Below are 65,062 nucleotides of genomic sequence, written 5' to 3' on the forward strand. Positions count from 1 at the left end.
TCCACCGCGCAAACGTGTGAAGTTTCAAAGCGCGTTTAAACCAACCCTTTTCAAGTAAATTGATTGTACAATTAAATCTGTGTGTTACATACCTGGGAAATGTAGTTTTTCCCCATTCTCTGGAACCTGTAGAAATCTCCACAGCAGTAGCGGGTTAGGTGAGATCGCTAACGAGGTAGCAGGCCTTGGCCCATTTAACGGGAGCCAAATAAAGGCAGGTGGTAAAGTTTCCCATTCAAATAGGATCGGTTAAGCCGGTTATTTCAAAGGACACAATTTCTGTGCTCCTCATGACCCGGTGTAATCCTCTCTGTGTGAAAGAAGCGCTTTAAATTGGCCCTCTGGCTTCCATGATTGTGAGAAGGGTTGTCTGGTAAAAGCTCTGCTTTTCCTGCCCAGTCCCTCGTCACTGCCCCGGGTTTTTATGGGCTCTCCACGGGCCGACGGGGCGGCTGAGAGAATCTGTGATAAATTCACTTAATCTCCATTCGGATTACTCCACACAAGAGGTTTAGGTAAATTGAATCCAGGACCCGGCTTGTGACAGAGAATATCTATAAGGCTGTAAACAATATAAAAGTCGTTAATGAACCTCATATTCCTCTGAAAAAAAAGCACGCATTTGGTTGTTAAGGCGGACGGTTGTTTATCAAGGACAGGAGTATTATTTTTATTTGATTTTATTTTCTTTCAGGTCAGTTGCACGGTAGGCCTAAGTGACTTGTTGAACCATATATAACTGAATCCCTGGTATTTTTGCAGAAATCCTGATTAATATTTGAGTACTCCCAAAATACTTTCAAACTGAGAAAGGCCTTAACGCTAAGATAAAATGCCACTTCGGATTGACTGGTTTGTTCAAAAGGAACAGGGAGGGTGTTTTTACGGCATAGGGCCTACTCCTGGTTTATGGTTATGATGTAGCATGCATGTCTTGAAGACGCCCAACAAGCTCTCTGCTCATACCAACAGAAATGGTAATAAATACTGATCGTGGGTGTCTCGGTGGCGCAGCCTGTAGAGCACTGACCGCATGCTCATTGCGAGCCGCGACGTCGGCGGTTCAAATCCGACCGTCCGACAATTTGTCGCGTCTTCCCCTCTCTCTCGCTCCCATTCTTCCTGTCTCTCTATACTATACTGTCCAATAAAGCTGAAAAAGGCCTAAAAAATATCTTTGAAAAAAATAAAAAATACTGATCGTGTACATTGAAGAAACTAATATAAGCTGAGACAAAGACATTCCTGCTTGCTCTGGGCATGGTACATCCATCCAATCAGAGAGCTGCCCAAGTTGACCATGATTACATTTTTATATGTTTGTGAATGAAGAATTTTTAAATTCTGTTTACTTTGAACCTGGTAAAACTTGTGCTTTATGCCTTTTCAGGTTATGTGTTTACTTAGTACATAGTAAAACATTGTGCAGATGGATTGCTTGTGAAGGCTCTGATTTTTTTCTTGGTAAAACATAAATACATAAATAAATGGTAAGGCCGTTAAATATCATTCAACAGCCTTGCTGTGATTGTGTCGACAGTAGTCTGAATTTCTGTATATTCTTCTGAGGCCTTAAAATGCTGAAACAATTATTAATACATACTGATTGTCTAATTTCATGTCAGAGAAATAAAAATAGGGAATAAATAAGAAATTAAGGCAGAATATTGTGAGAAATTGTATGAAAATAATGGCACAAGCTCTTCCTAATGAGACATTTGCAACCTAATTAGAAAAAAAACATCAAGAGGAGGTGTTTTAAACAGTTAATAAAAGTGGGTAAGGCTCACATAAATGTTAATCAATCAGTTCTGAATGTAGTGCAATATTATTGATATTTACAACTAATGCAACTACAGCGAATGTGCATTACCAAACAAAACCCAGAGGGGCCCTGGCTAAATGCTTCCACTGCACCTGTCTCCATGCGTTTCAGAGGAACACTCGACTCCCATATACAATACATTTTGAGCCTTCAGCGGCCATTTTGTGCTAAAACCACAGGTCATGAGCACCTTATCCTGAGGGGGGGGGGTAATATTGTGCATCTGTTATCACTGCAGATTGTCCATTTCAAGGTTGGGATTGTTATTAGTTCCATAAATTCTGTAAATAAATAAAGTTTAAATGAAGCAGCGGGGAGCGTAATTTATTGACTTCCCCGTGTCCGGTGGCTGCTTTAACACGTTTAATTGCCTCTCTGTGTTTAGACACAACTTGTGTTTTGGTCCACTGTTGCACTGAAAGGACCCCGAGCATGGTACCTCGCGCTCATGCAGATTATCCGCGCAAACTTGTAAACACTCCTTTTGGCTTATTAATAATGTCATGAGAAAGGCTTTGATCCAAGCAATCCGAAACAAGTGAATGAATACACGCGCAATAAAAGTTCTCTCAATAGAACTGTTAAAATTTAATTCTCTGTCAACCCAGCAGAGAATTAAGCCTTTTCATGTACTTCATAGATTCACAAGAACAAACTTTGGAACCCAGCATCATTTTTTTTAATCTAGGGAACCCCTAGGCTACAGGAGGTAGCCTTTAAAGTGCAGCATCTGTCCAAAACCTTCAGAAACTTTGCAACATCACAAGTGTTGGGCTTCTCAGCTATAAACAATGAAAGACCAAATGGCATAGACTTTTTATTGAAGACACAAAAAAGGATTCCAAGCATCTTTTCTTCAGCACTGAACATTCTTGACTTGATATCCCACAAGAGTACATTTGTCAGTAAGAAAGACAGAGAATATCAAATTGCTGTGTCCAAAGCAATTGTCCTCTGTGTCCGTGTTCAATCCGTGCTGTAAATGTGTGAGCCCTTTCACATGCATAAAGTACGGTGGCCAAGAAGTGCAAAACACAACTGAATTTACACAAAGCAAATGAACAAATTATGAAACACAGTCACACATTTAAAAATAAATGAACAACTCTGAAAAAGCAACATCATTTTATAAAGCAAACTGAGAAATCTGAAAATATAACATTTTTCAAAGCAAATTGACAGAACCAGGAAGACAACGACATTTCACAACATCAAAAGAGAAATTGGAAAAGGTAGGTACCAACATTGTATTTGCGAACTGTGACAGAAGATAAGATGATAATGTTTTAGTAAAGCGTCATTCACTGTTGTCTACTGTCTGCTTTCGAGAAGAAAGCCTTGTATCAAGATTTCTGAGTGTATTTGTGCAATGACTGAAGAGAGACTGAGATAGTGAGAGGATATATTAATAAAGGACATAATTATTCCTCCTTCATAAGCTTTCAATGCTGTCAATCCCTTCTCTTTGCTTTTTGCCACAAAAAGGACAACACACCAGCACGTTGTGTTAATAATAATAATAATAATAATACATTTTATTTGAAGTGGCGCCTTTCTAGACACTCAAGGTCACCTTACATTGGGCAAAATACAAAATAAACATGGTAAAAACATGCAACATATCCAATTAAAAATAATTTACAATGAACATACAATGTTAGACAGTACAATGCAATATGCAAGTGCAATGAGCTTAACAGAGCCAACCACATTTTCTCAATCCCAGAGTGACATCATAGACATCCAATCAGAAAACACAACGGTTGTCTCTACCTTTTCCAATGTCCCTTTCATTGTTGTGTTTCTAGTTTTACTTCATGAAATGAGGCATTTTTCAAGTGGTCAATTTCTTTTGTGAAATTTGTTTTGAGATGAAATGCTGTTGAGTTGTGAATTTGTTTTGAGATTTGTTGCAGAAGGAGTAAATTAACTGAATTAGAAGCTCCACTAAACAAACAGCACACTGTAAACATAAAACTATGTTTATGAGAATAAGCATCCATTTTTTTTATCCAAGGGTATATTTTTCAACAGGAGCAGAGAACTCTTACTCCCTGAGGAATCCATGGACTAAGTGTTCCTCATGTCAAAGACAGGTCTGGAGACAAAGAGAGAACAAAACTCAGGACCCAATCTGGCCGTAAAGCATAAAACATAGAAAATGGACCATGTCTAATCATGGACCACACTAATAATTAGCCTTATTTAATTTTTTTTCATCAGGCCATCTTACAACAATGGGTTTCTTTGCTTTTATTTTACCCCTCTGCATCAGGCATGACTGTCCTTTGTGTATCTCTGTCAGATCGCCTAAGGTCCCAGGCGGTTGGGAGGTATAATCTTGTAAGTACAAAGTCATTTCTCGCCGACCCCCATAACCTCCCCAGAGTGTGTGGCCGGGTCAGCTTGGGCCTTCATGAATCAAACTCCATCTTGACGTCATTCCAACAGGTTGTTCAACAATCGGCCAATTGTCACTAGTGAATCTGTCCCCTCCGCCATGTTGTGACAAGTACCAGAAGGTCAAGTACAAATGGAGACTTCAAAATGGAGAAAGCTTTGATCTTCATGGCTGCAGATTTGCAATGGAGAGAGCCAGTTTGGGAACAGAGCCTCCTAGATATTTCATCACAGGTTTGAAACTGATGTCTTTACAAACAATTAATTGTGCCAAAAAGCAACTAATAAAGAAATAATTGCAAGATGTGGAAAGCAAGAGCAAATAAGGCAAGCTCCAGAAAAGCTATTCATTTATTTGTATTTATTATTTATTTATGCACACAATGTTCTGTATCCATTTAACAAGTAACATATTGTCATATTCTAACAAGCCACTACAATGAATATGGACCATGACTTGATCTTTTTCTTGAAAATGGAAATATACTTTCATTTGACTAACAATATTGCCTTACATTTTTATTGTTTGAGATTCAATACATGCCAGTGGACGAACCCTTTAAAAACAAAACAAAAAAGTACTATGCATAAGAAATGTTTTCAAATATGAAACCAATAACTACTGTCCATTTGTGCACCTGTGCACTTTTTAATAGGTTGGGGTGGTTGTCTCATAGCAATATTGGAAACTCTAATTTGAAAAGGCTGAACATTAAAGTGCACAGGGATGTGACTGCAATGGTAGGAGTGCAAAGTACTTTGGGATTTGTAGGCACTCAAATTGCTCTTCAGTTCCTGCCGAGCTCTGCTGGGAGGAGATAAGTCCACTCATGATGAAAAACAGAACAGTACTAACCGTCAAAATACTGAGGAAAACACTAGGAGACCAGGCCGAGATTCCAGAGGAGCGGGGAACTTTGAGATGAGAAACTGTCAACATCAATGTGTAGACTGATGAAATGTGCACTGTACTCATGTTAAAAGACTGCCCCTGCCTCTGTCTATGAATAGAGAAGATCCTTATCACTTATTTAATATACGCCGGCGAGTCTTGCCGCTAAATCAATACGCACAACAACTCCGAGTACGATTTTACTTCTGCCATATTATTTTTTCATCTTTTACTTGTGTTTTCTTTGTGTTGTATTATCATCTTATTTTTTTTAAAAGAGCTTTTTGGGTAATACTTATTGCCGAGCTGATGCAGAAAACTAAAGCCTAGTGCCGCCATTTTGACAAATATATGCGATTTTCTTTTTTTTTTTTTTTTGGGTGTTCTACAAGCTAGAAGCAGCGGTATGATGGGTAAATTCCACCCCGAGGAACCTGAAGGGCCAGAACGCCAGAGGCGAGTCGCATCCTCGGTGAAGCGTCACAGAGGGACGCCCGCGTGTGATCAAAGCCCTGCCCCGGCATCAGGCTCCAGCCTCGCGCTCTCGATAAAGACTGCGGCTGGAGGGAAGAGCCGCCATCGGCTGCCAGACGGCCGGAGCGCTACCGCTTTAGCGCTGCGCTCTTCCTCCCCGTTCTCCCACCGTCTTACATTATGAAAGCCCTGCCTCAAACAGACAGCTTGTTTAAAGTTAATGGCCCATTTGTAATAAGCCCATAATTGCCAGGCTAGTTTGTTTTCCGATGGGCACCTAATGAGAATTTGGGGGTCAGTGCGTTGTTATGCGCCCTTTGAGGGACGCGGCGGGCATCCCCACAGGAGCGGTATAGGCGGAAAGGAGGGTGGAGACGGGCGAGGTACAGCAGCCCCTCGGCTGATGGTAATGAGCTCCCCGTACAAGCCCCCAACATGGAAATTAGGAGAGGTCCACTAATGCACTGACCTACAGAGGATTACAGCCAGGGAGGATGTAGCGCTAGTGCGCTCAGAGCACAACGCCTCCCCTAGTCCTCCAGGAGAGGAAGACACGTGACGCCTGAGAAACCGTCCAGCCCAAATCGAAAGGTGAAGAGAGTAAGACTGCCTGGAAGAAGTCACGGAGATCCCGCGGCAGCCGGTTTGATTCAATCAATGCCCATGTAATCTCCCACTGCCAAACAACATGAATAATAATATTAATACTGATAATAATAAATACACATATACGCTCACTCACAGCATTTTATTAGGTCTTTTTTTAACTTATTGGACGTCTGCTGCTGTAGCCTATCCACTTAGAGGTTTAACATGTTGTGTGTTCAGAGATGCTCTTCTGCATACCACAGTAATGTTGGGTTATTTGCATTACTGTCACCTTCCTGTCAGCTATGACGAGTCTGGCCCTTCCCCTCTGACCTCTCTCATTAACAAGGCATTTTTGCCCACAGTGAATTTTTTTAGTTTTTCGCACCATTCTGAGTAAACTCTAGAGACTGTTGAGCGTGAAAATCCCTGGAGATCAGCAGTTTCTGAGACACTCAAATCACCCTTTCTGGCACCAATAATCATTCCACGGTCACTGAGATCACATTTTACACCATTCTGATGGTTGATGTGAACATTAACTGAAGTTCCTGACCCGCATCTGCATGATTTTATGCATTGTACTGCTGCCACATGATTGGCTAATTAGATAATGTATTAATAGGTAGGTATTCCTAATAAAATGCTCAGTGAGTGTATGTACCAGTTCACCCAGTGGCTTCTAGAACATCTACACTCTCTGAAATGAAACATTCCTGTTACGTCTTTGTAAGTATCAAATGTACCCTGAAAGTACTGTGATTTTCTCATTGGATACAAACGCGCACCGTTTCCAAGCAAACAATTTATTATATATTGCTTGCTAGGGGTACAATTTATATACCCACTGCATTGGGCACCACCCCAGCGACAAGCACTTGTACCTTTCAAGTGACTTTTCGTACCTTCATTTCTGAGAGCGTATTCCCAGATAGGGCGCAGATTCAACACGGAAACATAAGCAGATGTTATTGAGATTGGCCAGGAGCGGTTAGGCAGAGGCGCTGGTGGAGCGATCCCCTGGCTCGGAGGGGCCCGGAGCACAGTCGCGCGCGGCGCGGGGGTCGGAGGGGCCCGGCGGACGGGGCCGGCGTCTCACCGCGAGCGGGGCCCTCCGCGTTCGGGTGACCTTTACCCGCCGCCTTGCTTCCACTCGGTTCCCGTTTCCCAGACCACAGCCATTCCTCCGTCCTGGCTGGGCTGCCTCCTCTCCTCTGCCGAGACCTCCAGGCAGCTTGTTAGTGGGAACTAAATATTGATTTGGCAGCCTGTCGATGCTGGAAGAATGAAAAAATGTCCGCTGGAGACCGTCTCAAACATATTCCTATCGACGTTCCGCGAGCAGGGAGGAGAGCCGCCAGGCCGATGACAAGGCTGAGACCCATCCCGCTCCCCCAGGAGCGCACCGAGACTGCCGCTGTGACCTGCGTGATACTTTTTCTTCTCTTTCAAGTCTTCCCCCCCCCCCCCCCGTTCTTAATAAACTCCACTGTCTGCAGGGACAGTGCTGCTCTTGTAAGTGATCAAGGGCAGTTTATTGGCAGGTGAGATTTTTGTGGGAAAGAGCAGAGAGAGAGAGAAAGAGAGAGAGAGAGGCCTGGTTTGTGTTCAGTGAGTCATTTGTGTGTCTGTGTGTGCGTGTGTTTCATTGTCTTTTTTTCTTTTGTGTGTATGTGGGTGTACATATGTGTTTCTATGTGTCTACGTTTGCCTACCCTGCAATGTGTGTGTATAACTGTGTGCTACATTTAGATTCATAAAATAATTTCAAGTCAAGCCCACAAATTCTCTTTCAAAGAATATGAAATTAAGTGTCTAAGAAAAAATGAAATAATATTCATGTCTCTGTAATATTGTTTCACACAAACCAGAACTAATCTAATCAGGTTTGTATCTCCACAGGATCCCTATACTATACCAACAACCTCATTTTAAATGGGGTACAGTGGGTGACAACACACTCTAGCATTATCTTTAGCCAAAATAACTAGTCAAAAATAATTAGTCAAAATAACATTACCAAACATTACACCAAATCTGGGGCTTTTTTTAAAAACAAAAAACTTCATACTGAGCCAATTATGTTACAACTGACCTCTCCCTATCCAGACTCCTGAACTATTACAGCATTAATGCATTATTAAGAATACTAAATGGAGATTAAAGATAATACTTCGGACACTTACTGCATAGACTCACAGCACACCCCACTCTCAGTCCCCTGTTTGAAGGCTGAGAGGTGAATAATCTCACAGAGCACAGTGCTCATTGTTTCCAGCAGACGTTTTTTGGCCAGGGGGGCCATGCGTGGGGAAGGGGGGGGGGGGGGGGGGGGGTACATCCCTCCTTCTTCTTGTCACGGAGAGCCCCCTGTAGCCCTGTCACTGTCAGCTCCTTAATGGCCCCGCCGGAGGGGCCACACTTTATTTCTTCAGTGGTGTTGTCAATAGCAGACCTATCCGTCTCCGTGGCGACGGGGCCCCGGCTCTCAGTCAGCGCGGCTCCTGTCACGTTAACAAGGGGACCGGATCGCAGACACCCGGTTTACCGATCGCTCCTTCCTCTCCCTTTCCTCTCTCTCTCCCTCTCTCTCTCTGTCCGCGTTGAGTTATTGTTCCTTCCCGGGCTACGAGGTCCCATCAAGGCCCCTCCAGCGTCCGGGACCATCAACCCGCGCCTCTTCCTGGCAATCCCAGGTCGCTTCCTGTCCGCACGCGCGCAATAAAAGCAGTGATGAATTGCATTAATTCATATCTGGTTCATATCTCTTTTTTTTTCTTCGGTTTTTTAAATAGTGGCCTTTAATGAAATAAGCAGTGTGACTCTCTTATGAGGGTCACTGAAGTGTCTGCCTTTCTTCCAATTATCAGTAAATGAGGGGGTCCAGCAAGCAGGCGCATCACGCGGTGAATAATTGTGGCCTGAGATATAGTGTCTTTCTGTGCCATGGAAGAGAGGGGACTAGGGAAGGTAATTGCCCGGCAGTATTGATTTAATTGCCTGGTTATATTTGTGGAATCCTAATTATTGACTGGAGGTAAATTTAATGGAGCAGCCTTTATGAACACAGGGAAATGACTGCTTCTGCCGTTCCCCATAATGAACTGCATCATATCTCTTTAGATCATTTTTCAAACTATTCCACCCTGACAGCACAATAACATTTAAAAAGTCATTGACTCCTTATTTTTTATGACTGCTGCAGCCCGTGTTAGCTGAGCGCGAGGGGTGCGTGCGGCTACAGGTCGGTCTGTAATGTCTGCCTGTTATTAGACTCCTGGGAGAGATTTCTCCCACACTGCTTCAAATGGTTCCACCTAGTGTCTTTAAAAATAAGAACACCTCGATTGCTTACAGAGTTTGGGCCGTATTTCTTAGACCCAACTCCCCCCCCACCACCCCCCACCCCCCCATCAATGAAATACGTCTTTGTTTTGTTGCCGTAGCGATTTAGGTGGCTCATAATCCTCTCTTTTAATGCTAATAAGGAGGAGGGGGGGGGAAAGATGCATCCGGTCACGGCGGTTGATAAGGAAGGACCCGAAGACGCATTGGCAGCTGAAGTGAAGGGATCGAATTAGCCAACGTTAGCGGAGGATTCGGACCGGGAAAGTCTGAGCGCCGCGTTCAGGTTGCCATGCACTGTACATGTGCAGAATTAACACTGTCAACACTGAGCGTGTCAAGAATAAAATGTCAGCCTCCTGAAGCTCCAGTTCTATCAGTGCACCAGTAATACCATAGATATCTGCTCACATCCTCGGGTAGTTTCAGGGTAAGTTCAGCGTCCCCGTGGAGGGATGTGATCAGGGCAGCATTGTTGCAGGTTAAATTATGATCAGAGAGGTAGTGCTGAAAGGGCTTGGACAGGCATGATCTGAGGAGGAAGTACAGAACGTGCAGGAGCATAGCATGCCCATAAATCATAAAGATTATAGCCACTGTGTCTGAGGAACGATGCAATGCTCCAACGCGTGGGCATACCTGTAGTACAGACTTAAATATTAAATCTGAATATTTTCATAAATATTCAGCTTTGAGAAAAAAACAATTTTCTTACATTTTATAGCAAAACTGTATTAAAAAACTGCTATGAGTTCAGTTCTCTTTTGTCTTTTATTATGCCATTGTCATACTGGACGAGGCAAAATATTCTTTGTCTATGTTTCAACAGCAATTTAATGGCTTGTGTGTGTGTATGTGCTTATTATTTTCTATTTATTAATTTAGCATTAGATGACCTCCCTATATTAGAATATTGTGAGTCTTTATTCATACGTATATCCAGTCCCAATGCCATAAAAACATATATTTTTAAGGGAGCCCTGGTGGCAAATGTGCCCCTCATGTCAGACACTACCACCTGCACCCAGACATGAAGCCTAGCAGCTGAGGTGCCCGTTCTCACTGTGAGCCGGTGCATATTTTACGCCCAACAGGACAGCTGGCTAGTGCTCATTAGCTCACATATTTTCTCTTTTTCAAATGGCAGAGTGCTACAAGTGATTTCAACAAGTTTGGGTAAATATCATGAATCATATTTGTCATATTTGTTTTGTCTTAACCAAATACTATAATAAGTATTCTGATTATCACCTGTGAGAAATCTTCTATTATCTATCTTCCCTTCTCTTATCTTGTCCTATTGCAAGTGGCCACATCACTGTCAGCAGATGTTTTTATACGTAATTTCTCATTCAAAATAGAATAAACTTCATTTAAAAAAAGGTCTTACAATCTGAATGGAATTGATGGATGCAATACAACATCCTCCCTTCCCCACGAAGGAGAAAAGAAAGAACTGAAAGACGAAAGTTATTTATCCTGTATCTGTGTAAATGCTCCTTACTGTCCCTTAAATTTAGGGCTTGGCTCCACACATACATTTCAAATGAATAGCTTATTATATTACTGTATACTTGTGTGACTACTGTATATCATCTCTTAGCATGTATGGTGTATGATTCTGGTCTTAATATTTTTTAAGTTTTTCCAGCAATACTATTACTGTCACCTGCTCTCTTTGCTAAGAGGTGCCATGAACATAACTGGCCATAAGAAAATGTCATCCATGTATACGGTTATTATTAATGCATCTCCTCAGCTCAGACAAATACTAACAGAAAAGAGACAACTGCGTGAAGCATTTTTTTCAGTTTAATCGTAGGTGTATTTAGGTCAGATCTAACAGTGCAGGTTGCCCAGACCTTATGATAGAAACAACATTAAAAAACACACATTTTAATTACCGATTCTATGGCCCCAAGTGTCTAATTCCCTTTCATATAAGTCTCTATGGGCAAAAGGGGAGAAGAGAAAGCACACTGGTGCTGTATAATTACTGTGGAGAAGAATAGATTGGTGTTCACCTGAATGCAAGTGTGTGTGCGACACATTCATTATTTTATAATAAAATGCAGGTTTAAGTAGGTCTGAGGTGTTTTTTGTTTGTTGTTATCCTTGTTTGGTACCTTTGATTTCAAACGCAAGTGAAAAGATCAAAGATCAATGGAGTTTCGTCTGTGATCATAAAGTTGCGGCTCTTCCGCATCTGAAGACAGACCTAAATTGGAGTTTCGTTCTCGCAGCAGAAAAGAAAACACAAGAGGAAAGAAGCAATAAATATGAGCAGTGATTTAGCCACTGTATGCCTTTTAGTGATATTGACAGTTAACATTTACATTCCAGCACTGTAAGGTAATTCCTACAAATAGGAGTCCATCATTGTTTTCATTGTTACGGTACCCTAGATAATACTGCTTTCTTTTTTTCCTTTTTGAACTTAGCAATATGCAACCTTGACACTACTGATTAGATAGTTGTATATTAAAAGGAAAAAAACTATGACCTCCAATAAAAAATGGCCATATTTTGCTTCAAAAGAGATGTAGCAAATGTGTATGTGTATAGTCTGATTTACCAAAATCTTGTATTCTTTTGTTGCCATTTTCATGTCAAGTGTGGTGAGTCTGGAGACAATAGAGAAGCTGTCCATTTTTGATTGCATTTATTGCGTATTGTCCCCCTGAGTGCATTCTTTCAACTGCTTGTTTTCCCACTTGCATTACGGGCAAATGTTCAATCCAAAGACAGTGAATCAATTGACCATAGCTTGAAGTTTAGAAGACATCAGCATTTATTTCACCTGTGTTTATGTAGAGGGCCGCTGGCTGCAGTCAGGTCCTACAGCAGAAAAAGCTCACAGTAATGATGCCTGTTAGTCTAACAGAACCCTGTCCTTCTCTTGTGGAAAATCCGACCCGGGTCAGTCCGCAAAGACCCTGAGTAACCGAGCACACCACGTAACGTGCGTACGGCGCTGCAAATGAAATGGAGAACGACTCGCTCGAAAGAGCGCGGCATTGAAATGGACCGCGCCACGCTGTTTAAAAGGTGTCCATAGGCCAGGCAGAGGAAGGTTTAAGCAAGACATTAAAGATTCAAGCAACCTCTTAGCACCTAATTCCTATCGTGTATAAATGAAAACATGATCTGCGCCTTCATACAAATGATATTCGTTCTGTGCTCATTAGCTGTGTGATCCTCCATGGGCCTTTAGCTCTGTCCGTACCGCCGCGCGCTTTTCACATCTATATTTCTCATAAATTGGACCCCGGAACACCGTCGTTACCCTGCGCCGTAGAACAGAAAGATCAATACATTTAGTGGGAAACTTCACTCCATAGTGGCATTTATTCACAGTGGGCAAAGTCTTTTACTGGAGAACTGGAGTGCCTTTAGTACTGCCGGAGGGGGTATAACTTTAGTGTCATTAAACTGGACTGTTAAACACCTTTACGTTGTGTGTATCGCCTCCCTTCCTGCAAGCCATCAGTCAGAACGGACTGATGATCGGGAATAACAACAAGTACGCGCTGTACCGAGATCAGTGGGTTTTTCCTAAACCAAGGGGCTTGGTGGAATAGCAACAGATCTGGATCCAGCGTAGTTCTCAAGTGCACCCGCAGGATAAAGCCCAATGTAGCGTCCTCCAGGTGATAGCAGCAGAGCGAGAGTGTCCCTCTAAGCTCTTATTAAAGGGAGCTGCCCGCGTGTTTCACACTGCCGGAGATCCCAGCGCCAGACCCAGGTGAAACTTTGTGTAAGTCCTTCAGCTTCCCGTACCTGTGAAAGACAAAGCCTCTCTCTTTGAGAATAGCCGAAAGGCAGAGGCGTGGCGGCAGAAAGGAAGCACACAAAGACCCGCCATTTTCCTCCGCGTCTCTGATCTCCAGACAGTCACGCCGCAGAGCTTAGGGCGAGCCGGCCTCAAGCTGTTCGGCACGAGGGATGATTGAACACCGTCCCCAATATGGTGTCAATATTACCAGCCTTTTGGTTTCTTCTCTTTTTCTTTTTTTTTTAAAGATAAAAAATTAGGTGACTTAATTAGGTTTGAGGTCCCAGTCCAATCACGTTTAGTGTTCATCAGAACAAAATGAGGTTTTGATTCACCTACTGTACAATAGAATGAGCTGCCATCTGTTCCTACCAATCATACTGAAATACCGAGTTAGAACAACGCATTGAAATCTGTCTTTCCGGAATCTTCCATCATTCTATCGCTCTATCCTGTACCTATAAGATCATTTGTTGTGCGGTATGGGTTTTAATTGGTGCGTGATGTTTGGATGGCGGGCTGGAGTCCAGGGGACAGTGCAGGTTTTTATGTGTTCAGCGGGAGACCGGCTTTCCAGCAGACACCTTTGCCTGAGCCTGGGGGGCCCAAGAGAGGGGGCCGCTCCCCTAATGAAGGAGAGGCGCGGAGCAGACGGGCCCCCTGGCAGCCGGGAACAGGGGACCGCGGAGGGGGACGGAGCCTTCGTTCCCGAAGACGCGAGATGTAATTGCGTGGCCAGGGCTGGAATTATGATTGAAAGGGGAGCTGGTTCTCATCCAGATAAAAACAGACCAAGGAGGTATAAACCAATGCATGCTTTCCACATTTGCCTGAGTTTCATATCAATATATTTCTGGATTAATATGGATTTTTGAACATAAAAATAATTTTTAAAGGTCTTTTATACGGTGTGACACAGTCATAATGCATAAACAGACCGAATTATGCTGTATCAAGTGTAGGCCTTTTTCTTTTCTTATAAATATCCTTTGAAGTAATAAGACTAATCTGATAAATCGGCATTCAGGATTCTGAAAGAATGCAGATATTTGTTTGGGTGTAATGTGTGACCACCTCTGCCGGTTACCATAGCGCGTTTTCTATCTGCTCGAGGAAAAGAGAAACTGGCGAGTCAGCAGGTCGGTCAGTCCATTTCCAACCGCACCTAAACTGAAACAAGGAGCTTTCTTAATATCACATGTTCCTCCTGGTCCTCTTTAAAACGAGATGGAGTCATGAATAACAGCCACACACAGCGATGTAATGTCCTTCTTTGCCAAGTCAGTGGCATCAGCATAAATTTCTGGGTGACACTCCAAATGACTCCCTCAGCATCTCCATTCTCTTACCCCTTAAAGGCATGCAAAGTATTCTCATGCCGTACAGACTTCATGAATTATTCAGCTCGGACAAGTGGACAGAAAGCATAGAGTCTTAGCTTTCTTGCCCTCGTAAACAAAACATCCCCCCAGTTTTCTGTGTTTTGAGAGTCGCAAGAATTTAAAAATAAATAATGTAACAGGGCTGATTGGCTCAGGTAGGCCATTTTGTGTGGAACTTTCCGGCGTGCGTTCGAGGGCGCGGACTTGCCTCGGATACAGAACGGAGCGGGCGTTCTGAAACGTGGCCAGCTGTCGAAAGTCCAGAGCTGACTTTTTGATTTGCTTTGTGGTTTTTTTTGTTTTGTTTTTTTTTCTCCCCCTGCAGATCCCCTCTGCCAAGCTCCTGACGGGGTCTGTGCTGGTGAAGATGAAGGAAAGTGCTGACAGAGGAGCTGGCCTCACCGTGAAAGAAGTCAGCGAAAACGTCTGACCGGAGGCGTCTCGCTGCTCCACTAAAAAACTCCACGTCCTCCTCTGTTGGGCAGCAGGCCTCCAATCGCTCGGTAGGATTTTAATTTGGAGCTGGCGGACTATCAATATTTGTTACAAACCCCCCTTCTTTCTTCTTGAGACGCCTCACGTTCACGGCAAAGGAGGTCTCTGAACACGCTTTTGTTTTTGTTGTAACAGCAGCGTTGTCCTGAACTTGAGCCTTTAGCGGGTTGTTAAGTTACTGACACTTGTACAGAACCGTATGCTGATAATGCAGGGGAATTGCTTTTTACACGCTTCCTGTGATACGTTTCTGCGTTCAAAGTACCCGTCAAATCACAGTGGCGTACCCAAGAGGGTACATTCCTCTCTGCTGGGAGAGTTAAATACATAAAGAAAGCTTGATTTCAAAGTTACTGCTCACTTAAAACCACCCAGTGTCAATATGCATCACATTCAGATAGCTCCCCAAGTGAACACCTACAGGTAGCGAACAAAAAATAAAAATGGCTGGGTAACAAATTGGTGTTACCACACCTGTGTACCTCAACCATTAATGAAACACAACAGTCATGAAAACACTGGGCAGCCTTGGTTGCCCAGGACTATGACATGCCTGGCTGGGACAGGAGGCCTCTGTGAGATCTCGGTAACAATCATTACTTAAGCACGTTCAGCAGGAGCTCCGAGGGCCCAGTCACCTCTGCTTACAGTACCGATGCGTCACAAGAGCTCAGTCTGGGGGTCTCATCATCAGAGAGCGGAAGTCAATGCTCCAGGACTGAGGTGTTTCAGCGTAAATTATACCTTTTAAGGGCAAAAAAAAAAAATGTCGAGTTCACCACAAATTTTAAGATGATGAAGTCAGTTTCATCAAAAACCATGATGTACTAATACCCTGTTAAGAGACTTTACGTTGGTATTTTATGTTGATGTCATCTCAGAGAGATGATCTAGAGTATGTAACTGCAATTCATGTGCAAGGATATCCCAGAAGAATAGAACTACTAAACCAAAAAAAAAACATTAACTCATTCTTAAAAAGACTCCTTAAAAGAATGACATGATAAACACTCTTAGAAAGAGTGCCATTAAAGTTAAGCACAGACAGCTGCCTTCCCCAACAGCAAGGTCAAAGAACATTACCTTGCTAAAGACTGTGGTGGAGTCGGAACACCATACAGCTCATCTTTGCCAGGTTTTTTCCCTGTAATATCTTAAATGTCCATTCTAATATGGGTGTAACAAGTACACCTTTAACAGAGTAAACACTAACTAACTCTTCAAAGGGTTGATGTCACAGTTCTCCAGTGTTCTCATGAGGAGAGCACATCCTGACCTGTTCTCCAGTCAGATTCAGAAATGCTGGCCAGAGCTCGTACCACCACCCAGCCTGGGTCAAATCTACTGAGACAGCGACTGCACTCACACACCCAGGTGCCCTGTCCAAACAGCACAATGGCAAGCGAAAACTGTCAGACTTCAGGCGAAGATTCACGATGCCTTGACTCGGTCAGATAAGAAGGCATATGGCAGGCACCATGCTGAACAGCTCCACAGTTGCCTCCAACTGCCTGTTTTCTGCACCTGCATCTGAAAACAAAGAGGTTCATACTGGTCTACGAGTGCCCTCTGGAACCATACCGCAGTCCCATAGCCCTCTATCGCCATCTATCATAGAGGCACACATTGCACCAGTGCAGTGATGTTATCTGCCGCATGTTGCATAAGCAAGTCTACTATATTGGATTTATCTTAAGTGATATATGCAAAAATGTAATGCCAGGTTGTTTGGCTGAGCTTGCAAGTGTATTCTTGCTTCCCTGCAATCTATCATACAGCAGCTTATTGTGCATGGTGTAAAGACAGGCCTGGACAAGAAATAGTCAGGCAGCCAACTGTCCAATTACTTTTTCTCGCCTAAAATGGCAGGACTTTCTATAAAAAGGGCTGCAATTCATACACTGGCACCAACAATCATTCACATTTCTTCCCCATTCTGACATTTGGTCTGAAAAACAGCTGAAGCTCTTCACCTCTAGAATCGCTTGTATGCATTTAGTTGTGGCCACATGATTGGCTGATTAAATATTTCCTTTAAAAAGCTGGTGTACAGGTCTACCTAATAAAGTGGTCACTGAGTGTATATTTGTTGCTTCAATATAATTACATTTTATTTGCACATATGACATTAAATAAATCCAGCAGACTAATGTATCATACAGCAGAAAACATTTTACTGGTGTAATTAGCATCTCCGTGTCAGTTTACCCTCATGTCTAATTCTCGGAAAGGCTAAAATAACCACAGAAAGAGACATCATTAGTTTTGAACAGAGATAGGCTCCCTATCTTAACTACTTTGCTAATGAAAACTTTTGGAACATTACCTTCCACACAGTTGTCATGTGATTCCCTTGAGCTAACTGCAGTCATTGCCACTGTTTCAAGTTGAATGCACCGATAATCACTGTCAAGTGGGCAAGGCCGCGTCGAAGGTGTTCTACTTCACTTTAAAAATGCTACACTCGCCCGAGCTACGATTTCCTGTCCTGGAAAATAATAAGGGCTCAGGCGAGGGCCATTTTGAAATGAATGAATCACTGAATATGTATGAGAAACAGCCCTACGAGCAGGTAAGACTCAATTAAATCTTGATTAGACTGAATGCGAACAGCACCATACTTTGTCCAAAATTAAAATCAATCAAAATGTATCGATATGTATTACACATATTAGATTATGAATTACATTACATTGTATGTATAATAGATAAGTGATAGATAATAGATAGATAATTGATAGACAATTGATAGATTTTATTATACATCTGAGCATTGCTATTGCCATCATATGAAATAACCTGAAGTGATATGTATTGCACATGGCTGAGATCCAGGGGTGTGTATGTCTCCAGTACGGAAGGGCTGTCGCTCCTGAGAGCTGATGCCACCTGGGTGGGTGGGGTCACTCCCAAAACTGTGTCATCAGACCAGTCCGCCAGCTGAGCGGGCCCCCATAGGGCCTACTAATCATTCCAAAGGAGAGGGGAGGGGGACCAGGAGCCACACCTAGGGGACATTCCTGGTGACATTATTGCTTCAGCTTACACCCTCTACACCTCATAAATTAACTTTCATGTGCTTTTTAGTGTAATGTCATTGTGTGTAAAGACATTGAAAATAATAATAAAGAATGAAATCTTGTGTACTGAATCTGAAGAGGCAGCTGTCTTGATAATATGGTTATTAGTAATAAACCATGAACATGATTTTTCTTTACTGAAACATAATTGCGAATTAGTTTCTTGTGTACAGATTAGTCTTTATGAACTTATTAATTTGGTCAGTTAGTTCTAACTCCATGCTACATAATTTTTCTTGTTTTATAGCAGTAAAATATCTGACAGGATGATTTGAGGTTTCTTGCGTGTCCTGTGCTGTCCTTCTGTGCTAATCAGGCGTGCTTTTTTCTTTTCTTTGTTTCTTTCCTTTCTTTCTGTCCTCCTCACATTCTCTCTCTTTTTAATGTACAATTAACAACCTTATGTACAATTATCCATTCAGGAATTAACAAGAATAATTCAACTTTTTTTTTTATCTCATCAAATTTATGCTAATGATGTCGTTTTCCTTTATCTTTTTATAATAAAGGATTAGCCCAGGACGGTGTCTCCAGGATCTCTGGGACCAATTTATCCAGGATACAGGAGAAGCAAGCCCTGGTGGTTAATTACCATTAATTAACATAGTTTGCATCTTTTCTTCCTTGAATACCCAGGAGCGAGCTATTGTCAATATTTGTCCCATATAAATTTGCAGTTTCTAGTCACTGTCCTCAAGCATAATGCTCCTAATGACAAACATTAATAACTCAGAGACTGCTTCTCTGAGGGGGGGGGAGCGGGAGGGGAGCGAGCTTTCACAATTTGCATCGACTGCCTTCTTTTTAACACTTTTTTTGGGGGGCTGAGCGGTGGAGTGGAGGCGTTTGCCACCCAGGCCCATGTGATTGACACTGCCGGTGTTTATGTGACATATTCAAATGGGCCCGTTCCCACAGGCTTAATTAACCTGGCCTAAGGCTGTGCTTTAGTAACCATGTTAAAAGATACCGGGAAACACTTCAAATCCATAGCGAGGGCAAACATAATTCCACATGCTCTATAGGAATGGAGAATGAGACTAATCTACTTTTTTTTTTTTTTTACAACTATCTCATTAAAGGGGTCTCTGCTGAGAATTACTTTGATCAGTAGTTCCAAATGCAAAGTTTTTCGCTCTTCTTTTATTCCGTGAGACACGGTGAACACAGTGCCATTCTTTTCATCCACCTGTCCCAGTTTCTGTGGGTTCTGCCGATGGGGGGGCGGGCGGAGGAGGGGAGGGGAGGGGGGGGAGGTCAAGAGTTTACGGCGAGGACGATCAATGGTGGAGCGGCTCCAGGCGTGGCGGCGCCGGATGCGGGGTGGAAATCAGGGCCGAGTACAAAGGGAGAGCCGGGGATCAGCGCTGGCAGGGGCGGCTCCCCGCCATCCATCCGCAATTAGCAGCAGGGGTGTGGGCTTAGGGGCCAGCGCAGTCTGAGAGAGCGCAGCTCCTGCTCATCCCAGGCCACCGCCAGACCCCATACTGTCACCTCCGCCACGGGCCTGTCCCAACCCCCGCTGCCCAGCAGGGAAACAATGGCAGGGCTTCCTCACGGTAAAATGATGACCACTTTATATACGTGCAGGAAGAGAACTCACGGACACCGTTTTATTGTCTTTGTGCGATTAGAATGATCTTGAATGAATGTTGTAATGCTAATGGAACAATCACTGCTGGAAACTGAAAGCAATGGGGTTCATTAACACTGATTTTTAAATATATTTCAAAAAACCCACTCTTCAAATGATTAATTGTCCAAGGGATTAATCATGTGTTGTTGTTTCAGGGGCTGACCTTGTAAATTGTTGTTACCTTTAAGTGCTGTTGTTTGTCTGTGGTATTAAATGTGCATGACACCATAAGATCAATATGTAGTTCTTAACAGAAACCAAAACCAAAACCAGATGCCTGCAGTTGATAGATGCAAGTAGGTCATAATCAGCTGTTTATTTTCAAATGTGTAACCACAAATATAAAAGCACCTTCTCCTGAACACGTGAGTCAGAAGAAATCAGATCCCACACTGTAAAAGCTTTTCAGCCAGATGAAACGCATCTGATTTTCTAAACCCGCAAGCACAACTGGATACCATTACAATTTCAGCGAGTCTTCAGAAATTACTTCTGACCGTATCTGTCGTAGTGATGAAGATTTGAGGAAAAGTTTAAACTATGAGTCTCAATGCAATATAAATTTTGAGAGTTTTCACTTCCGTTCAATAATGAGTGAGTCTCTGCCCACTGGTTTAGTTAATACCCCTAAGAGTATGGTTTCCAACCTCTTCATTCATATTCAAAGGCCCGGAAAAGCCTACATCTCCAGGCCCTGTGTGTACGGGTTACAAGGGTAAAATTTAAAGCTTTGAAACTTACCTTGGATGAGTGCTTTTGCTGAACAATTAAACAACATAATGTCATGTATTATAAAAGCTACACCGATATGTTGCAACGGGTGATTGCCCCAGTGCATGGGGGACTGTTTTTTTCCCCCCACTATTTCGGAATCCCCTCGCGGAAGACGGTGTACTTGTCTTGTACTTTCTGGAATTATTCATAATTAATGCCCGCGCTGTGTCTGTGGCGGCCGTTTGAGCCGAAGAATAGACCTTTCTTAAGGAGGCATACCTTCCCGCTCTCATTACGCCGCCCCAAGTTATTGTTCGACGAGGGGCAAATTACCTCCTGAAAAGTAGCACACCTCAGGTAATCATGGTAAAATATTCATCCCTCTCAGTGCGGCGCGAGACGCCGACAACAAAGGAAGCCTTTGTTTGCATAACATTACAGCGCGCTCGCTCGCCACACGGACCCCAGGACAAACTGCAGGCTCCCCGCAAACACGGGTCGGGCGAGCGGGTATCACTGGGACCAATTAAAGCTGCAGGTACATTAGCATGTTTGAGTGGATAAGGGGATCTGGGGAGGGAGGAGAGGATCCCGCTAATGAACGCCAGACACAGGATCCATGGTGGTCTCCCACAGTCCAGGGTGGGGTTTTTTTTTTTTTTTTTTTTGTGACAGATGACCCTGGCTGCCTCTCGACACTCTGCTGTACACACACACACACACACACACACACACACATACACACACGCATATGCACAGACACACACATACACACATACAAGTACACACTGCCAGCCTCCCCCCCACCCCCCATTCACACACACACTCACACACATACACACGCACAAAAGACGACAAGTCCCCTCATGCAGTCTCACTCAAAGCGGCACAAACACTTAAACCACCACCCAGTTTAAAAAGGTATAATAAACAGAACTAAGCTGTCAAATGACTTCATGACAGTACTTCACTGCTTGCAGGTGCTTAATCAAACTTAAACCATTTACTGGCTGTAAAACATTTACTGCTGTATCTTTACAGTAGTATTAGGAGTATTATGAAATGCTTGGAACGCAAGTACTATGAGTCAATTACATATTCAATTACAGTCATGCTGAAATCAATTGACAAAATAATGAGGTACATTGTTGCCTTTTGTCAAGGCAGATGTGATGCTGTAGGGACACACATTTCCACAGTAAATCTCACTGGAGAATGTAACTCATAATGTGTTATGACAACCACTCACTGTGTAATGTCAAAAGATGGGTTAAAAAGTCAAACAGCAAGGCTCAGGTATTAATTTCACCTGTAGCTTTCTTTCTTCTGCTTATCATTGAACAACATTACTAAGTCTTCAAACAGACAGCTCAGGTTATCACATTGGCATATAGCTGCAGGTGGACTTCTTCTCCCTATACACTTGGATGCAGTTGCCATTGGTGAACCTAATAGCCATATTCTTAAACAGTCCTGCCTGTACAATGGTGGGTGTTACTGTAGTCCCAGTCAGGCTTCTTTCCTGACCTGGAACAAATATATAATTGTTTTGGATTCAAATACTTTTCTGTTGATCTTGCCTGGTTGAATTGAGCCAACCAAGAGGACCAGAAGGTGAGCTTTGCACTTTTTCAGAGTATTCCATAGGTTTCAATACATCAGAAAAAGGTTTTAAGAAAAAAGTTTTTGTTTCCAAAATAATTACATATTTGACCCAGGTCTGCTTTTTCATAGAGTTGCTTTCTGGAATTGACCACATGTTTTAGTTGCAAGTTGGTGCCACCAGATGCCGCCAATGAGTAAGAAAGAAGATCCTAGAAACTATGGAAAACTACCAATATAAAGACAAATTAAACAAATAAACCTGCTATATAGGAAGGGAATGTAATACCACTGAATCAATTTTGAACAATTCGAGAATTGTCGTACAACTTACAATAATAATAATAGATTTTTACATAAGCACAATTATAATAACCAGTTGATTGATACAATTACTGTAAACTGATTTTTGTAAATCATTCTGTTAAAATGTTTTTTTGTTTTTTTGGGGGGGTTTCGTTTTTTTTTTTAAATGCAGGCCGCATCTTTGCAGTGGATAACATAGATCCGCCACTAGATGGCAGGTCATACACATATTTGTTACTCGTTAAACATTTCATCAATTTGGATTTTACTCTTTCACGTAATGGAGTATTCTTGCCACTGAGTGGCAGCAGTGACACACACATGGTGTCTTCCCACCAACTGTTAAAAAACCGGCGGCATATGGCTTACACCTTTACCCATAGGTCAAAAATACCACGATTAACAACCTGATTAATTACGAATATACACCGATCAGCTTATGTCTATAAACACTTTATATGTCATTATACGATAGGTGTGCTCATATAAGCAGATAATAACTGAATTGAATTCAAATGTTTATTGAAAGCTCATTGGGAGGGGGGAGGGTGCATTGTTTTGTTATTTAAATATCTTGGTACGTACTAGTGTTCATGATGACGTCTATCTTAACAGATGCTCCAGGACCTGTAGAATTTTTCATATTTTAAAAGCAGTCTCTGCATGGTGAAATGTATTTCTTTATTTATCTGCTTATGTAAGTACACACATCATATAATGAAATATGAAGTGTTTCTAGACATGTTTACAAAGTTTAAAGCATGCTTAATCATGAACAAACTGGTTTAAGCAGGTGGTTTTAATGTTGTGGGTGATGTTGTGGTGTAGATGCACTCGGCTAACAAACTGCAAAATTAGTTCATAAATTAACAGATTATGATAAATTATAGAGTCGTCTATTAGTACGTGCGAATGTGGGTTCCTTTCCAATCGTGTTCCTGTGTAAGTAAATCAAGAGCATATTTAATGTATTGCCTCAATCCATTGAATATGTCATCTAATGTAATTTCATCAGTCAATTTCCTAAAACACGTTCAGAGTTATTATAATAAATTAAATCAACGTATCTAAATACAGCATATTGCACGCTGGATTTTGTAGTCCATGCCTTGATAGCCGCGTGTGCAGCCTGGGGTCGCTGTCCGTGGTGCTGACATGAGTAATTCCCTGTCACGTTCTACCTACTCGGGGCGAAGACAGACAGGAGATCTTGTTACTGGTCGTTTCTTTTCATGTTTCAGTGAATATTGGTAAAGGGAAATGTTAAGTTATTCTCAAACACGCTTTGTCCGACTTTGTATAGGTGTAAATTAATCTTATAGCACTGCAAGCAATCATAAGCACTCACCATCGTTTTGTGAAGTTGTTTAGGCTCTTCATTCAGATAGAGATTTCCTAGGAGAACGAAATGCTCGCACGAAAGCTACGTGTAATGTTTTGTCAGTTTCACCCTTCGGTCTCTTAAAGTGCCCTTTGAAGCAATTACACAATTAATAGTATACATTAAATGTATAACATTCATGTATAATGCCTTAAAATATGTGGTTTAGTCATAGTGTGATTTGCGACTACAGCACGGAGAGGCTGGTCAGCCATTTCCGCTGCTCCTTTAAGGGCTATGGCACCGGGCTACGTCACTGACGTGTCGACATTACAATACAATGAGATTCAATAACCTGATCATACCATAAGACAGCACCAGAGCCTGGTGATTCCCATTAATTGAGAGCGTCGGAAAGCTTTCATCGACAAAAACAACAATAGACAGCAGTTTCATACAAATACGCATAGTAGCTGGTTTTTACAAAGTGAACTGGTTAATCAGAAACCATGTCTGTTGCAGGACTGAAGAAACAATTCCACAAAGCCACTCAGGTAAGGTTGTCTATTTCTTGCCATGTTTGCACAGATTTACTCCCATGGGATTCGCATTTCAGGAATTTCTGCATTTTCGCGCCCTAATGGTTAATGTGGATTAGCTCAAAACAAATGTTCTCCCTCCCCTCTTGTTATGTCTGACTAATCGTGTATCAATTAGCAATACATGAATGTGTATTTTTCATTTACGCTTCCACCTGCTGATTAAATACACGACACACTATTTGTCATATTTTAGCGAGAAGCTAATGTCTTTGCAATTTTATTAAATGGAACGCGGTATGCAACGCTTTTGCTGTAGCCTATATATTTATGCAATGCCGTCACGCTTTTGTTTCTATTGACTGAACAGATAGGGAAATTAAGACTACCCTTCAGATGACATTCCGTAGCAATAAAAATAGCAATAAGGTCCAGTGTTTGCACATGCAATCTGTCCAAACATAAGGGGTCTCCATTGCTGCTTTTGTCCCAGCGCTTTAGATTTTTCGACCTGCACGTTGATTTAAAGTTGGGAATAACGTTTATGCAATTCATAATCAACCGCATCGTGACTGTCCTCCCACTATGTCCCCCCGCTGATGAATTGTAAGATGTAAATATGCTCAAGTGTGAAATTAATATTTTCTTCAGGACCATTGTTGTGTGACTCACAGCCCTCAAATGGGCTTCTCTTTCATTCAATTTTGACTCGTTTCATCTTTCTTTTGTCATTGCAATGGTGGCCCAATTTCCATTACAGAATGAATGGGTTTCTATTGATGAGTAATCAAGCACTATCCCGTTAGAACTAATATAACTTAAATAAAGAGCTCGGATTTCATATTGTTATCATTCGAAGGGTATGTGTGTTTATTCATTCATTCTTCTGGATGGCGAGTATAATCTATAATACAATTAAAAGGAATGGATATAAGAATCTCCCCAAAGCCAGTTAGGAAGTGCAACTGCTCATATAATTTTTTTTTTTAACTACAGAAACGAGAGACGGTTTGTAGGATTCAAATAGACATATGAATCAACAACACCGCCAAAAACAGTGACACAGCAGTGACGTAGCATTTTGTGGTACATTATTCAGGATCCTAGGCCAGGCGTCGAGACATGGATAGTGGCATACCAAACGAGTAACAAGATAAATAAGATGTCTGCTGCACTGAACACAAAAGTCTGGGGGATAGTGTAATACAAACAGTCAGTGTTGTGTTAATTGGCAACAAATGTATTTAATACTTACCGATTTTATTTGTAAACAGGTTAGGTAATATGCACAAGTTGTGATCATGAACAGAAACGTTTTCTCATGGTAATAGTTACAATTTGTATTTGCAGTTTGCAACCGTGAACATTTGTGGATTATCTGAAAGGGGAACTCAACTTGCTAGCCAGATCAACATTATTTTCAAAAGGCCCCATAAAACAGCATTGTTAAAGAGGTTAAAGCAGAGCTAAGAAACAATAACCACACACAGGCACAGGTACACACAATCATGCACATACATGCACAGATGTTCAACACGTGTGTGTGTGTACACACACACACACACACACACAAAATGGATTGTAGCAATGAAGTGGTATTACAACTCTGTGGCATGTTTGTATTGTCTCTAGGGTTTAGACAGAGACTGATTGCGGGCTTTATAAAGCTGACTGGGGGTGGAGAGGTTTAAACGTGCTGCAGCATCAGAAACCAGACCAAACAGTCCAGGATACAACAGAGTCACCGTTCGTCCTCTGATGCTCCGCTTCCAGAACCTTCCACCAGAAAACTGGGACATTCTGCTCTAGATTGTCCTTCCGCTCATCCGCACGACAGCAACTCACTGCAGCCAAAACAGCACAGAGTTTGTAAAAGTGTATGACCATGAATACTCATTTATTTCAGAATGTGGAGAGACACATCTTTTAAATGCATTTATAAATGTATTTATTGAGTGGAGTTATTGTTTTATTTTTGGCTGGCCTGTAGTGTAGTGGTTAAGGTAAATGACTGGGACACGCAAGGTCGGTGGTTCGATCCCCAGTGTAGCCACAAGAAGATCCGCACAGCCGTTGGGCCCTTGAGCAAGGCCCTTAACCCTGCATTGCTCCAGGGGAGGATTGTCTCCTGCTTAGTCTAATCAACTGTATGTCGCTCTGGATAAGAGCGTCTGCCAAATGCCAATAATGTAATGTAACGTCATTTTTCATCTGGAAACACTGAATGGCCAAACATTGAAAACATTGATTAGTGCAACATTCTAATATCCACTTCTGGAAGACAGCAGTCTTCATATCGTCAATAAACATGCATAAAAATGCCTTGAGTATCAGATCCACATACAGATTCAAGGGCAAGTCTCGTGTCTTCCACAAGCCTCGTGGCACATTTAAAATCTATCAATGAATTGTCAGAATGCATTTGTTTATGACTGTTTCACTGTCATTTTTTGGGGATCTTCTGGCGGTTTGTTTCATCACATGCAGTCAGTTGACAGAAACCAGGATCTGGGTATTAATCTCATTCTTGTGAGTGAAGCTGGCAGCCTCAGTGTGTAGGCTGGACGTGTGTAGAACATGCAGTCAGTCTGCAGTATCTCCTGTCTACACAAAGGAGGAGTGTGGATGTGTGTAGTAGGTGCAGTCTCTCTCTCCTCACTGTAGACTGGATGCCTGTGGATGTATACAATAGGTGTAGTTTCTATGCAGTTTCTCTTGTCTGTAGATTTGATGAGCATGGATGTGTTTAGTAGGTGTAGGCTCCCTGTAGTTTCTCCCATCTCTAGACTACATGAGTGTGAATGTGTTTAGAAGGTGTAGTTTCCCTGTAGTTTCTCCTGTCTGTCAACAACATGAGTGTGAATGTGTTTAGTAGGTGGTTTCTCTGCAGTTTCTCTTTTTTGTAGACTGGATGAGAGTGGATGTGTTTAATCGGTGTAGTTTCTCTACAGTTTCTCCCATCTGTTGGCTGGGTGTGTAGATCTGTAGGAGATGCAGTTGTTTTGTAGTTTCAGCATTTGTTAATGTACTTCATGTGAATTACTTTCATAAAATATTCTCTATACATGTATAGTTATGTATAAATGTCTGCTATGTAATTTGCTCTGGATGAGGGTGTTGGCTAAACAAGCTAATTATGCAAATTATGTAATAATAACACAAAGTGTCAAACAAACACTCCATGCCATTGGAGTCAAATGAGCACTTGTAATACAGTAATTATAGAAGAGAAATTAAAAAGCCTCAATAGACTATTCAACCTGCTTCCCATTGATGGCTTTGTCCATGTTGAATTTTGAGAACTATGGTCTGTCACTTCACAGCATCATTGAGAGGGACATCCGATCAAAAACATAAATAAACATTTGGTGCTGCATGACTTCATAACTGTGAAAAAATGCTCAATTTGACTGATTCTCACCAATGTTACTAGTGTACTGGTAATAACTAAAGACATCAAATATGTATTTTGTCACTAGGGTACAAGATAATTGTATGAGCTTGTTGTTGTAGTCAGGCCGCTCCTGAGTTTGAAACTCCCTGCCTGGAGTGCACTTCATTTAGATTAAGATTGTATTTAATGCAGCCACTGTACCATGACAAATAAAAGGAAGCGAGAAACAGCCAGCCCAGGGCTTGAAAGGAAGTACAAAGCAGCTTCCCATTTCCAAATATCCATCTCACCAATACTAGACACATCCCAAAGGTAATAGCATTACTGCTATAGCAGGCTTTTGCAATCAGTCAACCGTGTCGTGTGTAAAATACACAGAGCTTTGAGACCCGAGTTGTAAGGTCTTAACAGTGAATGGTCTTGTTCATTCATCATCTGGTAAGAAGGCCCTTGTTCATCCAAGTGCAATGAGCATGGCCTGTACCTGCTGATGGAAACGCCTGTGACAGAGCACTTTGACTCCTCTGACACGGCCAGGGCTGAGACTGCAGTTTATTTGAGTTGACAGGCATGATGGGACTGAAGCCACATAAGCAGGAAGTCCCAGGGCCACAGAGGGGAAGGGGGCAACATGGCTGCCGGCTCCAGTCGGCAGCAGTGACCATCAATAGTGGCCAGTAGTGCCCTCAAACCAGGCCTCAGAGAGCATGTGTCCCTATGTGCCGTGCTGAGGTCATAGTGCTTTGTGATGCAAGCTGCCTCTGATAGGTCCAGGCTGATACACCCAGCTGCAGCCACTGCTCATTGGCTAGGGGACGTCAGCGCAGGCAGGCAGCCGTGAATGCTGGAGTGACTGCCCTGAAGCAGGAGGGAAGATGGTCTCTGTTGACCTCACAAAGGCTGTGGAATTCAGTGAATTCCACCATTTTCCCTAACAGCTCCACTCCTGAGAATAAAGGAGGAAGGTGGCTGTAGAAGTATGTCCCTCATTATATTTAACAAGTGAATAAATTCCTCTGCTCTGATCGTGTTCTGCCTTACCTGCAGAAAGCACATAGCAAAGTCAAATGTATTCTGAAAATTGTGAGTGTAATCTACTTGACTCACTTAAAAATGTGAAGTCCACAGATTAAATGTTCAGCCAGAGTAAGAGCTTCGGACTGTTGAAACATTACTAATACTCTTAATAGCATGGTCTTTCATTATATATAAATATGTCCAGAGGGGCTAAAATAGTCTGTAGATAAAATTACTATTAAATATTTATGAGTTCATTGAGCCAACATTGGACCATTTACCATGTCTTCAATCATTTTAAAGTGGTGTTATCTAGTGTTAAATATTGTGTTTGCAGTGGAACTCTACGTTTTGGGCTTCTGGAAAAGATCATTCTGTTATATCAGATATGTTGAAGGACAGAAAGCGATGTTTAATGAAAATCAGTGATTTTTGGAAGCATCAGTCACACCAAGGGAGAAGCATATTTTGGCTAAAGCAGTGTGCTTCCCAATTTATTGACAATGCATTCTTACAAACAGGCCACAAGTTTGTAGAACACGGCAGTACTCATTTATAGGCACAATATGTCCAGGGACAGGTGCTTATATTTCACTGGGTTCCTGTGGGTGCCAGAGAAGCAGTTTCTCCAGATAGATGCTGGACAGTCTTCCACAAACAAGTGAGAGGCAGTATGGTGTAGATATGTCTTATCAGTCAGGCCAGAGATATTTGGCTGTATCTGTGCTAGGTGAGAGATGGAGAGTGGGACGGTGGTTTAGATTACATTATTTCGCACAAATGCGCCAAGTCACACTAAAGCGGGTGGAAGTAGAAGGAACCTAAACGAAAACTGCTGGAGGTTTGGCCTGGTCTGAACCCGGAGTCCATGAATCACCCACGTGTACTGACACAGCAAAAGGATTGCACAATGACACTGCAATCCCGCAGGTAAGTGCAGCCATCTGCAGCCAGAACAATGGAGATGATCGAGTGCTCCAGCGCTTCTCAGCTCTGCCCCAGTTCTGGGAGCCCCCACATGGTTTCCCATGAGGCAGCGCTCTCAGGCCTGCCGCAAGGCCAGTGAGGCGGGGCCGCTTGTTGGTTTTGTGATCCGTGGCACAGACAAAGCCCTCAAATGCATGACAGATTAATTTACGTTAAAATTTTGTGAAAGTAGGCCGACTCAGGGGAGAGTTCAGCGGAGACTTGAAGGCTAAACTCTAGAAACACAAAGTGGAACAGGACGTACTGTAACATTGCCCTGTACTGTGTGAACTCAACTCCAAAGGCAATCTTGATGCATTGAATTGTATATTTGACATACTTAAATGTTTTACAACATGCCCACACAAAAAAGTATGGGTTTACTTTTTTATACTTTTTTTTCCAATTACTTGTATCACAAGCCATATTTGTAAGGCCCAAATACCCTTGGATTATTTATTTATATTTATTTGTTTGCAGTTCTTTATGTAAAATGCAATGTTTCATTTGAAACCAGCAATTAATACCACCGGTATTACTATTGAGTTGCATTAAATATCACTATATTCCAGTCTGCATTTGCATGCACAATGTCAGCATAACATTTGGACAGACTAATAAATTGCATCAATTATGAATGCACCTTCCGTGAATATGCATGTACAATACATTGTGTTCACACATTGTTTAACAAACAGTACATGGAAAAGGTTTGCGTAATTGAAAAAATGAAGAGCCTGGCCCCTAGGAAGACATAAGCCTATTCTAAGAAGCGTACTAGCGCACATGATTTCATAAGCCCTTTAGCGTGCTCACTCCTGACTGCTCTCGTTTTGGCTGGAGGATTTACGGCTCGGTCTTCCGTCCAGCACTCCGTCGCCTTTAGAGCTTTATCGATTGTTATCCGTTTGGGTAATGTGCTTGTTTGGCACAGGGGGTTGGCCAGTGTGCGCCCCGGGGCTGGGATGTGTGAAATGTTATTACACCTTTTAGCGTTTGAGCACCGCTTAATTCCTATTCATTACTGCCGATTTGAAAGAGTTTGTTGGTGGAAGGCGACAAGACAGCTGGCTCTATAATGGCAGTCATATTTCCTTTGCTCAAAGAGCAGGATACATTAATTGTGAGAAGTGGTGATGGACATGGTGTGCTTTTTGCAAAGCCTGTGCAGACTTTGCCACCCACATAACAGTGAATGAGGCATCTCAATAGGAGATCAATGGGAAAATAAGATGTTCTTCAAATAGTCCAGTAATCTACAGCTAGTCAGTGAATGCAGGTGAATTCCTTCCATTGAGCTGAGCCTTGGGCAAGAATGTAATGGCATCTCTATGAGGATGCTGCATCCATATACAATGTGTTTTGCAGCAGAGGTCAGAGGTCGGATTTAAGTCCCCGCTGCATGGTGGGAGAATGAGTCATAAGTGTTGCCGTGTGGAGGAGTCTTGAACTGGGGGGAAATAAACAGCTTTATGGGATTTCAAATGACTAGGGAGAAGCAACCACGATGCCTGGGGGAACACAGCTTTGCCTGAACATCTGCTCAGAGTTGATGGAGCTCCATGCTTCATAAAATGCATAAATGGGTTTTTATCCACTATCTACTCACAACGCTACAGTATGTCATTATCCCCCCTTTAATATCACATTATCAAGTCTCTGCTTTTTTATGCTAGAATACTGTAGGGATGCACAATTTATCAGCAACCTTATCGGCTGATTTAACAAGCACTTCACATTCACACAATGTCTGGAAATAGATATTTTGTTTCCCATTTTGATGCTTTGATCCCTAGGTTATGGTGTGAAGAAATTTCTTATACAGTTAATTGATACAAACTATGTACATTATCATCAGTTATCGGTATCGGCTAAAATTTTGACATTGGTGCATTTTATATTATATTTTTCAGACACAAATTGAACCATGTGAAAATGAGTATTTGACCTCTCTAATGGGGAGTTTGCCATGGCTTAATGCCAATAATGACACACAGGCTTATCACAGCCCCCAGCCAAGATAGCGTTTATCAGTATGACAAACTTGTGTTTTTCATCTTGTTGTTGTTGTTGTTGTTTTTATACAGGGCATTCCTGTCAGACCATTACTGGCACCAGTGTTTTCATCCTATACATGTCTAGACTTACTCTCACTGCTTGTTGTTCTTCTGCCCAGGGCTGGTTTGGTGTAAAAAGAGGCTTCTTTCGGCTAAATGGCACAGTGTAATTAGGAACCGCAGTGGGTTGGAGATTGGAAGAGTGCACGGTTATTAGCTCATCAAGAAAAGCTGAGTTCGGTTTGTGTCACGCCCACAATCCGCAGGACAGAGTGGGCTGCAAAATGGAAAATTCAATAGGCCGTCGACTCAACCCTGCCGGTATTTTTAGCGGCCCACAGCTGCCCGCTTGACGTCAGGTTGTTGGCGTCCATTTCCCCATCACGCTCCGAGCAGCCGAAGGACATCTCCGTGGGCATCGGTTCATCGACGTGTCACAGAGGGGGACGGCCTGTGGGAGCGTGATCTCCATTAGAGAACGTTGAGAGCATACAGAAAGCGGCTGTTTTGTATGCTTCAGTTGCGCACCGCTAACATCACCCGCGTATCGTCGTTTGGCAGTCCTCTCACGAAACCTCCTCGTGACCTGAATCGCAGCTGTCGAATCAGATTCCTGGCCTCGCCAATGGGATCACCTGTTTGTTTAGCAGTTTTCAAGTCTCATGGTAATGACTTGCTGGCATACACTTGCAGTGTTTGAGGACATACCAAGGAAATGAACAGCACACAATGAACAGTAATGTGGAAATATGGAAAGAACTTCTTCACAGGACTGTAATGTATCAGTTCCTAGGAAAGGGCCAGTCATATTTGTGAGCTGCAGGGATGGAGAGACCAGAGGTCAGAAAGGAAACAAGTCCTGCCATGTTTCGTCCACCCATGAATCAGCCAGCTGATTACCCCAATCGGTTCTACCTGCTATCTGAAGAATTGCACTAATAAGTAAATCCAAGCAATTGGGACAAAATATTACTACTTGCATCTCTGGTGAGCTGGTAGCCACCTCATCCTGTAAGGCCTGTAGAGCTATGAATTTCAAGGAAGTCAAAATGGGGCTGTGTCTCTGTGTGTGTATGTGCGATCCGTCCCAGCGCTGGAGAGCACCTCTGCGGATGGGGCTAGAGGAGGCGCCCAGATGAATTATGCATTTGTACCCCGTCCAAACACCGGGATCCGCTGCACCTCTCATATTTTATTCATCCCCCTTCTACACCGCCCGTTTGGGTGCCTGGCAGTGCAGAGGCTACAGACTGCAGAGGGGAGCACCACGGACCCCAACCCCTATCCAAACCCCAGCAGCCAGGGGCCTCGCTTTGCACACAGAGGGGGGTCCCACTTAAAAGGACCGGGAGGCAATAACGGGGCCAAACCCTCCCACACACTGTGCCGCTGCACAGCACTAACCTCCAGTCGAATCCTGTAGGTGCCCTTATTAGATTTCCTCCAGCCACAGACTAAGGCAAAGGACAGAGCTGATTGAGTTAAGGCAATGTGGAGCTCTATTACCATTTAGGGCTGCAGTGCCAGGGAAGAGTACTGCTATCGTGCTGCAGCCTTATCTGCCCGTTTTAAATACAGAGAGGCAGTCTGGCATGGGCAGAATGAAAATGAGAATCAGAACCGTTTATGGTCCCTTGCGGCTAAATGTCTGACGAACTTGTTAAAAGGAGATAAAAATGTATAAACTGAAATAAAGATGGTCGAAATGAGGAAAAGCAGTCACAACACATTCCTAGTGCTGTTGAGTCACATCACCTCAGTGCAGGTAGAAGCAGAGAGCGCTGGGATACTGAATTACAGGCTAGACGCAGTGCCGGAAACTCTAGTTTATAAATAAATAGCTTAAAGGGCAGAATGATCGGTCTTTGTCATTGTGTATTTTTGTACTCTTATGTCCTATTTTTAACACGCCAAAGCAACGTCAGTGTTTGTATTATTTTCAGTGCATAGCGTAAGTGTTATTTTCCTCTTTCAGAAAATTCTCTAATTATGAATATACTGCAAAAACCAGGGATTGAAACTCCTCAAATGTATACCAGTGCCTAAGAGCAGCCAGTTTTCCTATCTTGTTATGTAACTCCCAATCCCAACAGCTTTCTAGAGGGTTTTGTTGGCTGTAATTTCTAGCAGTGAAGGAGTTGAAGTCAAATTGCAGAAAAGACTGAAAAGGTTGGTGCCTTATTTGCGGCACAACCCTTATGTCCCGTTTAATCCAGAGGAGGATCAGCTCGTGCTTTTTCATGTTATTTCACTCCCTGACAAATGGGTGTTGGGATATTAAAAGATCTCTAGGGAGGCCATTCAATATAACTAATGGTATAACTCTTGCTTATGTGTTAACGATTAGAATGTTATTCATTTTCTTAAGTAAACATTTTTATGGATTTTTGTGTGCCTGTGTGTGCATGAATGCATACATGCTCGCATGTGTCTGCGAGAGATGTTTATTTCCATGCATTTTCACGGAACATTTTCACGGAACTCAAAGGACAATTGACTTGAGCAACTTAAGTCAACCGGCATCACTCAATGATTAAGGAAATATTTTAGAAGGCTTGTGCATGACGTGGTGGTGTCACACATTCCTAAGGGAAAGCTGTGTGTTATTCAGTATTTATGTTTTTCTCCATATGCGGTGCCATGATCATCTCACACATCTACAGTGCTAGCTCTAATGATCTCTCCCCATTAGAACGAGTGGCTTTGTGAGTGTTTACTATCATCTACTGATTCACGGGGCACAATAACCTCTCCAAGTTACGGTGCCCTATCCATCATGTTAGGTTTCTATCCATCCATCCAGCCATACATCCATCTTTAAAGGGTGGAGTTTTCAGATCTTGAGACCCACTGTCCATCTGTTTACCACTCTGAGATGAACTGTGGTTTTGGCCTTCAGCCATCGTGCCTCGGAGATCAGGATAACCAAGGACTCCATTCTGGCTCCACCCAATCCCCATTAAAGGCTGCCGTGCTGTGTGACAATCTGCCCGAGGAATGCCAGATTAGACAGGCAGAAATGACAGTTTAGACCGCCGGGATTAAAAGGGAAGAATCGTAATTAGACCACAGGCACCCTGGCTGGAGATGCTTAGCGTGCGGTAGCTCCGCATCTTATTAAACATCGCTGACAGTAACCTGACGCCCAGCAAAACGCTATGAATTATTCATGTGTGTTCCTCTCTCTCTCTCTCTCTCTCGCCGTTGTGATGGAATGTTCCATTTTCCAATGAAGGCCACCGATTCCCACAAGCGGGTTTCTCCTGAAGAGCGGGAAGAGAGCGAGAGAGCGATAGAGGGGGAGGGGAAAGAGACAACTGGCATACTGTTGTTGCGTGGATATCAGCCACCGTCCTGTCGCCCGGAGTTGGGACGTGGTTGGCATGGAAACCGGAGGCATGCGCCGTAGCGGGGACGTAGGTGGAAATAGGTCTGGAGCAGGCGGAGAGACGGTCGCCGTGGTTTCGCTCAATTATTGATCGTCCCTGAGAGCAGATTCTGTTAGCAGCACAGAAATCTGCCCGGGGTGGGTCCACGAACTCGGGAATGCAAGTAATTAAATGCATTAACATTGGCTTAATTCATATTGACAGCACTGTCTAACAAGGGGTGCTTGTTTACTTATCCTGGATTCATTCAGGGAGTCACATAAATTATGGATTTCTTTTATGGGTGTACACACAGAGCATAACAAGCTAAACAATAAAAATACTACAGGAAAGGGAAAGCTGTATGTAGAATACAGTCTGAACAATAGAATGTTTTCTTCTATTCCGCCATCATCAAATCTGGACTTCGAATCCAAATCTGGCCCTGGTTCTCGTTTCTCTCTGGTAATTAGCCGAACAGTTAGTGCTACCGAGTGGCCAGACTGTCTTCACACCTGACTCCCAGGTAAAGGGAGGGTGGAAAACCCAGCAGTCCATGGATGACTGTGATTTGGTGATCCCTGTTCTATACATTTCCTATACATTATTGCAATTAGAATAATTACAAAATGCAATGGAATATCAAGTATCAATGCCAATCAGGCACATTGCATAGTAAACTGTTTATTAGAGTAGGAAACAAACTCACAGACACTGAAGGAAAGTTTCAGTCCTGTTGATTAAAAACCTTAATGGCACAGGATGTCTGTTCCAATTCACCCAGCAGATAGGCTATGGCTTTGTCTCTCATCTCCCAAATGCATCGCATTAACCTTCTGAATAGCATCAGCAGCCATGACTTAATCATATGAAGTAGCACCTTTTACTTTTCAGGTTATGAGCAAAATCAATATAAAGTTTCATCATCTTTTTTGATGAGAGTTCTGTTTATCTCTCAGCTGGGCCTGACTGTTTCAAAAGGAAGATTGCTTCAACCCGTAAATGTTTTGGTGGCGTTTTATTAGAATGTAATTTGTAAAATGAAAAACATGAACACTCGTTGTGAACGGTTGCATCTATTTTGTAGCTCACCTGGGAACTCATTCATTTGGCCACCATTAATGATGTTCGTGATTCAGAAATATTTCCAAGGCGTGCCACTTGCAATGCGAGCAGGATTGATTTTTTTGTTAAAAGGAACACAGTATCGATTCCTCCATGAAGGTCAGCTAAATGAATTGGCTCATTAACCCTTTGCATGCCTTGTGCAGGAATGTGGCTGTGTAGCTGGTGTATTACCCATGGGCCCAAGCTTAACAATAACATGAGTTGTTGCTACTCAGAACCCCAGAGGAACAATGGAAATTGGTTCTTCTTCTTACAAATGTTACAATTACTTTTAAAAGCAACACTAAAAAACAACAGCCATAGTATAGAGGTTTCTCTCAAAGATGAGAGCAAAAAGATGAGAGCAAAAACCCCTTTAAAGTCACCGATGAAACATAGCCGCAGTCTATGGTGAGGTTATTACTGGGTAGGAAAAGAGATGACACTTATCAGACCAGGGTACTCCCAATACAGCCTCACCTAAAAGAAAGGTCTGGTCAGGAGTGAGGAGCCGGGCACTGGCGTGACTGAGAAAGGCTGACTCAGCCGTCTGTACATGAAGCTGTGGCATGGCAGCCCCTCCCCCAACCCCCCGCTAACACGCCATCTGCCCCATCTCTGACAGAAACCCCGGCAACAGCAGCCGTTCAGCCCAACGCGGCCGAGGACGGGCCGCGGGAAGGGTCATAAAACACGCTCATAGCCCTCAACCCTGTCAGCTGAACCAACCCGCCGCAGAGGAACGAGGGCTTATCTGCACAAACAGCAGCTATAGGGATTTCTCAGCAGGGATTTGCTGTATACATTTACATATTTATATGCAATGTGTTATACTGCTTTATATATTTTAGGAGGGGGTGACTTCTATCCTGAGTGTGGTGTTGGTGATTCTGTTAAACCCTCATGATCACAGATCACAGAGGTACAGTAAACATCATTTCCCACATCCCGTTATTTCATCTGAATGTAGTGCTGTCACAGGCACCCGTTTCACTGCTCAAATGGTTTGTAGGCACTACAGACAGATTATACCATATTTCATAGCACAGGGACATGTGTATGATGATTGTACTATATGATGTGTTCACTAATTATAATCTGAGTACTGAGGGCTACTGATGTGGAAGAATGGGCCTGTACCATGCCTGTCACATAAATGCATGTGTAAACACACTGTATGAACATGGTTCAGTTAACCTGTAATTGAGAAGTTAGGGACAGTGGCCCTGTATTTCTCAATGTGTTTAATGGCACTGACAGAAATTGCAAGTGTGTCTAGGAGTCAGTTGTAAAGCATAGTGACAGAAGGTGTTGCCTCACCAAGGGCTTGAATATTTTATAGATCTGACCTTTCTCGAGCTCCCCAGAAGCTATTATTCAGCTAGAGAGAAAGCGGGGAGAGCAAGTGTTTAAAGATCGAGGTACAGAGAATACAGGAAAGGTCAGCAATTATTACATCACAATACCTGCAGTCAGGTGACTCACAGGAAGTACTGCACTTACACCTCTGGCCAGTGCACCTGCAACAATCCAGGTGCTGATAAAGCTCCAGAATGAATGAAACTGGAACATTACCCTTTGAACAGTAGATTTGTTAGAATTTAGAAAAGGGTAATTGTTCTAGAACACTGCATTCGGAACAAATAATGATGATCAGCATTAGAATGTGGAGTTAAGAATATTCCAATCACATCATCTTTTCAGGTTAACCATCAAGCATAGATTGATGTACATGATTTATTTGAGGGAGCGACATCTCTATGGATATTATGTATGTTTCACGTTCTCTTCTTTAACTGAATTGAACTTCTGAAGCCCTTTTAATAACATAAATGTAGCTGTTCATCATCAAGGATCATCAGTGATTTGAAAGGTAGGAAAGGTGTTACTCAACCACAGCTTAGAAGAGGCTGCATTTTTCAGTAACGGCAGCTTTCAGCTTATGCAGTGCCTTATAAATTATATTATTTTATGTAAGTGTATTTGTCGCCTGTCATACAGTTCTCAGATACCCTGCCTGAGATCTGGTCATGAAGCACTCCGTGTTCTTCATCTATATTAGATGTTGGTAGCTAGTTTCACATCCCCTCCCCCACAAGATGCATGGCACAAGGTGATAAAACCGCCCTGTTCCCGGTGATAAACTGTGAGAGTTCAGAGTCCTATCAACGTTTCACACACTGGGGAAACTTATGGGGACATTTGTGCCCACAGCAATGTCAGAGTCAGAGAACATTCAAAGTACAACTCACTTGTGTGAATATCTCAAGCGCGCTGTGAAAAAGATTTAGAACAAAATAAATCAGCACAGAACATGTGATTAAAAAACACAATAATACAACCCAAAGAAGGAAGTACATTCAAACACCTCCTCTATGGTGTTCATTTAATTGCATGTACAGTACAAAGTATATCATGATGCCCTCAAGAGATAGTACAGCAAGATTCTCACCAAGAAGAAAAGCCCTTCATTCATACAGGAGTGTATAAATGTACTTATTCAGTGGCATTAACATTTTTATTTTGGTTAGTTCAGTGTTTGGGACTGTGGGTTGTTGTGCTGTTTAAGTGCACACAGCTGGTTTCCTCTTAAAAGTAATGCCTGCGCTTGCATAAATGTATCATCACGTGTATCAAATTTGGTAGGACAAGACATAATACAGTTTATGCAAGTGTTTGCGTCAAAGACACTGCACCATGCACTGATCCTACAGATGTTTGTAATTGTTGCTTTTAACAAGTTTGAAAGATAACACACATCACTGTAGGGCTGAATATAGTCTTAATGTTTCCAAAATGATAGCAGCAGGATAGAGCTCTAATGCACATACAGTGATAAATGATCTTACTGGGGGAGCAAATTTCATTCCTCTACAGCATTTCAAAATGATTCAAAAGAAGATGAGATCTTGATGAGAGGATAATTGTGACTAATATTTCATCTTGCGGTGTAAAACGCACCAAGGGTTCATGTCTCTACCCAGCTGAATCATACATGGCTGTATAGTCTATAGATCACTATGTGGCAATAGGAACAGTCTCTATCCAGCTGAATCACAAATGGCTATACAGCCTATAGATCACTATGTGGCAACGGGAACGTAGCGAGCACGCAATAGCCTACACATGAACTGTATCATTAATGATTGGAGAATAGGCTGACAGGCACAAAAAGGCAATTTAACCAGTAATTCCATTTTACTGCTGAGCCATTTGCCATTCTACTGGAAGCAATGCCGAGTTCATGATGATATTAATTATGTGGGGCTTAGTAACAGAATAATGGCACTGACCCCCTTACTGGCCTTGAATTTTCCCCTGAAGCGCATTACAAGACGGTACAGGTCCCCACTGCAAGGGCTATATCATCATCATTTAATTTTGTTCTACACACGTTGAAATCCGCCAAGGTATGAATCACCAGACAGCGTTTCTCCTTCAGACTATTGGACAGCTGTCGTAAGTCGAGCGTTTTACAAAAATGAAAGGTTGATATTCATGGTGATTCAGAGCTACTTAGAGGATAATCACGTGGAGTGTTTGTTTGAGCTAAGGAGCTTTAGGGACTACCTGTTACAGCTAGACAGTAAAGTGGGCCTCTGTGCATGAGGTCATCTTGTCCACAGTCTGGGATTTCATACCATCCAGGCTCTAACAGGACATAATGAAGGGGCACACACAACATTCACTCACACACTCATACCTATGGGCAATTTAGACTCTCCAATCAGCCTAACATGCATGTCTTTGGACTGTGGGAGGAAATCGGAGTACCCGGAGGAAACCCACTCAAACACGGGGAGAACATGCAAACAGAGAGGCCCCGGCCGACGGGGATTCGAACCCAGGACCTCCTTGCTGTGAGGCGCATATGACAAGGTGAACAAGTTAAATGTAGTATAGCTACATTGTGGTTAATGTGTGAATAAATCAAGTAATAAATCTATAGTGCAGCCTATAACGTCCTGTGCAGTTTGACACCTTAAAATCTGGCTTATTTGATTCCCTAATGGCTACAGAATTTGTAATATTTCATCTAATCTTGTGACCATTATAATTATGTAATCAGTCTTTGAAACCTCATCATTCCATTCAAAGACCCGTCTATCTAATTTGTGCTCTGCAAAATGAATAATTGGAGAAGACTGACAAATCATGCAATTTTGATGTCAAATTTGTATCTTGGTACCACTGCATGACTAAGCACTCCAATTTATTTTAACTACACGGAGCATGAATGGCTGTTGCATTATTGAAATGTCATTTGTTTTGAGCACTAGTGCATCCTCTTTGTCTTTCTTGTACCGTCAATAGCAGAGTAACATCAAACTTCAGTGGGTGTGTGAGAGGGTGTGCTTGATTGTGTGTGTTTGCGTGCGTGTGCAAGTGTACGTATGCCAGTGTGTGGGCACGTGTGGTTGCATGGGTGCGTCTATGCGACTCTTCCTGTTTATGTTTGTGTAAGTGTGTGCTGTGGGAATGTACTGTATGCGTGTGTGCATCCGACTTTGCATGTAAGTCAGGTCTGAGATTGATAGTTTATGATGTAATAGAGGAGGAAAATCAGCTGGAGCCCGATTATCATGCGATCCGGCACGGTCACGCGGACTCAGAGGAAGTGCATGAGCTGTCCGTGACTTTGAGTCAACCCGCCGTTACATAAGCAGGCAGACACATCAGATTACTCCAGCTGCAGGCAGGAAGGCCACGGCGGCTGATGGCATAGGATTAGAGCACGGACTGATTCCAGTTTAACCTCTCTCAGGCGTATTATTTCTCAACTGCAGTGCGTTTTGGGTTTGATTCCGGTTTAACCTCTCTCAGGCGTATTATTTCTCAACTGCAGTGCGTTTTGGGTTTGAGTCCGGTTTAACCTCTTTCAGGCGTGCGTTATTTCTCAACTGCAGTGCGTTTTGGGTTTGATTCCGGTTTAACCTCTCTCAGGCGTGCGTTATTTCTCGCCTGCAGTGCGTTTCGGGTCTGACGGAAACATTTTGCAGCAATACATTCCATTGAACTTCGGATGATCTTGAAAATTTTGTTGCCAGGGAACAGCGGAACCTAACAATTTCAGCTCGTCTGGGCTGGGAATATGTGCTTCAGCAAAAACGCTTGAACATAGAGCACCCAGATTAATCCATTATTTAAACCACTATGTTTGGGTTATGTTTTTGTTTCTTGCTCTTCAGCAATCGGGTTTGTTCTTTCTATGTACTGCATTTATTTATTTTTGCTGTGCATCTCGCCCCATCATCTGAGAGCCATTTTCTTCTGAAGCCTCAATAACATGCCGCATGACTGCAGGCACCGACAGACCGCTCTCTCCTGTGGAATTAGAGCAAATCGCTGCTCCGTCAGGGGTGAATTTGGGACAGCGGAGCTGAGTTACGGGTCTGGGGGGGGTACGGCGTGAAGGCAGAGTCCGTGTGATGCATTCATCATCCGCTCCGGTTCAGAACCTGCTATCCCCCAGGGCTTAATCAGCCCAGGTAGTGTGAGTCACCACTGTATTTATAGGAGGGCAGGATGTGCCGCTTTGGGATTAGGGAGCGATGTCAGCAGAGCGGCGGGAGATGGAGCGGATGATAACAGACCCAGCGGTGAGCCCTGTGACCCTGCAGTCAGCTGATGTGATGTCACACTAGTCGTGCCTTGGGCAGGAGAAAGCCTTTGCTGCAGACTAGTGCCTGAGGTTTGAGGACTCCCAAGCCTCCATCGCAGAAGGTAGAGAGGGAGTCTTCCAGGGCTTACCATCTGTTGTTTTCTGCAATGGAACCAAATGTGATTAAAAGATACAGAGTGGAACATCTTTCACAAAGGTTCTGTACTTGGGTTTCCAGATTCCCGGTTTTGGATTGGAATGCCCGGTTTTCAAATCGTTTGTACGGGTCCAATTTCTGGCCCTGATCGGATAATATAAATGTCCTATCTTGAAAAATTATTGAAATTTCACAGCTTGTTAGTAATTATTTCCATGTTCCACTCCACTCCCCCCGATTCACAGTTTTAACAAATTGTAAATCAGACAACCCTATCCTGTACCACAGAGAGCATTTGTGGCTTCTGATTGGACAGAATAGGTGTCATTTTGTTGTCATTTAGTCATCTTTATGACCTTCGTGCCACCATCTTTATCAGCTCTGCTAAAGGCAGAGTAGGGCTTACGCTGGGCTCACAATCTTTGGGCAGCTTTCAGTGGATCGCACTCCGACTGATTAGATCTGCTGCTATAAGCCAATTGCAGCAAATGCACACGGTAAGATCATTATTAAGGCCAAGATCTGATAAGATCTGATACTTAGGAGAAGCAAGTACAAGGTTGTCTCACTGAAGGCCAAGGCCCGACTATGAACGTTTTGTCCAGCGATACACGTTACAGGTGCATGTTTGAGTAGGGTTTGAATTACAGCTTTCAGCTGGAGCCCCACTTCACTCAGTATGTATAACCCACTTGTGATATGATTGGGCTCTAACCAGCAGAGCTTGGCAAGCAGCAACTAGAAATAATTGCTCTCCTGTATGCCTGATGTGGGTCCAGAATGTGTTGATATTGAACAGGATCCAGGGTTCCCTGCAGTTGATGGTGAGCAGGCTGGACCTCCGTAAAGGTTATTCTGATTAAGTGTAATGCTGGGATGGTGTAATTAACGCAGTGCTTCCACTGCCAAAATACTATACCCATACATTATAATGGGTTTTTTTTCAGAATATCAAAAAAACGTATCCCCACTTTCCGGATATTTTAACCTGCACAGGATGAAAGGTGCCGTACAAAATCATTGAAGACCGAAGAAAGAGACTAGATTAGAAGTACCAAAGCACAATGCCGACCGCCCCAGAAAAAGAAAAAAAAAGGAGAAAAAAAACAATAAACTGCCTGACTCTGAAAATGTATGCAAATGGTCCTTGACCTCCTCAGAATTCAGCACAAATATAAGTATGCAATACACCCCTCAGGAATTCACTTACCTTTCATATTGCAGAACCATTATACCATTATAAGAGAAACTGGCTTCTGCGCTTTCCAGTACAGGGTTTCAATAACCAATGGTATTTAATGGTATTTTAGCTACCTATCTGGCTAGCAAGGCAGTACATAACCAATCAATCCGATAACAATGTATGCCATACCTTTTAACCTAATTATATTTGAACAATGTGCATACCGTCAGCAAGAACACTTGTCTTAACACAACTGCAGTAGCTACAGTACCTACATGTTTCTTTTCCCATAGAAATCCCAACTCCAATTCCCGTTGGATCCCGTTAATCGTGCCAAGTTAATACGCTTGTTAGACGACGTTGGGGCACACTTAAATCACTTCCTGTACTGCGGGATAGATTTCTAATGCAGGAAAAAAAACTGTAGTTAATGCATCATACAAACGTAAGCCACTTCGCGTTTATTTCAGTCTCCACTTTAAGTTTTTATAAACAGTGTCGCGCTTCGCAGCTGACGCAGTGTACTCACATATCCAAGCATGTCACAGGGCCACAAGAGCAGGATATATGGCAGCTAAAATGCAGAGCAACAGTCCCAGCAGTCACCGTTGCAGTTAGACGGTCTTCTTCCAGACGTGTTGGTTTTCGCTAGCTTCGGTAAACTCCTCTTCCCACAGTTAATACAGCGAACAACCTAAAGGCAACTTGTAATTACGAACGGCAGATTACCGACTAAAATACTGGAAAAAAACTGGAAAAGGGGACAACCAAAACATACACATGTGTAACCGAACACCGCTGCTAAACATTTTGTTACCATTTTGGCCAGTAGCTATAAAAAAAAAAAAAAATGAAGTCTCCAAGCCTCCAGCGAGAGGAAACTACTTCCATACACCTTCGCTTTTAACTCCCTCCATTTAAGCAGGGAACTGTAATTTTATAGTAGCCTAAACTGTAAATTCAAGATCTGATTGGTTAATAACACATCACTCACACCAAAGCTTATACTAGACTGGCCAAAATGTAAGAACTTTCCAGAAGTTCTAGGGCAAAACACGTTAATTCCACTATAAAAGTTATACAAAGGATTCTGGTTAATTGAGTCATTTTACCTTGAGCGGAACAAGGCACAAGCTTTATAGGCCTAGGAAACAGCAATTTTAGGTGCAGGCCGACAAATACATTGGGGGATTTGATGAGGCTGGTGTTTGACAGGGATTACAACTTCATAAACTGCTTCAGCAATAATGGCAGTTTGTCTGAAAATTATTTTTGCAGTCATACATACAAATGTATTACTATAACTTTCACTTCACAGAGCAGCGAAGATTACAATAAAAAATTACTTGAATACATTGAAAAATAGAGGTATCATGAATAGGTTATTGATGTACTGTAACTGATTTTTGGATTCTAATTGGCACTTGATAGATTAGGTATTATTATATCCTGTTGTGCCCAAACATGTTTAATGTTACACTGCAGGGAGCAGACTTCTGACGAGGTAAAAGTGAGCAATGGCAACATGTTCTATGGGAGTTGCCTTGGGGACTTGGTCTACATTCTGCATTCAATTCTTTAACGGCACAAAGATTAATGTAAAGGGGGGGCAGGAGAGAGATGAGGCTATCAATCCAGCTGGCTTGTTTTGATATGTTTCAGAGATTTGAGTTCTCCTGCTGTCCTTGCTGTGAATATTTGATCTCGACACTGTCTAACGGATATCGATCTGGGCGCCTCTTTCTCTCTTTCTCTCTCTCTCTCTCTCTCATCCACTCGCTCCTTGAGCAGCGGGAGCAGCGGTGTCTAGGTGATGACCTTGCAGCGCGACACTCGGAAGCACGCATGCCTCAACCTATTAGGGCCACCCCGCGATAAGTAATGACACCCGTACGGCCATGACCGTGACAGGGCACTTAACCCTGCGGATACCATAAGTTAGGCCTGTGACCGTCCATCTCCTGCCTGGCAGCCTTGCAGGGATTGAATTGTCTTTTCAGAAGGGAGTTAATAATACCTTCCTATTTACTCTCTATGTGTGCCCCTTCCCCCGTTTCTGGCACCACTCGCTGTACATAGGGAGGCTGTTTGTTTATTATGCTGTTTGAAAAAGCCATTGAGATTAATTGCATTTCTGGGGCATCCACAGTTCTTGTGTTTCTATGCTTTGAGTAAGCTGCCAATTAACCATAGAGCTGTTACTGTGAATGCATATAGAACTCCAATCAGATATCTCCTGTCCTGAGATATCAGTGTGGTTAGGTGTTTACAAAGAACAGCCGGGAACAACCTTTGTGTTGGAGTAAGCCAGTGTGAGTGAATGCAGTTTAAATTTGAGGGCAACATTAAGGTTTTTAACTGCGATGGATTGAATGTGGTTTCCTGCTGATACATTTTTATAGTTTTTCGGCAGACACAGAGCCAAGCTGTAGTGACATAACATATGATGCATGGATCCAGAGGCAGCCTGTGTCATCTCCTCTGGATTCAAGAGGAGATGAGATCCCCTCACAGCCTCAGAAGGGATATGGATGTTGGGATAGTGGACTGGTTATATGTTGTTCATTTAAAATATTTGTGTGCTGCCTCTTGGCTAGGTCTCCACTGCAAAATACATTTTTGAATCTTAATGGGATTTCCTGGTAAAATGAAGGTTAAAAGAACCCTCCAGGTCAGTCTTCTGTTTATACCCTCTGTATAAGATTGACATGCAAGCTGAGTGCAAGGTTGTCAAGGGAAATGGTTTTACTCAGGGGCACCGTTTTTCTTGTGTACCCGTCAGCATTGGACTAGTGTCTGCGAGTTATTTAGAAGCTATGGAGAGCGATACCTGCGCAGTTGGTTTATTTTTAAACGAATAAAGTGTTGACGAAGTGCTGCCCCATGAGGTGTTTTGGTTTTTATATTGTGCAGAAGCGATGCTCGGTATGGTGCCCGATGATAGATGATTCCACCGTACCTCCTGCAGTTATTATTCAGCATTCACGGCGCACTGTGACTCATTCTTACCAATCGCCATTTGCTTCCCCATAGAGTTTTCCATCGTATGTGTTCACAAGGTTGTGGGTGGTGATCACCAAGATTCAGGGCAGAGTGAACCCCTTCTGAATTTACCCACACAGTCGAATATGGAGAGCAGAATGTCAACGTTTTTTAGAGAGTGGCCGAACGGTATTGGAACGGCCGTTCCACGTAGAGCTGGAAGCGTTTTTCCACAGCAAGCCTTGTGCCAGCAGGTAGAACAGATGGATCACACATCCCTGGGCTCTCAAATCTCAGCCTGTTTATTTTTAAATTGTTCTAGAATTTACTGGGCATTGTGTTCTTTTTTCCCCCTCAACTGTGACCATAGTAACGTCATAAATAAAAGTATTACATCTTTTTTTTTATTGTGGCACAGGACCTAGTAGCAGTAGCAAATTCTGACCTGACACACAGCCATTAATGTTGAAATGTTATTCTATTTGGTGGTGTGATAGTATTACTGTCTGCCTGTCTGTTCTGTGTCAGTTTGCTATGTTACCCTTCCCTGCTGATAATGTAACTCTGTCTCCCTGTTCATGTCTCACTGTCTAAGATCTGCATTCTACACTCCTCAAACCCTTGCTTTTTTGTGCCAAAAGGTATGTGGTTGTACTGCAAATCTCGAAAAGATCGTAATTAAGAAAAACCTCTTTAAAAGAGCATTATGCTCCAGTGCTTGGAGGAGGTATCTGGAACGGATTGGTTGGAGGGTGTTGCCTGATACAGAGAGCAGAGTAGGAAGCCAAGGCAGGTCCCTGTTTCCATAGCAACCGGCTCTCCTCCGTGATGAAAAATTCCATGTGATGTTGACAGTGTTAAGGAGCGACTGGCAGCCCTGGATGCTTCCTCCGTGGCTGGAGGGGCTTGTGGGGATTATTCGGCCGTTTACAAGCGCTGGGAAGACGCATTCGGTGTTTGTGTGTGGTTCATTGTGCTGAGCATTTCACGTCCTTCGGTTACGCCTCCTGCGTTAGCGGAGGCTCCTCCGCCTCGCTCGGATTGAATTCAGCAGCCCCAGCCAGACACTCGGCAGGCTGGCAACATACCCGGCCGGAGCTCATTAAATATGAACAGCCATCATTGTCTTAGATAATCAAGGCATTGTGAAACATTTATACAGCGTGAGCCTAATATTTGCTTATGTTTGTCAGTGAGCTTTAACCCTTTTCTAGTAGCCAGCTGGCTCCTGCCATCAGGATACAAGGGACACCACAGGAGACAGAGATAGACCTTGTGAGGGGTTGGCATGAATGGCTACACATGCTTTCTGGGTGTTCTTTGAAAATCTGGGCTGGAGCCATAATATGTAGTAGACAACTCCAAACCCACCGGCTGCATGTTCACATGACTCCTGAAGCATAAAGAAACACAGAAACATTAATATAAAGATAACTGCAGATCCCTGGCTGATGTAAATAATGAGGAGGAATATATGTGTGTATGCGTGTCTCAGTGTGTATGTGTGTGTGTGTGTGTGTGTGTGTGTGTGTGTGTGTGTGCTTGCCTCTGTGTGTCTATGTGTGTGTGTGTGTATGCCTCTGTGTGTGTGTGTTTGTGTGTCTCTCTGTGTGTGTATGTGTGTGTGTCTGTGTATGTGTGTGTGTGTGTGTGTGTGTGTGTGTGTTCACACGTGTTTTATCGATGGGTAATTCTGTACAGGCATGCATGTGCGTCCCTGCAGGCCTGTTTGTGTTTGTGTACTTCCATGCACACATACTGTCCCTTCCTCTAATCATGACCAGAAAAATGTAAACACGGCTCTCGGATCTCTTAGATAAGGGTCTCGCCGGACCCCGGTCCTCCAGCGCTGCAGCCAAACTCGGTAAACATGGTAAACAGTGCTCCTGGAGTGCTGGGGGGAGTGGAAACGCGGTGTGCTGGTCCCTGACAGGGCGCTTCACCTGATTGATTACAGCCTCTCACTGTGATGGAGCGGGAAGGGGGGGGGCGCACTTATGCCCTGTATTTACACCACTCTGAGAGACGACAGGCAATATACTGAAATGGCAATCACGCGCACAACGGGCTGTTAGACTCGAACGGTTTATTTGCATTAACTAGATTGGTAGATCGCTTTCCCTGTATGTGGTTAATCAAGATCTGGGTCTTAAGTGCGTACTCGGAACAAATCACAGCGAGGCAAGGCAGACACTCAGATAGAGGATTTATGAAAGAGACGCATCTGTTGCTAAATGAGATTCTGCAAATAATAGGTTTTTACAGCGATCCTCCGCTTTCAAATGGGCTATATTGTATGATAAAGGATAATGTCAGGGTTCAGAGCAGACTTTATTTGCTCTCCCAAAAGCGACACCTGCAATGCACTGTGGTGTGAGATGATAAGGTTACGGCGTTCGAGATATGAAATGCCGGTTCAACTCATTTGAATACTGTGGTGAGAGCTCACTGACATGCAGTGATATCTGAAATTCAATGGAGGCGAAGCTGAAAAAATACCAGACAGAGCTTTAGTAGTTGGAGCACATATCAGATCTGCTGCTTTCCCTGTCAGAATACATTTGGACTTTTTCTTCAGCAGAAACCTCCATTAGGGTTATGTGTAATGATTTGTAAGGCTGAATTTTACAAGTGAAGTATTGGGGAAAGTCCTTGGCTGAAGGTTGTGAAGGCTAGGAGTGCATCTGGGAGTGCATCTACTTTGGGCCTTTGGCCACAGTCATCTTCTGTACCCCACTCAACAGTACTGTTCCTCTTCTATTCCTGACTGTGTGCTGCTGTCCGTCGGTGACGTACTTTCAGCCCAAATACAAATCCAATGCTACTGAGTGGCCAGACTTTCTTCACACCTGACTCCCAGATAAAGGAAGGGTGGAAAACCAGCAGTTCTCAAATCCAACAGCAGGGATTTGATGATCAATTTCCATTGGGCTACTAACATTCACCCAAAATACCTCCCCCTCTCCCCCCCCAACCTGCCAACACAGCCGAGGGGTTTGATTTCCAGCTATGGCACCTCCAACCCCATCTCCATCTGTAACCCACCCCGCTTTCCCAATTTGAATCATGTGAAAAAAAGACCGTGGAAGTGTGGAAGTGCTGCTCTCCCCTCATCTTTAATTTCTTTGTCTTCATCCAATTTTCTTTCTCTCGCAGAAAGTGAGCGAGAAAGTTGGAGGTGCTGAGGGAACCAAACTCGATGATGACTTCAAAGAAATGGAAAAGGTACTTTTACCCAAAGCCTTCTCAATCCTCACGAACATGAGAGAATACAAATTATTCCTTTCCTAAGCCGTTCTGAGGATCTGAGAACAAAAGAAAACAGTGCAGCCATTTTCTGCTCTAGAATGTCTTTGAAACTAGAAAGCAGAGAGGCCCTATAAGCCTAGATATGTCTTGTGCAGTGCTTAGCTCTTTAAGAACAAGCAAATGACTAGAAAATGCCTGCTTGCATGATTAGCTCAACATCCCATTAGCTCTGCAAACAGCCGTAAAGGTCAGACTATTCAATCTGAGGATGGCAATCTCTCAGCTTCCAGACTTTTGAGCAGATTTATTGTATATGGTTTGACATTGTGGATTAAATGATATCTAATCCCAACTAATGAGGTTTGGAGGCAGTATTTCAGACACATCAAACCAGCAGAAAGAATGCTGGGTGTCCATAACTCGATAGCCTTAGAGAACATGACATGGTTGGGGCAAAGGACACTTTTTCCCCCAAAAAATGTCTAATTTTGAATAACTGAGCGATAATCTCAAAATCAATGTGAGCAATGATATATAATCACCTAGTGACCAGTATGTTCCTTTGTGTCTGATAGAGACTGTTGCACACACGCATAGCACAGATGTTCCACTGAACTACAAGGCGGCTTTCTGCATTTGTGTTTGTGATTAAGCTACTTTTCTGACTAAGCTACTTTTGGTTGTCTGATCCCTAAGCCCCTCCTCTTTGCATTATTGTATTACAATACATTGAGAAGACCAAATAAGGAAGCTATGTTATTCAGTTTAACACACTTCTGTCTACACTGTTTGATTATTTATAAACACATTTGTTGACATACATACATATACTGTAGATATGATCTGAAAGATGGATAGGTGAGGTATTATGCTTTTGAAGGTGTGTGTTATGTTGCACTGTTTTAGACAGTTAACTGAAATCTCTTATTTCAGGCAGCTAACTAGAGCATATGCATTCTATGTCTTATATTGCTGTAGAAAGTGGACACTACCAGCAGGGCAGTGTTAGAAATAATGACCAAAACAACAGAATACCTACAGCCCAACCCAGGTGAGCAATCCTGCACCAATAAATGCACACCATAAATGCTGGCCTCTCTCTCTCTCTCTTTCCCTCTGTCTCTCTCTCTCTCTCTCTCTCTCTCTCTCTCTCTCTCTCTCTCTCTATCTCTCTCCTTCCCTCCCTCCCTCAGATTTCTGTATTGAGAAATATACACTGTAGCTGCACCAGTCTTTGGGCTTATAAAATCTCATCCATCACCATGATGCTGATCTGTTGTCCAAGCAGAAAGACAATTGATTTTTTCTTAGTCTAAGGCCTTTGGTTTGGCCTGAAAGTACAGCTAACAATGTTTCTGCTAAGAAAATAGCCTACTGTACACTGTATAGCGTGCGATAGGTTATTTATTAAAGGATAGTTGATGGTGGGAACTCTAGCCGTGTCCAAAGCTTTGGGTTAATGTGAGTGTGTGGGGGTGTAGATGACTCTTTGTCCTTGGAAAGGAGTCAGGGCGCTAACGGCGCATTAAATGTGACCGCGCTGTGCTCCGTCCCTGCAGCATCGAGGGCCAAGCTGAGCATGATCAACACCATGTCCAAAATCAGGGGCCAGGAGAAGGGCCCGGGGTACCCCCAGGCGGAGACCGTGCTGGGGGAGGCCATGCAGAAGTTCGGCAGGGAGCTCGGGGAGGAGTCCTGCTTCGGTAAATCCAAACGGCGATAGGCTTGGCCGAATTCTCCCACCCTCCGATGCTCCCGGTCAAACTGATAATGACAACGATAAATCATAATGCTAATGATTTATCATACACCCTTAGTCGCATACAAGTTTTTATTCTTTCTGCTGTTGCGCAAACCTGTGAATTTGTTTATTTCATTAATCTGCATAGAATACATAAAAATATAATACAACATAAATCTCTTTGTACCGAGAATAAGCTAAAATATGATTCTATTATATATAAATATTCACTCACTGCATCCACTTAAGTGTTAGTTGAGCAGAGACCTAAACTTTAGGAAAGTGATTTTTTTTTTTAGGTTGATGCACTTGTAACTACTTCATGAATAAAATGAAACTGAATGTTGAAGCTGAATGTTAGGAATCTATTGTCTAACTATAATGTTAAGAGCAGACAAAGCTGTTTGCTTGTGATGCTGAAATTTGGCACTTACTGGTGTATGTGTATTTATCTGAGTTACATGTATCTGTTAATATGAAAATGATGTGTCTCTTTGTTCCAAAGGTCTCGCTCTCATTGATGCTGGAGAGGCCATGCGAGAACTTGGTGAGGTTAAGGACGCACTTGACATGGAGGTGAAGCAAAACTTCATCGACCCTCTGCAGAATCTACACGATAAAGACCTCAAGGAGATACAGGTACTGTAAGCCAGAGTCTGCTGGCTTCTTCAAGCCAACCTGTACTGACATATAGGATACAACTGCATCTTGGCTTCGTATTAATCCAAAAATACACCTCTCTTTCAGCACCACCTTAAGAAAATGGAAGGTCGACGCCTTGACTTTGATTACAAGAAGAAGAGGCAAGGCAAAGTGCAGGATGACGAGATCAAGCAAGCCCTGGAGAAGTTTGATGAATCCAAGGAGATTGCTGAACAGAGCATGTTTAACCTGTTAGAAAGTGATGTAAGTCTCTGGTGTTAATACGTATTCTTCAGCACTCTGCGATATAGGTTAGATGTAGGATTACTAATGATCATTTAGTGGTTTCCTTTAATCTCTCGGCTTCTTGTACAGCCTATCTATCCTGTTCATTTGTCATAGCAGCTGAAACTAGCAACAGTGGCCGATTACTCATTAGAGGTTATTGACCGAGTTTTATGCCTTTATCGTGGAATATCAAGCTGTGCTCCTACTTGTTAATGGTTTATTTGAAAGGCTGACGATGAAGGCCTGCATCGCTGATTTGGAAGCTAATAAGCGGGTCTTCGGTGGATATTTCCCTTTAGTATAACATAAGTGATTTTGTGGAGCCACACCATCGTATTTGCATTGTATGAACACTGGCAACATCAGCTGTGCCTGCAGACTGTTAAACAGCATTGGCATTCCTCTCTGCTGCCAGGCCCTCAATTCACTCCTGTCATGGGTGTCCTAGAACTCTCTCTCATTCCTTTGGCATTTAGAGCTATGAGTCATTTGTGCTATACTTTCTCACTGTCTGGAAGTCATATTTCAAGAGAGGCAGCCTACACAGCATGCCACCTAACAAAGATGCAAAATGGTTCCTTGGATGCACAATACTATTTCTCTTATTGTTTAATTTGCCTTTACCATGCTGCATGTAGTAATTGTTTTATATAATAATTGTTTTGAGTGAGCATGCATTCTTTGCTCTTGATTAAAGTATGCATACTTGGTTCATTTAATTCAAGAACGAAAAAGCTAAGAACAGCCACCAGGGCTTTTGAATCCAGTTACAGAAAAGGCACATATATTATCAAGGCTGTCACGACAAGCATTAATGTGGGAAAAAGTAGCAATTTAGTGCACTTTGAATAATTGTGGGTTTCCTTTCAAACATATTTCATTAATGATAAGGGCATTCACACATTGTCTATATATAGTTCATGCTTAAGTTTTCCCTAGATATCATTGGCAGTAGCACAAAAGTATTTACCATTATTGCTCGACACACTCATTTGATTCTATGTTGGGAGTGTTTGAGTGGTTGAATTCACTGTGTTTTTACCACCCGTAAGTAACTGCAGGGCCTGTGTCTCTGCTGTTTGTGTGATCAGATCGAACAGGTCAGTCAGCTCTCCGCCTTGGTCCAGGCCCAGGTGGAGTACCATCGGCAGGCTACTGAGATCCTGCAGCAGCTCTCTAGCAAAATGGAGGACAGGTCAGTCACTGTGGTGTTTGCTGTTTCAGTCTCAAACTTATTTTTTTCCGTTTCATTTGGGTGATGAGTAGGGTTGCCAGATTTAGAATCTGTCAAAACCAGAGAACATGCACAGCTGGAAGCTCTGAATCGTGAATGAGGTGGGGAGCTGTGAGAGGGGGGTTTAGAGGGGATTTTTCATATTGGGACCAGGTGGCGGTTCAGAAACAAATTCATTGCAAACTAATGGTGAATATCTCCAATAAAATACTCAGACCAGACATTACATTGTTACATTTTCTTTGACGTCATTGACTTTCTCGCCTGGGATTCTCGCCGAAAACCAGACATGTGGCATCAGTGCTTTAATGACCTGTCTTACTTTGCCCTCATTACCTGACAGAATACGGGAGGCCTCCAGCAAGCCCAGGAGAGAGTTTGTCCCGAAGCCTCGCATGGTGATGGACTTCACTCCCAGTGAGAACCACAACGGAGGAATAACAAACAGCGGCACTGCCAAGTCCCCCGGTATGATAAGGCCTGGTCTCCACTGCAGACATAACTCACATCGGTGGTCGTTTTCACACTTTAAATATATTCACCAAAGCAAGATCTGATAAAAAGCCAAAAACAACTTTAAACACTTTATTTCATACCTTGAATATGGTCCCAGTGAAGGAATGTATCCATTCAAATATGGATGTCTCCATAAGTATAGGAAGATTAGCAATGACAGAAATTCCTTTGAGGCCTCCTAATCTTTGACCTTGAATATAATTACTTGTCCGGCGACTAGTTTCCAAAGATTTCAAAGGAAAACTTTCATGGTATTATTGTCTTAAGGTATGAATCCTTCCCAGATTCATACCTTTTCTCATATGCTGATCTCTCATATGCTGCATACGAATGTAGTGTCAATGAAGTTTCTCTTTTGGATGTCTGTCATAGGATGTGGCTTTCACCAAATCTAATTTCTTTTTTCATAGTGTAAAGATACACAGTATTATGTGGTTTTGAGCCTGACGACCCTGCTGAAAATTGCAAGAATTTAAGCTGGTCATAGCTGGTCTATGGCTGGTCAAAGCTGGTTAACTCTGGTCAGGTTGGCAGAGTAAACTGGCAGCCCACCTGGTAGAATAGTTGACTATCAACTGGTCAACTGGCTGGCGAGCTGTAACCAGCTATAAACCAGCTTAGGCAGGTTTAGGCTGTAATTCTCAGCAGGGAAGTGAGTCAGGACAAGCCTTGTGATAGTACAGAGGAAGTGTAGAGGTGTTTCCCCCTTAAACTCCTGTTCCTCTCTCTCAGCCCCAATGGACCAGCCCTGCTGCCGAGCGCTCTATGACTTTGACCCCGAAAACGAGGGCGAGCTGGGCTTCAAAGAGGGCGATGTCATCACCCTGACAAACCAGATCGACGACAACTGGTACGAGGGCATGCTGCATGGCCAGTCGGGCTTCTTCCCCATCAACTACGTGGATATCCTGGTGCCCCTGCCCCATTAACTGCCCCATCGTACCCCAGGGGGCAGTTAAGACCTACACATCGGCTTCTCCCAGCATCTGTGCTACTGCTTCCACAAAGTTTCTGTTGATAGCCACAAAGGAGACAGACAAAGATGACAAAGGCGACACAGGTTAATACGTACACCTGCAACATGATGGTGGTAATCGTTTCTCGTTTTTGTATCCTAAAACATTACCGTAAGATCAGTGTATGATCTTGTTGACTTATATGAGAAGTATTTACCTTTTATTTTTTCACAGATGTATTTTTTTCTCAGAAGCTGACAAGAATACAATGTCCCTGTCTTATTTCATTTTTAAAGTGTCAAGCTGGTTGGATCTTGTTCGATGTAGAAATAGATATCGCGCATTTGTACTATGTTAAAAAAAAATAGTTTTGTGAATCTGAAACAGGGGGCTGTGGGGTCTTGGAAAAGGCTATTGGAGGAGTTTTGTGAGGCATGTACTATTTATTTTTGACCAGCAATTTTCTTAGCTTTATGCAATTCAGCATTTAGTAAAGGACGGAAATGGAAAACCTTAGTTTTATCCTCATGAGGTGTCTTCTTGCATGCTGGGACAAACTAAAGTTGAAGAGTACCCCTGTGAACATGTGAAATACTATCTGGTAACAAAATGTTGTATGTGAATATAGACCTGTCTTTTTTCATATTTATTGATCCCATTGCTGACTCCACTGGCCTTGGTCGGTGAAAGGCAAAGCATTCTGGTTTAAACTGTGGGAGTGTATTTCATTGTGTTCAAACCTATTGCTAGCCTCCCCAGGAAGCATCCCAACAACAGATATGTTCCCTATCCACACTGATGCATGGCAGATTGGAAATGTCCCTTCCATGATATGCTGTGACACCAACGATAGTCGCGTGAGTGAAGCTCTCCATAACACGTATGCATGTTCCTCACTCACTTTCGTCTGATACTTACTGATACTGGACTGCAATAAATATTTTTACACCGCCTGCATAGTTTTGGCAAATGGCAACTTGAGTTTTCATGGCTTCGTACTTAGGTGACTTTATTGGTCAATTCTACCTTACTCATTGTAGTATTTACAGATCAGCTCTTAGAAACGCATACTGTAGAGCAGGATGTTGTTGTGTAACTAGTTAGCCAACTAGAGACAAAATCAAAGTATTTGCAAAAGTTCTGGAGTCTATCTGTGAGTAAATGAGCAATTAGCTATTTGACAAGCTAAATTATAGATCTCAGTGACTTGAAATTGGGATAAAATATGCAAGCAGGGAGCTCAGCTTCAAATCTTCATGACACAAATGAGCACGGAGAACTGATTTTGCTTGCAACTATGACAGTACTGAATAAATACTGTTATTTCTGCCTAAAGTGCTTTTACCACACTGAGTACTAGGTATTTTAAACTGCATTTGAACTGAGCCTACAGACTCTAATGTATAGATGAGTTTAGTCTCATGGAAATTAAGATTCATTAGTAGGGCCGTTGTGGGGCTGGGGTAAGATAAAGTTCTATGGTCTGGGTACTTTTAGGTCCATGGGAGTCTTGCTCATCACTCTGAATATTGTTTAAAATGTAAAATGACATCTAAAGGTCATGTTTCAAATGGAAGTTAAAATGTATGTAATATATTAAATATATGTAATTGCCATTTTTTATAAATGTAACGATATTCACATGGTAATAGCATATATGGTAAAATGATACATTTTTGGCTACTGTCTGTATTCATGTCGGAAAATAGTTGCCTTTTTTAAAACTTAAAAAGGCAATACGCAAATGTCTACATTGGTTTTCCTGCACACAGTCAACATACAGTGCAACATTGCTCTTTAATCAGGTGAATTGACTTCACAGTGATAATTTTATGATGAAAGCTAAAATAATAGCAAATCTGAACACAACAATATGAAGCATACAATGGTCAAAACTATGATTTATTGTTTAATAAGTAAGGACCGTTTATTTTTTCTTTTCAGATTTATTGCACTGACATTGAAACAGGCTACTGTTGTCATTTCAGATGCTGACTCTTAATCGTCTGTCTGTCTGTGAGGCTGGACTATATTTAGCCAATGTTCTGCTTGTTCTAAAAACAGATTTATCACTGGATAAACTAGCTTTTTGGAATGGAGAAAGAGTGTAGTTCTATGTAGAAGAAATACAGAAAATAAATGGGTCTACCAGCCAGATGCCTCAATCAAGTGTGAATTATACTTTTCTATTTTATTTAATAGATGTTTCTGATGAGTAGTGTTGAGAGTTGGCTTGGCCTGCTTGGTGATTATCTCTCTCACATACTGTAGCTCAGCATTCAGACTGTACAGATGAACAGAAACCCAAAACCCAAAAATGTTTTAGTTTCTTTCCGTATTTTTTATTTCTCAGGTATTTAAGTGCATTTCAAAGTGAGTGTAATGTTCTGCCACTGCAGCCTCCTTCTTAGCATAATTTGACAATTAGCATCTCTCGTTTACTATGGAGATTATATTCATTTGAGAAGGCTGTGGTGAAAAGCCATTTTGAAATAACATTCCCGTCCAATCAGAGACTGCCATGAGTACCTGCATTTGAACACCAAGTAGACTGCAATGGCTACCACTGAGCTGTCCTGTTGTGTCGTTAGCGTGATGCTGCAGAGTGTGTTTGGTCACACAAGGACTATTTTAATTGGGAACACATACACACTAAGAAGTTTATAAAACATGTGTTATTTCCCCCATTAAGAGATACCCACCAGTGCCTGAGTCAACAGCATTGTACACTCCAGTGCGCATGTGTGGACCAATATAACCGGACCAATAAAGAGTTATGTGACCTTGGAGTATACACCTAAATCAACTATTTTTTAACTTATTAATGTGCTTGTGAAGAGACCCTCACATGAAGATGTATAAATACAAAAAAAAAAAAAAGAATGGTGTTGCGCCTTCCATTGAGTTAATGACAGTGCCATGAAAATGAAAAAGGGCAGTAGATAATAATGGTTACAGATTGTTGGTTATTTTGCCCACATCACTTCATTGACCTTAGCACATTTGTATATTATTATTGCATTGTTAATGAATCACTACTTGTTTATTTACACTGGTTTAGATGTTAAATATTTTAAGTATAAACATGATTCCTGCTCAGAAGTCACTGCTGATCCAAAACAATCTGAATATGAATATGAACTGAATATGTTTTGCAATATGAGTAAATGCTTTAAGTGTGCTCTTGACTGAGACCCTTAGCAGCATGTGTTCATCAGTGTTGTGATAAAAATTGTATTAGCTTATGTAAATGCATTTTCCCTGCACTCCAAAATGTTAAAAATGAGCCTGTTTTTTATCCTTACTGAGTTACCTTAGAACCCTGAAAATATAAATTTATGTGAAATTACTGAAATATAATAAGCAAGTATTACATGTATGATCACTAAATGGAGTTATATACAGAATATGGATATATATGTGTTAGTGTGTGGTCAGTTTGACCTCCAGAGAAACTTGAATCATTTTCTCCCACAACATGTTTTACTAATTACCAGTGAAAAGACAAGTGAAGGAGTGTAAGACAAATTACTTGTAATGTCAATAATGTACATTGTTTTTCCAAACTTAAAAACATTGCATTATTAATTATTCACCTGGCTTATAAACAGAGACATTTGTCTTTTGCCTTTGATCAGAATCATAAAAGTGCAGCAGTGTGGCATTGTGGTTCTATGGATAAAAATGTGTCACATGTTACCTGTACCTGGATTGAGTAAAGCCAGGTAGTTTGGACTTGGTCTGACATAACCCGTTGTGTCTTAAAGCTACACACGGGGTGTGTGTGTAAAAATGCACACATCCCCTGAATTTCCTGCAAACCTGCATATCGCACTGTACACACGGAGGTATTATACAATCATTTATTTATGCCCTGAATACAGTGCATGCTCACATGGCAACAGCTTGTGTCCTGTGATGATGTCACAGGGTCATTACCACGCTCTAATGATCGAGTTCAGCTCTCTCAGTGATGTCATTCAGCCTGTGAACCGGTTTGCAAGATGCAGTAAGCTGGTTGTCTGTGTGACGCAAGGAATAATTATAGACGCACAGATTTACAGAATGAACCACATTACAAACAGATTTCTGGGTTTCTCTGTAATGAATATTGATTTAGGGCTTAAATGTGAATTTGTAAGGGACTCAACAGCTTGATTAAGTGACTAAGAATGCAATATGATTGACAATTAACATGAAGATGGAAGCAAAGCATCGTTTTCTCTAGATTCTAAGCCACTTCACGAGGAAACATGCGCGTATGTTATTTCACACATGTTCACGTGTTATTTCACATGAAATGACTGTGCTTTGGTAATAATTTTACTGTGTTATTCTACACATTTTCGACAGTGCATGGAACTGTATGGCAATAACAGGAAAACATTATTATTATTTTTCAGTGTTTGAAACTGAGGAGTGTAACTGTGTTTTCTTTTTTTGATGGGGGGGGGGGTGTTATGCAGAAACTATGATCATGTTTTTCTTGTTTCACCATATTTATTTGTTGCAACAGTTTCTGAGTATTACTGATACATCTCTTGAAAAATGGACCAATAAGTCAGGATAGTATTTTGGAGCTTCTTGACCAAGTTCGTCTCCAATAACAGTGATTGTTTTAATAGAGGGAAGCACAATTGGAGTATAGTATTGTTTGTTTGCAGATGTTCTGGAGATGGCCGTAGAGTGAAGTGGCAGGGCATTAGTTTATCTGGCGATATTTTCATACTTCTTTCCCTTCCTTTGGATCTGAATTAATGTGAGTATTTTTGCCCTCAATGAGGACTGTACAGCTTTTTGTGTTGTTTTCACCTTGTGTGTACGGTTGCGCAACTAGCTTATTTTATTTTTGTACAGAACTATTAATAATAATTTAAGTATTATTAATGGGTAATGGCAGGATTATCGTGCTGCACACTGATGTTGTCCTTGGTTTTTATTTATTTATTTATTTATTTATTTTTCTCTTTTTTTCTGTGCTGGATTACAAGAAAATGTACTGCTTGATGTGAGACAAAAATCTATGTTAATGTTTACTGAAATAAACACGGAAACACAAGTCACATGACTCAAGTTATTTTCATAAACACAGCGCAGTTATGCAAAGCAGATAACAGTGTCTGCAGGCCAGCATTAAATATTACATAAACACTGGAACAATTGAAGTCACTGACAATCTTACGTCATTTACTTTACCGTCTCTTCCTCTGACAGTGTTAGTTTATAGGAGCTGGAAGACCTGCAGTTTTGTGGTATCCACAGACAGACATTCCGTAGTTCTACTGTAGGCTATTGTTTTACCAGGTAAAGTAGTTTGATTTTGGATTAATGTTACCATGCCAGATACGTACATATACAGTGCATCCGGAAAGTATTCACATGCTTCACTTTTCCCACATTTTGTTATGTTACAGCCTTATTCCGAAATGGAATAAATTTTGAATAAAAATGAATTTATTCCATTTTGGAATAAGGCTGTAACATAACAAAGGGCTGTGAATACTTTTCGGATGCACTGTATACGGAACACGGTTGAGTGAACACAACTAGTTTGACAAATTGTTTAGCTCTTACCAAAAGAGAAATGGTAGCGTGTGTGTTGTAGTGGTAGTACTTCAAACTATCACTAGGTGACACTGCTAGAGTAGCGTTCAGAAGACAGTGGATCATCTTCTATGCTGTTGTTTTGGTCGAGTAACTGAGAAAAAAAATCTTATGAAAAAAGTTATGAGCATATACAGAAATGATTTTACAGTGGGCTTCAAATGTGTCATTACAGGTCAACACATAATGTATATTTTGTGTTCTGGTATTACTACAGTGCTTTTATTTTCAATTTACAGTTCACTAAAGTTGCCTTAACCCTTGTGTTTTCTTAAGGGTCAAAAATGACCTACCACTATGTTTAACAGCAGAGAAAACCCCCTAAATGATCTTTTTTCAACTTGAAAGTTGATGACAAAGTTTGTGATGAGTGACAGGTTGTTTCTTAAGGTAAAATAGATTTTAAAAAGTAGAAATTAAATGAAGCTGCTTTATTTTAGGGGTTTTTACCCTTAGGACAAGGAGAGTATATAGAATGTTAAGACTACACAAGGGTTAAATTCTTTCATAGTTTCAACAGACCTCAATTTCCCATCAGTCATCATACATGTATTGACACACTACAAAACATATTTTGTTAGACATATTTCAGACTGACATAAAATACACTTGAAAGCAGAGTTTTCAGCAGTGTTTGAAATCCACTGTTGACAAGAACACTCAACAATTTCCATGAAAACATAATTATGTTTTTGAATGAAATGTCTACTCTTCCTTCCAAAACCATATCAAAGAAGCCATCTAGTGGTTAGAATTCATAATGCACATATTCATCCCCTGCAGTAAACAAGGATTCCATTGAATCATTACAGCAAATAACCTTGTCATGACAAAGCATCCAACATGTATTGCCAGCCCATCTGTCTGATATCCATTAGTGACTTAATCATGAATATGGTCCCCATAATAATTGGATTAATTTTGGACAGCTATCTTTTCTGGGAAATTATTGTCATTGGGTAATAATTTTTTGAAAACATTAAATCTCCCAAGAGAGATTAAGTCAGGGATTTTGTTATGTAGAGTCAGTGTACACACTGCTGTGTTATAAAGAGCAAAACTGAATGTCCATCCAGGGCAAAAGGCCACTGAGATCATACATTTTTAAAATGACCATCTCATCTATGAGAAAATATTTTGCCTCTACAACTTGTTGTTTATCCAAGTTTCATGTAATTCAGAATACATTTGTTAGATTTATGGCTTGATGTTAGGGATGTGATAATAACTGCGACTGAACCAGTGTGCCATTTTGTCCCTTGACAGTGGTAAGAGCTGAAATATTAGGTGATCAAAATACAAAATGGCAGCAGTGTAAAATAATTATAGGGGCCTGGGTGTGCCACTTCGATGTTGTAGGTTCGATTTTCAGGTGGGGCACTGCTTTTGTACCCTTGAGCAAGGAGCTAATCCTGAATTGTTTCAGTAAATTTCCAGCCGTATAAATGGTTTGTATATGAAATAATACTGTGTATGCTGCATTAGCAACTCTGGATAAGTATGCCTGAAATGTTGTTTTCGCTAAATATACAATTTCTTCAGGTAGAGCACATTAATATAGATAAGCTTGCCATCAATATGGCAAGGGACAAGTGAAAGGCCCAAGATTTCCTCCACCAGATGTCACCAAATGCCTGATAAGCCAGCTAAAGTTGGGCATTAGTCTGTGATTTCTAATGTAGACAGCAATAGGAAAAAAAAAAAAAAATGCCTATTTTATATATACATAATATTATGTTATTACTTTAGCTCATACTGAGATACATTTCATGAAAGTAATTTAATGACCCATTCCTTTCTATTTTTAGGCAATGATTTAGGTGGCAACATGCAACAGACTAACATGTTTGATGTTGCTAATTTAGAAAGACACGTTATCACACATTCTTGCACATTCTTTTTCCTGTAAATTTTATTATGAATTGCCTCTTCAGTCAGTAAAAGCCAATAATATTTCACGCCGATTTTATAATGTCTTTCCAAAAATAATGAAAAGAACATAAAGAAAATATTATTTTAAATTAGAACCAGCACTGTGATCTTCTAACAACATGTTAGACCAGCAGCACAAAAGTGAACATTTTCTTCGTTTATGAATAATCTCAATAGCATGCAAATTTAAAACAGGAGCTGTTTGGTTGGCAAAACAAGTGCTCATTGTTCAGCCTCGGTAACCCATATTCAGTAAGTCTTTTTAAGTTTCTGTTTTAGATACAGTATATCACTTTTTAAAAGGTATTTCTGTTTAATTAGCTGTATGCTTCATAATTGTATTATTATATATTCTTAACCGGTTCGCCAGTTCTCCAGTTGTGCTTCTAAATACTGTATATGTTCTTAACCAGTCTAAGAAAACATTGTCAGATGATTCAGATCAAATGGGGGGATTGTTATTTTTACAATAATAGAGTAAAAATACTTTCTATAGTTCTATTCTTTATTATTATGACTTTAAGCTGCAGACAGTATTGCGATTACCCTCTAGAGGTTTACAGAAAAGGGATAAATATGAACATCTGGCCATGTTGTAATCCTCTAAAATCAGGAACACATTCTGTTTCCTCATTTGCCTTCTGTTTTCTTTTTGGTTTTCATTTCGGTTCCCGTGGGGGAATCTAAAGAATACCAGGCATTAAGTCAAATCCCTAGGGACAACAATGTGCAGTAATGCTATGGCAATTTGACTCTGGACCTGAGCTTTAAATCTGACTGTGTGGACTAGTGCTGTTACCAACTTGGCAAGGCATTTAATTCAATGATTCTGTTTATAGTCCAGCTTACAGAACATGTAAGATTTAAAACTCTCGCAAATCCACCTGGATATTTATGCATGCGTGTAAAAAAAACACCAAATAATACATTATAACACTAATAAACATTACACGATTTGTTAGGGAAAAGTCTACATCTGAGGCTTGCAGGTTTCCTGGGGGAAATTATATATAGTCTATTTGTTTGTCATTGTTGTTATGAGCCAAAAAACTAAACTTGTAAGAAAACTAAAATGTTCCCACCTTGAGCATAAAACATGTTCCTCCCTAAAGACATGCTCATTCTACCCTTTTTCAGTCTTGGTGATTGTAAAATGCATTTATACTCACAGTATAGTAAATACACCAATGATTATTTGAATCTATAATTTGTGTAAATATATCTTTGAAGCTTTGATGAAGGGGCGGGGGTCAACTCCTATGAAGTTGTAACCTGTTGATAGCTTTTGTTGTCATACATTCTCCAATATTAGTTGAAATTTCACCGGTGAAATATTATATTTGCTCATGTCACATTACACCAGGGATAATGATAGCACAAGCTGCAATAATGTGTTTGTTTCCTTGTCATCTCCACCCACACTTATCACGGGCTACTTTCTTTCTAAAATTAACTACCTTCTAATTGTTTAGTGCTAGTATGGCCAGTACGTATGACATCAGATTAGGCCCCTGACTATCCATATTTAGATGGATACATTGATATCTGCATCATTTCAGAAGGTTAATTTATAATTTATTTGGAGAAATGTCAGACTTATTAGGGTTACCAGCGTATTTGTTGACTGAGGTATCACAGATAAATAGTGGTCAGCTCCACTGCATACGAATGTTCACAAACAAGTCTTCATTAGAACTCTGCGGTTCACAATGCACCAATGGAATTTCCAGGGTGAAATATATTGCAACATTTGTCAACAGTATTGTTTTTACACGTGAGCCGTTCTGCATGGCTACAGTGTGAGGTTACTCCCCGAGCTCTAAGGTGTGTCACTGCCAATTCACTTCTGCTGAAGCAGCGCCGCATTTCCCACTGTAAGTCAACCGTGCTGTGGCGTGCTACAAGATGTTTCACAGTAACGAATAATAGGTTCATTAGGTGTAGAGCTATGTCTTATTGATTTCACCTTCAGTATAACAGCAGACTTCATCTATTCTCTGTCCTTCTATTAGTGGTACCCTTATTTTTTAAAACTATATTGTCAATATAAAATATGAAAAAGCCACTACTGCCTTGTCATTACTCCAAAAAGACCCACTGCGCAGAATATAATATTCCCCAGCACCAGTGCACTGTTACCACCCATAGAATGGCATGCAAATGATGAGGCAGCTTTTAGTCACACAACTGAAAGCTACTGAATTGTGACACAAAATCCCACACAGGTCAAATGGGTCATGGAGATTAAAAAATGTAAACAAGGACTCTGTCTCCGCTCCGTTGCAGTTGTTTAAAACAAAAAATGTTATCTTACACTTTCTTCTCAGAACCTCCCTGACTAATGAACATGTCAAAGGTAATGTGAATAAATAATCTAATCTAATTTTAATGCACCAAAACTGTTAATCATCTTCAAAATTAGACTATAGGTAGCCTTAGTTAGCTTCTTTTTTTAAAGAAGCTAAAAGCATTATTTTACTACTACTACTACTACTACTAATAATAATAATAATTATAATTATTATTATTATTATTATTATTATTATTATTATTATTATTATTATAATAACAATAATAATAATAATAATAATAATAATAATAATAATAATAATAATAATAATAATAATTGGTGCCCTAAAATGGAGGGCATGGACATTGCATTAAAACATCTATAATTCCTACCTGGGTCACTG

At 41.7% G+C, this 65,062-nt stretch overlaps 1 protein-coding gene across 1 annotated transcript; it reads left to right on the forward strand.

Annotated features, from left to right (window-relative positions):
* Positions 1-24,223: 24,223 nt before the first annotated feature.
* On the forward strand, positions 24,224-59,892 carry LOC133135840 (endophilin-A1-like). Its single transcript, XM_061253133.1, has 9 exons — positions 24,224-24,389; positions 49,364-49,432; positions 50,435-50,507; positions 51,016-51,159; positions 51,703-51,836; positions 51,945-52,103; positions 53,219-53,322; positions 53,705-53,829; positions 54,610-59,892. Exons 1-9 carry the CDS (start codon positions 24,345-24,347, stop codon positions 54,804-54,806), a joined length of 1,050 nt encoding a protein of 349 aa, XP_061109117.1. The 5' UTR covers positions 24,224-24,344; the 3' UTR covers positions 54,807-59,892.
* Positions 59,893-65,062: the final 5,170 nt, after the last annotated feature.

Source organism: Conger conger, chromosome 8, assembly GCF_963514075.1.
Source record: "Conger conger chromosome 8, fConCon1.1, whole genome shotgun sequence".
Classification (NCBI taxonomy): Eukaryota; Metazoa; Chordata; class Actinopteri; order Anguilliformes; family Congridae; genus Conger; species Conger conger.

Bases quoted from the DNA above. Each gene is read 5' to 3' on its own strand.
- LOC133135840 (XM_061253133.1), top strand. From the start codon at position 24,345: ATGTCTGTTGCAGGACTGAAGAAACAATTCCACAAAGCCACTCAG. The intron at 24,390-49,363 runs GTAAGGTTGTCT...TTTCTCTCGCAG, and splicing joins AATTCCACAAAGCCACTCAG to AAAGTGAGCGAGAAAGTTGG. The intron at 50,508-51,015 runs GTGAGCAATCCT...CCGTCCCTGCAG, and splicing joins ATACCTACAGCCCAACCCAG to CATCGAGGGCCAAGCTGAGC.